We start from the raw sequence: 62,514 nt of genomic DNA, 5'->3' as shown, positions 1-62,514 counted from the left end.
TATTTCATCTCCCCACCTTAGATAGAGATATAAGCATGGAGAAATGTTTCTCTGCTGTGAGAGACACAGCCGTGTCAAAGCAAGGAGAAACAGAGACTGACCTGTGGCCTCAGTGTCACTGGAAGCAGAGGAGCTATAGCCACCACATCTCAAGGGGACTGCCCCTCCAGCTGGTTATCTCCATGTAAGAATCTTCTGATTCGACAAGAGAAGTAAAAAATTAGGATTTTTGTGTGAAATTTCCCAGTTTTAAATGTTGACGCAAATATTTAAAAATGCTATTTAAGCCACTCAAAATATGACAGAAGTTTGCAACCCTTGATGTCAAATGTGAGAATAGGGCACGGCTGTCTGGGGATCTTAGAGTGAAGGTAAATGTTATGAGGCCCGTGACACAAGAGGGATAGGCAACCATCTACCACTGCTGACGGTTGATCTCAGAATGCAATAGCATCAACATATATGGTCAGCCCAGGGGCATACCGGGGCACTGGGTGTTCTTGGCAACTACTCTTTCTAGGCTTTTCATATCCTGCCTGGCCTTTTCTCCCCTTGTACATGAAAAGCAGGATGAAATTGCTGCATGCTTGGCTTATAACTAATACACAGACTCTCCCTAGCCACTGGTAGAAAGCTGAGGCAGTAGATTGGAGTCTATTTGGATCTAGGTGTGGAAACTTGAATGTAATGCACAAGGTTCCCCCAAATATGTGAGCCTCTACTCTGATGCCCATCGGAGGGATCCTTCTTGCCAGGTATGGGTGTCTGGTTCTGTTTCCTCTCACCCTCATTTAGAAAAAAGGAAACCCTCTCCACAGCACAGAGCTTATTTATTCATTCTGTATGTCTAAAAGTTGGCAAAGACCACACCGTCTCATTCTCTTTGAAATCAACTCATAAGAAAAGGCATTGTTTAATGTAGCACTCAACATCAGATTAAGTGAACTTCAGAAAGCCCTGGTGAACATTTGAATTCATGTGTGTCATGAGAACAAACCATTCTGAAGGAAACAGACGGCTCTAGAGTTTGTCTTTGTTTCTCCTGCCAGAACATTCCAGCGGAGCACCACAGAACCATATTGGATGGTTTGGGGATCTGTGTAAATTCTGTGAGAAAATTTAGAGTTCTTCTTTTGTTTTGAATGTTGTACCATTTGTAAAGAAGCAGTGGTTGAGTTTACAGTCATTTGTAAATTCAGTTGCTTTTAAATCTTCAAATCAAAAAATTATGTCTCATTTTAGTTTTTCCAAGGTTCATTCTTTAGCACAAGAACAGTCTTTTTGAACGAGCTTAGATCTTGTGCGAAAGAGTGTGACAATTTTACTAATGCTTTGCGCATACTTGTAGTCACTTAGTAGTCAATACTTGTTATACATGATTAAATGCTGAGCCTCCTTGGCAAATGGCTACAGCGTGATAGAATCCAATGGAAAAGTGCTATACGTAGTGCATCCAGTGAAGTTTTCCACCCTCCAAAATTAAGGGAGATGCCAAATTCTTCATGACTAATTTCATAAACTATTTAAGCATTTTCCTAGCTTACTGTTTTCTGATGCTGTTTTACAACATTTCACTTACAATTTATTATGCTAGCTTAACATGAGAAATTTTTCTTTCTTTTTAAAGAAATGCTATTTAGTCTGACTAAAGATTTATGCACCCATCTTCTTCCAGCTCACCACCACTGTCCACTTTGGGCTTCGTTGTCTCTGGCCCAGACTATTGTAGTTAGCCCCCATCTGGACTTCCTGTCTCACACAGTCTACTGGGGCACACTGTTTTTGGTCTTTGTGAAATGCCAGTCTAATCCTGGGCTGTGACCTACTAGATAACAAGAGCCATTGAGCACTTCCTGCACCTGGCATTGTGTTAAGCACTTTGTATTCATTATCTCATTTAATCCTTGTAACAATCCCAGGAGGTAATCTCCATTTTACAGAGAAGCAAAGGGAGGCTCAGGGAGGTTAAGCAAATTGTAGATTACATTGTGGGCTTCATTCATCCATTTAATTACACATACTTTCCCCAAACTGCAGCCAGCCATAGCAGCATGATGGCAGAATGCAGTAGGCATGGTGCCATCTCTGTCACATGCTGTCTTCCCTATCTGGGAGGCTCTCACTCATTGACACTGAAGTGAGTTCTCTCCATCGTGAAGTCTTCCAGATATCCTTCCAGTTTCCCACTTAGTCCCAACATTTCTCCAGAACACGTCTGGCACCTGTTGCTTTGCTATTGTAAGTTTATCTGTCTTTCTGTTTTATCAAACGTCATAAGGGATGAGACTTAACCATATCGTATTTGTATTCATTTACACAAAGCCTGGAAATAGTGGGCACTCAATAAATGTTTATAAAATGGATTCTGAGGTCCTCAAGAGTGTCTTACTGATCTCTATATCTCCCAAATTAAGTTGTGGTACCAGGAGATCAACCAGGAAGGGACAGATTGACTGAAGGCAGTTCCAGTGGTCTGTGCAGTTGGGATGTCACAAGCCATGGGGCAGAGAATCAGCAGACAGAGATGCTAAAGCTGGAGATAGAGAAACCCAATTGGGGGCCAGCTGGACAAAGAGGGGGTTGGATATGGAACAAGTAAAGATGGGGTGGTGTATTAGTCAAGGTTCTCCAGAGAAACAGAGCCAATATAAAAAGAAATTTATTATAAGCAATTATGGCTCACATGATTATGAAAGTTAGAAGTCCCAAGATCTGCGGTCAGCAAGCTGGAGACCCAGGAGAGCCCATAGTATAGTTCAGTCTGAATGTCAGCGCACTTGAGACCCAAGAAGAGCCAATGTTTCAGTCCCAGAACAAAACATCAGGAACAAAACTGATGTCCCAACCCAAAGACACTCAGGCAGGAGGAATTCCCTCTTACTTGTGAGAGCATCAGCCTTTTTGTTCTATTTGGGCCTTCAACTGATTCGGATGGGACCCACCCACATTGAGAAGAGCAATCTGCTTTATTCAGTCTACCAAGTCACATACTAATCTCATCCAGATACAGCCTCACAGACAAACACAGAAAACTGTTTGCTCAAATATCTGGGGAACTCATGGCCCAATCAAGTTGGCACAGAAGATTAACCGTCATATATGGGGAGTAGGCTAGAATTGATCCAGGAAGACCCTCATGGGCGATGAGTCCATTGGCAATGGGTAATGGGTTCCAATTAGAGTCCCTCTTTTATCTGCAGGTTGCTGTGGCCCCATCTGATGTGGACAGTTCTTAAAGTTTCCCTTCCTGACAGTTAACTGCTCGAGGAACCACCATCTCCCACCACTCCGCCCTCAACCCTGCTCCTTCTGCACACTTCTCTCCTGAAGCTTTGAGCAATATAGGCCTTACCTTGGAGTCACCCCTCATTCACCCTGTTTCTTGCTCCTAGCATCTAACCAGTTGCCAAGACCGGTCAATCCTGCCTGTAAAATGCTTCCCACATCTCCCATTCCCTTCACTGCCTATTGTTACTCTCCTACTTGTACAGTGATGGCTCTTCAATTTTTTAAGAGAAAAGAGCGAGGAGGGCCACAGTCTGGTTGCAAAAGAGGTTAAGGGGACTGGTTTTGAAGCCGCCTTCAAAAAGCAATATGAAATTTTCTTTAGATTGTATGTTACAAATTAATAATGCAGCAAGATTTTTTTCCTTCTTAAAAAATGCTTATTTATTTTGAAAAAGAGAGAGAGAGTGTGTGTGTGTGAGTGTGTGCAGGGGAGAGACAGAGAGAGAGGGAGAGAGAGAATCCCAAGCAGGATCCGGGCTGTCAGTGCAGAGCCGGATGCAGGGCTTGATTCCACGAACCGTGAGATTGTGACCTTAACGGAAATCAGGACTCCGATGCTTAACCAACAGAGCCACTTAGGTGCCCCTAATACAGCAGTTTTACCTAAGGATACTTTACTTACATTGAGAAAGTGTTCATTGTATATATCAAATTATACATACATATTTCTAAAGTTTGTGATAGAAATTATGATGGGGAGGTCCTACTTTGTACAGCACCTATTAGAATTGTTTTTTAAATTGTTTTTAAAATACTCTTACTATTCACAAACCTTCACTGGCTCCTCACAGCCTCCTAAATAAGGAACAATCAGTCTGTAAATGGACTCTATGACTTTGAAATATGGACCCTGCTCATTTTTCTGGCTTTACATCCTATGAGTCACCATTGCCCCTGTATCAATCAGGAATGCCTTTGGCTGCAAGTAACAGAACATCCAACGTATGCTGGCTTAAACAAATGGAGAGTTATTTTTCTCACATCATAAGAAATTAATAGGTCTGTAGTGCAGGGCTGGTGCAAGCTCTGTATAAGTCTCTGCTTCACCGTCCCATCATATGACTTTTGCTTATTTCCTCATGACCTCAAGATGCACTTCCAGGCATCTCAGCCACATTCCAAGGAGGAGGCAAGGGCCAAAGTTGAAGGAAAGAGCACATAGTTGAGCCTGTCCTCGTTTTATGGGTGAACTGAATACCTTCCCAGAACCCTAAGCCAGTGATCTTTTGCTTATGACTCAGAGATCAGAAGGATGTCACGTGGTGGAAGGTATCATGTGGTGGCAGGGGGTGGGGCAAGGTTGAGGATGGAGGTGGGCCAGTCAGCAGTACCTGCCACGCCCACGCACACGCCCACTCTGCTTTGGCAGCTCACTCACCTTATTCCTCACCTGCCTTCACATCATTTCCTCCGCCTTGAACGATCTTTGCCCTGCTTCATCTCTGCTTATTGAATTGTTTAGGTCTCGATGAAATACGGCTTCATCCGAAAAGTCTTCCTGGTTTCCTTCCAAACCTCTCTGACAAAATTTCCCCTTCTGAGACCAACTGCCGTTTGCATTTCCACTATACCTAGAATCCTCACACTGTACTCTGGTTAATTACATGGGTTTTATCTCCCCGTCTGTATTTTGAGGTCCAAGAGGACAGGGAGCATGTCCCATTCATCTTTGTATTTCCAAGGCAACTCAGCACAGAGTAGGTATTCAATAAGCGTTGGATGAATGCATGCATATTCTGTAATATTCTGTTCTGAACAGTAAAGTCTGCAGTACCCACACTGTGTCTATAATGGTCCCTCTGATCCAAGTTAAAGAAGAACATCTGCAGTCCTCTGTGAATATTGGCTGCTGTCCTCTGTCCTCAGCCAAAGCAGGGACATCTGTGGTGACAACGTGACTATCTACCAATGCTTTTTATGTCCCTCTGCCCAAATGTGCAGCTGTTTCCTGGGTGGGAAAGTAAGGAAACAGTACAAATCGGACAACATAACAGCAATTTCAGCAGGAGCCTTGTGAGGGTATTAGGTTCAAGCGAAGAACCTTGAAGTTGTGCTACAACACAAGCAATAATATTAATACCAATGGTATTAATACCATTTATCAGACCCCTATGCCAGGCGCTGTACTTTATATGCATTAGATCATGGACTCCGCACAAGAACATACTCCTTTATTAAATAAGGAACCAAGACTCTGAAAGATTAAACAATTTGTTCAAGGTCATGCAGCCCGCAAGTGGCAAAGCTAGGCAGACACTCCTCTCTTAGCGCAGGTCTGTGAGGGAAGGGGTGTCAGTTCTGTTTTACACGCTGGTTTACACACGATAAAACTGCTCACAGAGAAGTGAGTCACTGGCTCGAGGCAATGCAGTGTGGTGGTTAGGAGAGTGGGCGCCAGAGTGGGACTTCCCTGCGAGACCTGGGGCAAGTAGTTGAGAATTTCCGTGCCTTGGTTTCGTCCTCTGTGAAACGGGCTAAATGGTTACTTCATGGGTGCTTATGGAAAAAACATCAGTAAGTACGAATATAGAGACTGGCCTCACACCTGGTCCAAAGTACCTGGGAGCTATTAGCCAGGACTGCCACCAGCCTAACTGATAATGTAGCCAGAGGACAACATACTTGATACACTGGGCAGGACAGCATTGGACATTCAGATGTGCTTTGTCCTTCTGGAGAGGAAATCGGGGCTACTTTCTGGCTCCCAATGGTAGAGTCAGTTTTTTCTCCACAAAAGGGACCCTTAGTTTTACCAATCCCATGCATCAAGGAGCTGCACCTTTTGAACAAAATGGCTATGTCAGCACTTCTGTCCACTGCCTGCATTAATTGATCCAGAGAATGAGCAAGCTTGTGGTACTGGGACTGTTGTGTTTTGTTTTTTTTTTAATGTTTATTCATTTTGAGAGAGAGCTGGGGAGGGGCAAAGAAAGAGGGAGAGAGAGAATCCCAAGCAGGCTCCACTTTATCAGCACAGAGCCAGATGTGGGACTTGATCCCACAAACCACGAGATCATGACATGAGCCGAAATCAAGAGTCAAGATGCTTAACTGAATGAGCCACCCAGGCACCCCAGTATCGGGACTGTTTTGAGAAAGGACCTTCATTTGGTGTATGCTGAGCTCTGTGGAGTAACCTTTAGTATTTTGATAGTATAATGTTGTTTTTAAAATAAAAATTTAATTTATTTATTTATTCTTGAGAGAGAAAGAAAGAGCGTGTGGGCAGGGGAGGACACAGAGAGAGGGAGAGAGTGAATCCGAAGCAGGCTTTACACGGTCAGTGCAGAACCAGATGTGGGACTCGAACTCAGGAACCATAAGATCATGATCTGAGCTGAAATTGAGGGATACTTAACCGACTGAGCCACCCAGGTGCGCCCATTTTGTTTCATTTTAGCTACTTTTCTCATCTCTTTGGAGATAGGTTCTAAAGATGCTCCTGCAATGAACACTGCCTTTTGGCATTCACACCCTTGCATAGACCCCTCCCTCACTGAATCTAGGCAGGCTTTATGTAACTAATAGAATATGGTATGAGTGGTTTATGTGATTTCTGAGGCTAGGTCATAATAAACCTAATAGCTTCTGCCTTGGGTTCTTTGAAAGCTCACTCTGGTGGAAGTCAGCTACCATGTAAGAAGTCTAAGTACTATGACACCACCATGCCGTGATAAAGCCCAAGTTATCCATGTTGAGAAGCTGCATGGAAAAAAAGGGACATCTTTCCACCTCCTTCCCCCACCCCCACCCCCACCAATCTCAGCCATCTCAGTGAGGTGCCAAACACGTAGGGAAGAAGCCATCTTAGACATCCAGCCCAGTTGAACATTCAGCTGTCTGTAGCCCAGGCCCCATCTGATTGCAACTGCATAAGAGCCCAGGCAAGAAGTGCCCAGCTGAGCCCAGTCAATCTACAGGACATAAGAGATGACTATAAGTTGTTATTTTAAGCCACTCTGTTTGGGGGCTATTTATTATGAAGCACCAGATAACTGAAACATTCATGAGTCCCCAAGGCTGCTGGTGGCAGTTACAATACACTTAAATCCAAACCACAGATGAGGACTGTAAGCTGTTTCTTTGTATTAAATTAGATTTGGTGGTAAATATACAAATCAGGACCAATTGAAGTCTGTATGCAAAACTTTTGTAATTCTTTCTGTTTTTCTAAAACAATAGGAGAAATACTCTTCTAACACCACCTAACATTGTATCTATCACATGTTTATTTGACTATTGTTTGCCTTCTCTTTTTGAATGTAAGCTCAAAGATGGCAATGATTTTGTCTGGTTCATTCTCCTTTGTATCCCCAATGTTGGCAACAGTGGGTCTACAGTAAATGTTTGTTGAATTAATAAACACTTGAGGAGAGAAAAGATAAATGTGTCATAGATAAAATATTCATATAATAAATACATTCAGCCTATAGAAAACTTCTCACATTGGCTTCAAGAATAAAATCTGACATATGAAGATATCCATGATGTATCAATAAAAAGGCTAGTTTTTAAAAATCAGCTTGCAAACCAGTAGGTGCAGCAAAATTACATTAGACATGTTTTTAAGTGTATATTTGCAAAAAAAACCCACAAAGAATCTGGAAGTATTTTCATCAAACTATTGATAATAGTTCTCTCTGGGTGAAAAGCTCACAAAAGAATTTTGTTTTTGCTTAGTGCCTTTCACATTCTTTCTAAAATATTTCAAATAAAATTGTATTCATTTTGAATCAGGAAAAAATGTTATTTAATAAAACTAAATTTGGAGTATTGATATACCTATTTTTAAAAAATTTTTAACTGTTTTATTTATTTTTGAGAAAGAAAGAGCATGAATGGGGGAGGGGCAGAGAGAGAGGGAGACAGAATCTGAAGCAGGATCCAGCACAGAGCCCCACACATGGCTCAAACTCACAAGCGGAGGGATCATGACCTGGGCTGAAGTTGGATGCTTAACCAACTGAGCCACCCAGGTGCCCCTGAGATCCCTATTTTTTATGTATGTCCCATCTGAGACCACAAAAAGTATAAAGTCTTTCGATTTTTTTCTCAACCATTTTAATATGTTCCAGGTGTCTCTGTCATAGCTTCCCTAACTTTCAGTGGAGTCATGGCACAACACTTCTGCTCACATGGAGAATAAAACAAAACATAGAGAATTCATCTGTGGCTCGGGTAAATTCCTAGAGCAGCTTCTATAGGCAGGAGTGTGGAGGAATTGGTTGTGAAGTCATGGACGGTGATAAAAATGGAGAATTCCATGATAATGATTTGAGTTTCTCAGGTAGAGTAGGAAATACTGTATTTGTAATTATGTGGAAGCAAACTTTGTAGCCCACTGTGAAAGTGACCCATTATAGAAATAAAATAGACAGGCTCCTGTTAGCAAATTCTTGTTTGCCTGTATCTTTGCGGTTCACATGAACATACCTTGAGGCTCATCACAGAATGGAAGCAAAATCACTTGCCTTTTCCCTGAGACGTGAGAAACTCCATTGGAGAGGAAGCACACACGGGGAAGGAGTGGCGCCCAGCCACTTCTGAATGTTTTCTAAGTAGCAAAATGGTGACACTGCCACTCTTTCTACCTAACCTGTGATTTGCTGTGATGAACAAATGCAACAAGTTTATGCAAAACTGCACTACCCATGAGAAATGATACTGAAGGTCAGATTTGCTCATGGTAACGGATGGTGGGAATTCTACCTCCTTGCCTACACAGTAGTACCTCTTACAGCGACCCTCGTTGGTCCTTTAGATGTTCTGTCATTGGGAACTAAGCATTATTTAATGGTAAAAATGCTTTCTAAAACATAGATTAGCCTCATGGATGACCAGACACTGATTTTTTTTTACTCACTAGTTTACTGATTTATTACAAAGAATATTAAAGGATACAAATCAACAGCCAGGTGAACTGATACATAGGGCGAGGTCCTTAGGGAGGTTGGGGCTTGGCATGGCAACATATGGGCATGGGGGCATTCTGCTTCCCCTACCTGGAAATTCCTACCAGACACTGAATTTATTTAGCATAAAGGCTCCTCAAACCTGGCTTTCCTCTTAGATTTCCCATCTGCATTAATGGCTAGAAACAACAGAATCCTCTTTACCCTTACTTCTCTTTCTGCATGTCCATCACCTGGAAGTTCTTGTCAACTAATCCTCAGAAAAGTTCTCAGACTCTAATTTTTTCCTTTTGTCCAGTGCCCCATCCAAGGTTCAGGATCTTACCACCTTTGCCATGACTAGTGCATCAGCCTCCTAACTTCACTCTTGACAGGTGCTTTCTCTACATCTTTCCCGCCAGAATTAAAGAGTATTCTCTGAAGATGAAGAGCAAGTTTTATAGACTTTTAAATTTCCCAAAAGGCATTTCTCATAATAGGTGCTCAATAAATGATTTTTGCTCACTGATCTTGCTTGACTGAGAGGCAATATTTGAGATGTCAAAAGCACTGGGACTGAGAAACTGAAGGTCTGGTCACAGCCCATTGTATCAGTCTCCTATGGCTGTACACCAAATCATCCCCAAACTTAGTAGCTTAAAACAACAATTATTTCTTTTCTCACATTTTCTGTAGATTAGGAATTTGAACAGGGCATAGTGAGGATATGTATCTTCCCTTTGTGAAGTCTGGGGCCTCAAGTGGGAATGTCTGAAAGTTGGGGGTAATGCAACAGCTGGCAACTGGAATCGTCTGGAGGCATCTTCATTCACATGCTGACTGCCAGCCAGAACACCCACATGTGGTCTCTCCATGTAGCCTTTCTGCTTGGGTTAGTTGGGTCTCCTAACAGCATGGCAATGGCAATTGGGTTCTAAAAGCAAGTGATTCAAGACAACCAGTTGAAAGCAGTATCACTTTCATGGCTGAGTCCTGGAATACCACAGCCCAATTTTGCTCTCGTCATGGGGCTTACCCAGTGTGGTAGGCACAATAACAAATCCCCTAAAGAGGCCCATGTCCTAATCCCCAAACCTGTGACTAGGTTACCTTACCTGGCAAAAGGGACTTTGTGATGTGATTAAGTTAAGGACTTTGCAATGGGGAGATAATCCAGATCACCTGGGTGGGCCCAGTATAATCACAAGTGTCCTTATAATAAGGAAGCAGAAGGCTCAGAGTCAGAAAAGGAAAGGTGATGTGAAAGCTGAAGATGGAGTGATGCTGGCCAGGCATCAAGGAACGCCAACAGCTTCTAGAAGCCGGAAAAGGCAAGGAAATAGATGTTCTCTAGAGCATCCAGAAAAAACACAGCCCTACTGTGATCTTTGATTTTAACCTAGTAAAATCCAGTTTGGAATTCTGATCTCCAGAAATGTGAGATAATAGATTTGTGTTGTTTTAAGCCATGAAGTTTGTGGTAATTTGTTATAGCAGCAATAGAAAACCACTCATTTCTCCAGGGGAAGAGTGTCAATGTCACTTTCAAGAGCATGTGGGATGGAAGACATTGTTGCAGCTAGTTTTGAAAAATACGGTCTGCCATAGTCTACCAGTAAGTAGCTAATTGTGGGCTGATCTCTCTGGGTCTCAGTCTCTTCGTTTATAAAATGAAAGGTTGAGTATGAGGACAGCAAACCTTCTGGACCTAAAAGTTCCCCAATCTTACAACTGAAAGGGAGATGTAGTATTCCCATGACGAATCATAACAAATAATGACCGATTTCCTAAATCCTTCCTCGATGCTCACTACCATCTATATACTACTCCAAATGGAACAGAAATGGAGGACCTGGACCAGAAAACCTCAGCATGTATGGTGAATTCCCTAAAAGATAAGCTTTGAGGCAGGGTTTTTGTTTTCAATTTCAAAATATTTAAAGAAGGAAGGGAAGAGGGAAATAAGAAGGCAGGAAAGAAGGAAGGAAGAAAGGGAAGAAGGAAAGAAACTATTAATGTTTTGAGTCAGTGACCATTCTTGTTCATTATTGGAACCCCAGCACCTAACATACAGTCTAGAATGTAGGTAACCTCCAAAGAATGTTGAGGGAGAACAAAAAGAAAAGACAACCCAAGGCCCACTGGTTATGTGTCTGATAGCTGTATGAGGTAGTCCAGTCCTTGGCAGGTCACCAGGCATGGACCTTTTCACCATTTTACTCTGGAAATTATCCGAACAGCCCTCTATTTGGCCCCCTTTATTCGATCCTTGCCCTCAACACAGCAGCCAGAGTGATCCTGATAAAATGTAATCCTGGTCATTCCATTCCTCTGCTGAAAACCCAACAGAGGCTTCCTAATTAAAGCCAAAGCCCTTTCCAGGGCCAGAGCTGGGTGAGGTGAGGGAGGCACCTGGGGCACAGCATTTAAGGAGGTTCTCACTCTCAGGGACTCACCCTGTACTTGCACCACTGTGAGAGTGAGCACCTCCTTAAATAGTGAGCCCTGAGTACCTCCTTCACCTCAACCGAGTCCTGACACTGGCTCTTACTATGGTGTACAAGACCATACACCATTTAACCTCTTACCTCCTCTGCCTCTCTGACCCCATCTCCAAATATCCAGCCCCTCCCCTCCTTGGCTCACTCCACTTAAGCATACTGGCCTCTTAGCTGTTGCCTGGCCCACTTCCACCTCAGAATTTACAGTGCTTTTCCTTTTCATGAAACAATTTCCCCCAATATCCATGTGGCCGGGTCCCTTGTCTCCTTCAGGTGTCTGCTCAAATATTACCTTTTCTGTGATGCATTCGTGACTGCTCTTAAAATTCAACCCCATTGCTATATCTCTTTCCCACTTTATTTTTATTCTTGGTACTTCGTTCCATCTAACATGCTATAAGTTGTTCATAGTTACTTGTTGGTGGTCTGCCTTCCCTATTAGATTGTAAGGCCCAGGACAAGGATTTTTAATCCATTTTTTTCATTGCTATGCACCAGAATCTAGGACAGTGCCTAGCATATGTAAATGTTCAATAAAAAAAAAAAATGTTAAGTAAATGGATAGCATAAGATAATTTGTGATTTAAAGCCATGAAGAATAGAGAATTATAGGACTTTTTAATGAACAGGGGCCTTACTAAGGAGATAAGGAAACTATTGCTTGCAACCTATGTTTGTATGGTCCACGAGCCAAGAATGATCTATGCATTGAATTGTGTCCCTCTAAAACTCATATGTTGAAACCTAACCCCCATCATCTCAGAATGTGACCTTGATTTGGAAACAGGGTCAATTCAGACATAATTAGTTAAGATGAGGTCATACTGGAGTAGGATGGGCCCCTAGCCCAGTATGACTGGTGTCCTGACAAAGAGGAGAAATTTGGACGCAGACACACAGGGAGAACGCTGTGTGAACGTGAGGGTAGAGGCTGGGGTGACGTTTCTATAAACCAAGGGTCGCCAAAGATTGCCATGGACCAAACTCTTCCTCATGTCCCCAGAGGGAAGCAACTCTGCTGACCGGATGATGTCAACTTGTAGCCTCCAGAACTGTGAGACAATACATTTCTGATGTTTAAGCCACACACTTTGTGGTGCTTTGGTACAGAAGCCCTAACAACCTAACGTGAATGGTTTGTACATCTGTAAACAGTTGTGGGAGGAGGAAAAGGGAAGAGAAGAAAGAGAAAGGAAGGAGGAGGAGAAGGAAATGGGGGCAAGATAAGGGGGGAGGGAAGGAGGGGAAGAAATACAGAGGCAGTATGTGGCCCACAAAGCGTAAATAATTAGCTATTTGGTCCTTTACAGAAAAAGCTTGTTGACAACTGAAACTGTAGAGATCCTAGCCCATATAACTCATGAAGAAATGGCAGCCTCCAGAAATGAAATCCCATATCCAGCCAGGTTCATACATCTAGTATGCACTGGTGTAGCTATACCTTAAACCAGGCTCTCTGACATCAAGTCTATTTTTATTTATTTATTTTTCAACGTTTATTTTTATTTTTGGGACAGAGAGAGACAGAGCATGAACGGGTGAGGGGCAGAGAGAGAGGGAGACACAGAATCGGAAACAGGCTCCAGGCTCCGAGCCATCAGCCCAGAGCCTGATGCGGGGCTCGAACTCATGGACCGTGAGATCGTGACCTGGCTGAAGTCGGACGCTTAACCGACTGCGCCACCCAGGCGCCCCTAAGTCTATTTTTAAAAAATCACACTACATGGGCTACTGCACTTTGAAAAATCATTTCGTCAATTCCCCCTTATTTAAGTGCATGTTACTGAGATGTTTTCATCAATTACTCCAGCCTAGCAACCTGAGGCCTTTACAGAAACATACCAGTATACATAATTTTTTTGAGCAGGGTGCCTACTATGGTCCATATTTTTTGTTTTGTTTTGTTTTTGCTTTCGGGCCTTGCCCTCCAGCAACTCATTTTCTGTGATACTGGTTCTCAAGCCATAATTAAAGCATAATTAAAGATCAAGAACAGATGTCTGCCTGCTCTCTGGAGCTTCCACAAACTAAGTAGTGTAGAGTTTGGTATTATGGGTTTTATGCTAAAGAGAAACAAAATAGGAGAACTATCTGTTGAACAAAACAACATACAAATGCTAAAGGCATAAGAAAGTGTTTAGAAGAAATACTGGTGGACCAGGGCTTCTAGCACTTCTTTTAATGTACCTGTAACTCAGGGAACAGCAAAATAAGTCCGTTCCGTTTTCATTAGCTCTATGACTTGATGGTATAGCCAAAAAAAGATCTACGTTCTTACTAACTCACTTGGCTGAGACACTGAACTGTGTGGAGGAGTTTCGCCATTTGTTAGCTGCCAAAGGGGACAGTGCTTCCTACAGAGGGTTACCGGAAGAGATTACGGGAGTGGAGGGCAGAGGCGTTCTTTCTCTTCCAAGGCTGCCTTATTAGTTGAAGCATAGGTGCCACTAATAAGGAACTATGTGTATAAATTTCCATTAATTTGCTGGTGAACCCAAAACATGGAGGAAATGAAAAGGACGTGGCTGCTCTAATTTAAAAACTTATACTTTGCACAGAATGCACAAGTACTATAGAAATTAAATTTACCTAAATCTAAACAAAATTTGCTTTTTTTCTTTTTTTTTTTTCCTAATATCCCTTCTTTAAAGTAGGGATCTCATCTGAAGTTGAAATCTGGTGTTAGTTGGGCGGCTTTGGGCAATTGACTTAACCTCTTTTTGGCTTTCTTTCTTCAAAGAAAAAAAAGGGGCAGAAGGGAGGGGGGAGGGGATAACTATAATATACCAGTCATAAATTGTTTCAAAGATTAAGTGAAATAATGAAACATGAACATGCCTAATAATGGTCAGGAATCCAAAGTATGTTGATTTTCCATGTAAGTATATGGTGGAAGAAAATATGCAAATATTCACCTAATTATAATTATTTACATAATTGTTCATCTAATTATAACTAGCATGTGGAACATAAGCATTTATTTTCATAAGTAAATGCCACTAGCCATATGTTTTGTGATCTGTGAATTAGTTTCACATACACCCCAGCACTTCCATAAACTAAGACTCTCAGGAGTCTTAGGTGGGTAAGTGGAGGGTACAGCTAACACGGAGCAGAGCAGGGACCTGAGATCCAGGTTACTTTTCTATTTTTCCACCAGGATCCTTTCCCCTATGGGTGTTGGCTCTAAACAGACATTTCTGTTATCTAAATGAACAGTTAAGAACATTTTGCTCCGGAGTGTGAAAGCTATGTACCACTGAGTCAAGGTGTGTGTGTGTGTGAAGCTTGGAGACGTTCTCCGACAAGAAAGGGATGGCATGCAACATATTCTGCAGGTTTTTAACCCTTCCTGGGTCCAAACCCCTTTAAAAATTCAATAAAATTATGCCTCCTCCCTGCACTTTTACATCCACCTCCATCATTGTATGCCTAAATTTTGTGGTTTTCACAGATCTCCTAAAATCCATCTAGGGATCCTTAATGATGCCACTTAGCAGGTTTAAGAATCTCTAATTTAAACTACTGCTAAAATTAGATTAGCATTTAATTTAAATACAACAAAGAATGCTAGCTCTCACTTTCATATTCCACTAAGACCTTTTGTTTTTCAGTCCTCCAGTTTCTATTTCTGTTTTGTTGTTGTTGTTGTTTTTTTCTTCCTAATTCAGTCTAAAGGTGGGGACATAAAACCATACTATCCAACTTTCTCAGGTTCCAGCTAAAGAAGCAATCAGATGCAGGAGCGGCACAGCACATTCTGGTGCAAACTGAAGACACCCTAACACTGGTAGGAAGTGACGAAGGAAGAAAAAGATTTTCAGAATGGAAATCAGAATTCTGAGGCAAAGTCTTCAAAATCCAGCCTGACATTCCTATGTACTGGATAAAGGAGTGTCCTTGTCATGTTTCATTTTTACCTCTCTTGAGGGAAGGCTAGGGCCCCCCAGGTTGTTTGGCAATGATCCACTGCCTCACCAGAGGCCATCTGAAGCCTCTTCCAGCAGCCTCTTCCTTGCTGGCCTTCTCCATGCCAGATCCCTGCTCCTCCTCTTCCTAGCCTTATTAATCTCCCCTCCCTGGTGTTGCATAAACTGGCAGGTATCACTGCTGGGCTTGGCAAGTAGAAATGGCAGGTCCCAGAAGCCTAGGCCCCTGAGGAAGCTCACTCTTTTCCTTACCTGATGGGAAAAACCAGAGTCTTTGGTCTGGACAACCTATCTAAAGACGGAGCCGGTAGGGGAGGGCATGGGGTGGGGAGCAAGGGGCAAGGTTAACAAATACTATCCAAATTTAATGTTCAGCGAGTGGAAGCAGGACTCTAGTACCCTGTGCCCCAACATATCTAAGGGGTGGGGGTGGAGGGTGCTGCAGAGAGCTGGAGCAAACTTGTCGCGGGAACCACGTTAGGACGGTCCTCCTCCTCTCCCTCCCTCTCCGTCTTCCTTCTATTCTCCACCCCCCCCCCCCCCCCCCCCCGCTCCTCCTTCTGCAGGAATAGTCCAGAGTTTCCAGGTCGAGGTAGAGGGAGAAAGAAGTGGGAGCTCTGTGGAGTCACTCTCGCGGGTGCACGGAAATTCTGTGAGGGTGGCTAGCCCAGGTGGCGGGGGGCGCTCGCTGTTTATTTAAGTGGGGGTCAGGTTAGGCACCTGGAGCACAAATCTTGCAAAACGAGTCTGAGAGCGGGGCGAGCTCTCGCAGGTAGGAAGGTGCAGCCGCCGAGCCAGAGGGGCCAAGGCCAGAGCCAGAGGCCGCCGCGCGGCAGGAGGCTGCGGCGGAGGGACCCTGGGAGGCGAGCCGGCTTGCGTCCAACAGCCGGCGCCGGCACCTTGGGCCGCTCACCCCGGGCCGCGACGCGCAGGGAGTGCCGGAGGAGAGGGGCCGCAGCCTCCCGAGCCTCCGCCCCCTCCGTGGCCCTCGGGCCTCGGGGACGCCGGCGGACGTTCGTTGGAGGGCCCGCGGGGAAGCCCACGCCTGCTTCTGACCCTGGAGGACGCACCGGGGCTGGCGAGACTCGCGTCCCCGGCCTGCTACGCACCTGCAGCCGGCGAAGGGACGGCGTGCCTCGGAATTTCCGGGTGTCGGCGCCTCCTTCTCCGCCTGCCTGCCGCGGGTGAGAGCCGGGTGCGTCTCCGCTCTCCGCAGACGCAGGCCGGTCCCTTTCCCGCAGCCTCTCACCGCACGCTTTCTTAACCGGAGCTTGCGCGGTCTCGTGATCTCGGTGCCTGGCCCTGGGGACGCAAGGCCTCATGCACCTAATAGCCATGTCTGCATCCGAGCTGGGCATCACGAGAGGCGCTCCTTCGGAGCCCCGTCTTCTGCATTACTATCCGGTCCCCAGCCCGTCTCTGCAGCCTAGTCCCCAAGCCTAGGACTCCCAGAATCTGGAGATGGAGCCCATTTCTTTCTCCAGAGCTGTTATTTTTTTCTTTGGGCTTAGTGCACTTCTGTCCCTGCCTACCCACCGCCCCCCCCCCCCCCCAAGACTGACGCATTGTAATGCCCTGTCGGAGCCTCTCAGCCAGAGAAGCCAGGGAGGGGAAGAGCTAAGTCCAAAGTGCACAGGCCTTCAGGAGCTTCTTTTCTGGCCCAGCCGTTCTGGCCCTCCCTGGGCTTCAGAAGAGTGCAGGGGCACATCAGGTATCTTGCCCTCTTATCTTGGGCAGCACTGTTCCCCAGAGGCCAGGCCCTGGTTGCTTCAACTGCTCTTCTTTGGGGGCCCCAGAGTGGATTCCCTGAAGCCACAAGTCCATTTCCTTGGCGCTGTGGCCACCATGGAACTATAGATGGTGCTTCTCTTAGCTTTGCCCTTCCCGACCCCCTGGTTACCTGAGGTGACAAGAAACGTTGTATCTTTCTTCTGGGCTTCAGACGATGGTCAAAGAAAGTAACGTTAAGGAATGATTTCAAAAGGATATTATCAGTAAACGTTTATTGATATATAACATGAATAGAAAAGTGCACAAATCTCATGGTACAACTTGATGAATGTTCACAAAGTGAACATTAACAAGCATTTTTGAATGTTTGTTCTATCTATACATAATCCCTGAAGGGTTACAAATGATATACATTTATTCTTGAGGGGGATATTGGTGAAAAGGATTCCCCCCTCATGCAATATTTAGACTATTTGTGAACACACCCAAGTTTTATTTGTACAAGAAAAAATACTGGAATCACATATTCCTTTGGACAAAACTTTCCTTGCAAAAGGGTAGAAAGCTATTAGCTTGAATTGAGGAGAGAATGTTAGATGGTATTGCCCAATTGACATCTGGTTGGGGAACCATAACAACTCATTTGGTACAGGGTGATGTCCCTGCTTCCAAAACTCATGCCATAGTGACACTGCATTTTCATCCAGGTCACGCTGTTAAGGTACAACAGGGAGAGAAAGAGAGTATGTACATGCTGAGATAGAAAATTTCCAAAGTTTTAACCTTCTCGATACATTGCATAATAATTTATTTCTAAAGAGCATCTCTGTTATAGAAGCAAGTGGGTATAGTTGATGACTTTTTAGCAGGGGAAGCTTAAAACAGCAAGCCAAATATCCGTCATTGTTTGCCATGCCATCCTCTTTGGAAAGAGAGAAATTTCAATATCCTTGCCCTGTCTGCCATCCACATGTTAAATATGTTAAGACATAAAAGCAGTCTTTTCATCTGTCTGATCTCTCTGGGGTCTTGATTAGAATTCTCTGTCCATATTTGATGGTCTGTTTTGAAGGAATTTTAAAAAAGAACTGTATTCCAGAAAGTAGCAAGACAATAATTTAAGGTACAGGAAACTGAAATAGTATTACAGTTTGTTTTATTCATGAGAAAATATTAGAATCCAGTATTATTTAGCTTTGAGTGAGGTGTATCAAGGGTTGACCACAGTCTCAATAACCAGAGAAGGAAGACTTGGCAATGAGGCTTACATTTCTTCTTCACACCAGGGTAAAGGAAATGGGTTTACATTTCAAAAAGAAGTAGAGAGAAAAATTGTTAAAAGTCAGAGACGTTAGAGATCAGAAAAATTAGAGATGGAAAATGTTTCAGCTATGTCATCTAGCCTATTATTTCTTTGCTCTCAGTAGTTAATGCCTGTCCACTTTGACAGCCACTAGTCATCTTTGCAGAGATTTGTTCATGGGTCAGATCTATATATTCAAACCATAATGAGTGTTAACTCAGCGCAGTGCTGATTCACATTAACAGGATTTATAGAATCAATATCTGAGATGTGTCCACCCTTAATGATTATAAAATAAATGTGAGATATAACCCCTTCCTTTAAAAAGTGCATCACTAACAGTAAATAAAACTCAGCACCAGAGTGACTCTTCACCTACTTTGCTCCTGTAATCATTACCTTTGTGAAGAAAAATAATAGCTAATATTTGCTGAGCACTTTATGCCTGCCAGTTTATTACATGAACTCATTTAATGCTTATAGTAAGAATATTAAGAAATAGAAATTGTTATTCTCAGATTATAAATGAGAAAACCCAAGACGCTGGAGATGAAGCCATTTGACCATGATTTTAACTAGTAGATATATGATTTCTCCATCCTGGGACCTGAGAAAGAACTTGGTCAGTCCTCACATTTTACAATGAGGAAGTTGAGACCCAGCAGAGGTAAGCGTTTCTTTCTCAAGATCACAACTTGTTCCTCCCAGGGCAGGTCACATAAAGTCTTGCCCTAAGGTGGGCTATGTAATAAGATCAGGAGGAGATAAGCTTCTGGGTCTTGATTTTGTTCTGTCTTCTAAGAACTGGGAAGATACCCAGAAATTCTCTGTAACAGCATGCTGTAAGGATACAGCATCTGCTGATGCCTTGGCCTTGGGAAAGCCTCCAGGGCAAGACTTATTTACTTAGAAGCTGGGCCATGGGGATCCATCCCTCCGCAAGCCCAGCTAACTGCATGTGGAGGTGGAGACCAACTGACAGGGTCTGCATTTTGGGTCCCTGACCTACTAGCTCTGTGACCCTGAGAGACTTATAAGACCTGTCTAAATTTCAGATGCTCCTCTGTGTAACAAGGATTTTATGAGGGTTGTTGTGAGGACTAGACAGCAAATACTTAACAAATGGCAAATATTAATAAGAGAAAAAAGAATGAATTAATAAGAGAAAAGTTTCAGAGATCCCTTGCAATTCCAATTCCAATTCATCTATCTTACTGCTTCTACCAAGCAGACTACCAAGCAGGACTACCAAGACTGGGCAGTCCTTCAAAGTATCCCTCCATAGCTTCAGCAGACACTTAATTGGCAAAGATTTGATGACTTGATGTGGTTCTTAATCAAGGACCTTGAAGTAAGGACCACTACACCGATAGGGTTAGAAATCTTTTCATTTACGAAGACCTATTTGGTGTATTCTGGACATAGGAAAACCATAATTACCGTATTTAACAGCTTATAAAGCACAAGCCAAGCATATTCCTTGCCTGTTTAATAATGTCCAGGTATCAGCCTTTTAATGGTATCTATCAGCCTTGAAAATATACATGAAATAACTTTTTTCATTAACTTTTTTTTTACTGTTTGTTTATTTTTGAGAGAGAGAGAGACACAGAGTTTGAGTGGGGGAGGGGCAGAGAGAGAGGGAGGCACAGAATCCAAAGCAGGCTCCAGGCTCCCAGCTGTCGGCACAGAGCGCGCTGCGGGGCTCGAACCCATGAACTGTGAGATCGTGACCTGAGCCGAAGTCAAACGCTTAACCGACTCAGCCACCCAGGCACCCCTACATGAAATAACTTTTACAACAGTAGTTCTCAAGCTTTAGTGTGCTCAGAATTATCAGGAAACCTTGTGAAAGATGTATATCTGAGCCAGGCAAGGCTGGGAGATATGCATTTTATCAGCACCTCCAGCCTCGTTCTGAAGTTTAAGGTCCTCGGAACACACCTTGAGAAAGACTGTCCTAAGGGCTTGCAGTGGAGCTACTCTTTCTTGATGCTTTCCAGGAAAAACCCAAACAAATGCCCTTCATTCAACAGGAGCAGCAGAAGAGGAATAGTCAACTCTTGAATTACGATAGATTTCTCCTCCTAATCTAAATGACTCAAACAGATACCGTTTCATTTGGCCCAGCTATATTATGTTCTATAAAAACACCAAGATTCACAAGTAAGCTCCAGATAGGGACTGATTTCCCTCACCAACTCTGACCACTAGGTTGTGATGGATTTAGTTCTCTAAGCAACGAGTGATTTCTTCTTTGGCACGAGAGATTGGAAGTAAAAAGGAAAAGAGGAGTGAATAAAGGGAGGTGGTAATAGATGGTTTACACTGCATACAATGTGGGCTGGGTATAAAGTTGTCCAGAGAGAACGGAAGCTGAGTTCTTCCATCACACATCTAAAGGTTCCTATAGGAGTCTAAACAACGTATGTCAGGTGGCTTAATTAGAAACTCCTGGACTGTGAGTTTCACACACTCATGGGTGGGCCAATGGCCATTTTAGTATTTAGGCTTCAGTCACATGAGATAATAGCAGTTATCCAAAAGCATTTGAGTGAAAACACACACACACACACACACACACACACACACACACACACACACACACACTTTCTCATGCCTTAAAATAAAGCCTTGCATTTTTTTAGAGTTTTTTTTAAGTTTATTTATTTACTTAGAGAGAGAGAGAGAGAGGGAGAGAGAAATCTAAGCAGGCTGCACACTGCCAGCGAGAAACCTATTGTGGGGTTTGAGCTCACTAACTATGAGATTATGACCTGAGCTGAAGTCAGATGCTTAACCTACTGAGCCACAGAGGCACCCGAAAGCCCTGCTATTAAACACAGCATATCATGTTGTTTTTGAGTTTAAATATTAAGGAACACATTTCGTTGATGATTAAAACAATGCTAAACAGGGGTGCCTGGGTGGTTAGTTGGTTAAGCATCTGACTCTTGGTTTTGGCTCAGGTCATGATCTTATGGTTCTTGAGTTCGAACCCCACTTAGGACTCTGTGCTGACAGTGCAGAACCTGCCTGGGAATCTCTCTCTTTCTGCCCACCCCTTGCTTGTGTTCTGTCTCTCAAAATAAATAAAGTTAAAACATAATTTAAGGGGCATCTGGGTGGCTCAGTCAGTTAAGCGTCTGACTTCGGCTCAGGTCATGATCTCACACTCTGTGAGTTCGAACCCCACGTCGGGCTCTGTGCTGACAGCTCAGAGCCTGGAGCCTGCTTCGGATTCTGTGTCTCCCTCTCTTTCTGCCCCTCTCTCACTCACACTCTGTCTCTCAAAAATGAATAAATGTTAAAAAATTTTTAAAAATAATTTAAAACAATACTAAACAATACTAATTATTTGAGGGGGCATGGTGAACATTTGCTCTGTCCTTCCTTTAGGCAGTGTGCTAAAGGAACCTAATGCCCCTGGATGGACACTAGGTAACTCTTCAATGGAATTTGAATTTTGTTATTGTTTATGGGTGTGATTCTGATTACGCTGGAAGCTGGAGGGATGTTGTCGGCCATCTTTCAGGGTGGTAGTATTGCCCTGCCCTGTTTAATCAGAGCTTCTTAGAAGAAGTGGGCTCAGGAGTGATTTAAAATGAAAGAAGATGGATGTTTAATGAATTTCAATAAAAAAGTTCAATCATTTTTAAATTGAGAGGGGGTATGGAAACTGAGACCCACCGGAATTAAAGGAAGTGCTCAAAGCCATACAGATTGTTTTGTTGTTTGGGGCGTTATGGGGCTAACAGACCTCACAGGCCTAACTTGGAAAAGATGGCAGGACATCTTGGCCCTGCCCTCATCGCTGTTCCCCTGATTTCGTGCAATTCCACTTGGTCATCTGTGTTCCACATAGGAAGTCGTGCCTGTTTTCTGAATATTGAAGGTACAGTGTAAATGTAAAGTTTTTATAGTGAGGTACGCAGGACCAATACCTGTTTAAGTAAAGATCTAAATATTTTGCTGAGACAGCGAAGTTAGTATGGATCCCAGGGTAAAAAAAAAATCCAGGACAGGAAATGCTCAGTCCTCCAGCACTGCCTGGCTACCTGGAGCTCTGGGCTGTGACCCTCAGCCCCGCCCTGCAGTATTAGCTCAGGACTCCAGAGCAGAGGCTGTGATTTACTGCAGGGCTGTGGGCAAGTTCCTGGAACCTGGCTGTCCTTCCCCTTCCGCGTTTGTACACCAGAGGGATGCTGCTGCTGTCTCCCGAACTGCTTCATCAGAGACACTGTGTGAAAGTAGCTCCTGTTTGGGAAGGTTTTAGAGCACACATTCCACCTCCCTGCTAATACAATTACTAACACTTTCTCGTAGGACAGGGCCAACTCTTCACCCTTTTTCTTCCTTTAAAAACAGAACAAAGGGTATCTTTTCTTGTCTCCCTGTGGCCAAAAAGGCTTTAGTGGTTGTTACCTCCTCAGAAGGTCAGTTTGCTGAGGTTAACAGTATTCCTAGGCACACCACAAATAAACAACAATAACAACAAAAATTACTGCTGTGGTGGTTCTTAAGTTACAATAAGCAGACTTTTCTAACTGTAAAAACATGGCCCCAGCCTGTCTCCACACCACCTCTGTCCTCAAAAGTGCTAGGCCTGGGGTCGCAGAGGGGAAACCAGACTGTTTATTGGGGCCATCTTGTTTTGGTCATCGCCAAGGCTTTCCACAAGAAGCATTTAAAAAAATGTTTTGGAAGTAAGGTGACCTTTCAATAGCCAAAGAAGTACCTCTTAGCGCGCACAGTTCTGCGCACAGCCTGTTTCTCAGTTTGGAAATCCTTTAACAGTTTATGGAAGGCCACTCTTTAAGCCAATCCAACAGCTCCTTTTTCCATAACCTGATTTTAGAGGTGTTTCATTATCTCTAATTACTCGGGGTAAATGGTGATTACTCAGTGTTTTAATCATCAGTTTGGGCTGCAGTCACTCTAAACTCGGGGAAGCCCAGACTCCCATGGGTATTTTTGGAAGGAACCGCGACTAGTCGGTGCATGCTTTCTAGTACCTCTGCACGTGGTCCCCAGGTGAGCCCCGGCCGCTTCCCCGGGCTGGAGGCAGCACCGTCCGGGCCGGGGCAGCAGCTGTGGACTCCGGCGCAGCCCGGGCTTCCGGGACCCGGGCCTGCGAGGCGAGGCCCGGCGGCTGGATGGGAGGATGTGGGCGGGGCTCCCATCTCAGAAAGGGAGGCGAGCGAGGGCGGAGGGACGAAGGGAGGGGCTGCCGGGGAAGAGGAGGAGGAAGGAAAGAAAGAAAGGGAGCGAGGGAAAGAGGGGGAAGGAGAAGATGCACGAGGGCAGAGGAGGAGGGAGGGAGGGAAGGAGAGCCGAGCCCTGTCCGGAAGCTAGGTGAGTGTGGCACCCGAGCCGCGGGACGAGAGCCTGAGACGCTGCGGCCGCTCGGGGCTGAGTAGCTCGCCTCTCTCCCTGATGGGATTCCCGTCCGCGCCGTCTCGAGCCTGCAGCGCCCCAGTCCTCGGTCCTTGCCCAGGTTCACTGCAGCCGTTCAGAGGTCCCCGGGAGCTGCTGCTGGCAAGCCCGCTACTGAAGGGACCTATGGTGAGCAAGGCTACCTGGCGAGGGGAGCCGGGCAGAGGGGGCCGGGGAGCATCCTTGGGGGGAACGGCGGGGGGGCTCAGCCTGTGGCCACCGCTAAAGGTGGCCTATTTTTTCTCCAACCGTGGTGCTAGAGGTAGGGATGCTGGCGCTGAAAGGCACTTCCTCGTCTTCTGCTGTCTCTACCCAGGCAACTTTCTCCGTCCGGCGGCCCCGGGCCATTTCCACCTTTGATAGGTTCGGAGCAGAAGAGAAAGGAAAAAGAGGAGCCTCTAGTTGCGGGTCGCTGGGAAAGACTGAGGGGTCCTGAGACGAACGCGTTGCGAGGGCACTGGCGTTTGCGATCCCCGGACGGGAAGGGCCGGGAGAGAAAGGAGTGTCGGCTCCGAGGTCCTGAGAGTGTGAGAGGGCCGAGGGACCGCGAGGTGGAGAAAGAACACCTAACCAGGGCTGGTTCTCTCGCGGGGAGCGCGGTCCTGCAGCCTCCGGATCTTGCGCGCCGCCAGAGGGGCTGCGTCGAGGGGAGTGTCACCCGACCCGGCCCCCAGCCGGCGGGAGCCCCTGAGAGCACGCGATATGCCGCTGCACGACGTGCCTGCTGCACAAGCTATTTTCATGAACTTGCAGCCTCCAAGGAGCCTCTCCCCTATCGTTTCCTGGTGTAGGGTCTGTAGGGACCATGGTCAGGATGCCTCGCGCTCCGGGCACGCGTCTTCCTGCGGTGTCGTGGCCCATGGGGAGTCGCTGGCGAGACGCGCTACGGACCCAGGCTCTTGCTGGTCCTCCTTGCCCAGAGCCCACTGGCAAGAGCCCTGGGATTCCTGGGTCCTTGTGGACCCCTCCCTGCGGGAGTCGGGCCCGACGCTTCCGACGCTTCCTGGGCACCGCTTAGGTGGATGGACTGTGAAGATCGCAGTTTGTGGGCTGAAAGCTTTGTGAGACGTTAAGCTCCCCCACCCCCTCCGCAAACGTAGACTTAGTAAACTGAGGCCACCTCTGGGCCAACTTCGGCGTCGGAAGAAGACTCGGGCGGGGAAGTAAAGGACAATCGTCACGAGTTGCATCCCTGCCTGCCCCCACTCCCAAGAAAAAGTTCTGGAGACGAATATCCTTTTCGACGTTTATCTTTTTATTTCAAAAAATGAGGGGGGCGGATTGGGGGAGGAAAACGTGATTAGAGACGAACCCTACGGAATCTGAAATTGAAACGCAACCCGCTCTTGGTCCAGCCTCCGGGTTTTAGCGCCGCGCGCTCCCGCCGCCGCCCTGGGAGATTCCTTGGGGCAGAGGATTGTCCGGGGATCCCGGGCGCCCGCCCCTTCCACCGGCCCTTCGCCCCGCGGGGACTTGCTCTTCCCCGTCTGCTTTTCCCATTTCTACAGCTCCTCCCACGGGGCTTTTTTTTTTTTTTTTTTTTTTTTTTTTTAGGGTTCCCGGCGTCTCAAATAACCCGTTTGCTCTCCCAGCCCTTTCGCAGTCAGACCCTGCGGTGGCACGGGAGCAGGAAAACCGGAGAGCCGCTCAAGAAGCGGCGCGGCGCTCCCGGGGCGCCGACCGTCGCGCAGCGGCGCCGGCGGCCTCCACACCCTGGCCGGCGGTGCCGGGCGGCGCCGGGCAGCCCGGGCTCGGAGTGAGGGCTAAGAGCTTGATTCCTTACTCTTCCTCAAAGGCTTCCCGCGAGTGCCCCCGAGAAGGAAACCAAGTTTGAGGGAGAGAGGCGGGCAAGTTGAGCTTCCCGTCTCTGAAACGACTGGAGGCTGGAACTGGGAAGAGCCGCAGGGAAGGGGGGCCGGGTGCAGTGGCCACGGGAGCGGGAGTCCGGGGCTCGGGACCCGGCGCGGGCCGGGGCCGACGCAGAGTCGCGCGGGACAGATTTTCGAAAAGGCCCCAGTGCAGAACGACCCACGCCTGCAGCATCTCCCGTTAGGCAGGACATCCCGGTAGTTCCTCGAGCTGTGGGTTGGTAGAATTCTTGAAGAAATATTTGCTGCGACTCTGCAGCTGGTGCAAAGGAGGAAGGGGGTGGGGGAAGGAAGTGGCGGGGGGGAGGAGTGGTGGTTTCAAAAATAAGACAATCTGGAGAGAGAGGGAGAGACGTAGACACAGAGGTCGAGCGCAGGCCGAAATCTGTTCACGGTTTTCTCGACTCCTTGGAACGCAGCGGGATTTCGTTTCTGCGCTGGGTCGGGAGTTGTAAAACCTCAGCGACATTAAGACCTGAAACTTGTGATGCGCTCTTTCCGCGGCGACGTCTCCTTTTGAGTCCTCCCCTCCGCCTTGAATGGCCCGCCGACCGCTTTCTTTGGGGATTTGCTTTGCTCGGAGTGGACCCCCCGGCCGACGCGGTGCGGAGATTCTCCGAAATGGGAGCGCAGAAAATAGCCCCACGGCCGCTCCCTCCCCACTTTCCCACACCGATCTCCGCCCAACACCTCCCCCTCCGGCCCGGTGCGTGACAGGGGTGGCAGCTTTGGGCTAGGAGCTCCAGCACCAGCCTGGCTCCTCTGAGCACTCGCAGGCGTTCGCCTGGGGGTGACCGGCTGTCGCTGGAAGAAATATCTGGCCTCGCGGAGACCCCGGGGAGGAAGTGGCGGGGTGCGTGCGCGCGCGCCCGTTTGTGTGTCCCGAAGCGCTTTCCTTTTTAAGTGCCCCTCGGTTGGTGAGGCTTTGAGCTGCCGGGACGCCGCCCCCGCTCCCGGCCCCACTTGAGCCGAGTTCGCGCCAAGAGGCGCAGCCCGTATCCTCCGGCTTCAGGTCGGGGGCGAGGGCCCGGCCCGCTGCACCGAACGCCGCAGGTAGAAGCGAGAACCTCGCTCCTCCGCTTACTGCTCCCGGGGACCGGCCGGGGGCTGCTCCGAGCGCCGCCCGGAGCTCCTCCCGGACCGCAGGCGGCTCTGGCGGCCGGCGCGGGGGTTGGCCTCTCCTCGAGGGGGCGGGGCCGCGGGGGGAGGGCGCGCGGGCCCTTTCGCCGCCCGCTGCGGGAAGGGCGGGCTCCTCCGTGCGCGGGGCGGGCCCTCTGCGTTCACGTGACTCAGAGGGGCTGGAAGAAAAACAGAGTCTGTCTGCGCCAGAGTCTCATTATATTCAAATATTCATTTTAGGAGCCATTCCGTAGTGCCATCCAGAGCAACGCACTGCCGCAGCTCCTCTGAGCCTTTCCAGCAAGTTTGTTCAAGATTGGCTGTCAAGAATCATGGACTGTTATTATATGCCTTGTTTTCTGTCAGTGAGTAGACACCTCTTCCTTCCCCCCTCCTGGGATTTCACTCTGCCCTCCCCACCCCTGCTCGCCTTGTGTCCCTCCCGTCGGACCTTTTTTCCAGAGTTCACACTCCGCTTTCTGGCAGCGCTGTCGCTTTCTTCTTGGCCGGGCAGCCGCGGGGCTCTGAGCGTACCGGTTTTGTTTTAAAGTGCTGCTTGCTCCCACTCGCGCTCTCAGATCGGGTGCGTTGCAAGAAAGGGGAGCAAGAGGGGGCTAAAGAGATGAAAGGTCCTCAGCCCCGGGTTGTACCTTCTGGGCAACCACACACACACACACACACACACACACACAGACACACACGCACGCACACTTAACTGGGGAGCACCTAGTGCCCCCGTGCATGTTCCCAGCTGCTTGTCAAAAGTCACAGAGGTCTCTCTCGGAATCATCCCACTCCCCCGCCCCCCTGCTTTCCTGGGAGTGAGTAGCGGGCGCGATCAGATGCTTTTTGCTGGGCATTTCAAACTCATCAGCCACAGTAAAATAAACCGTCAAGTCACTGGGTCAGCTCCCAGACCACGACCTCGGCCTCAGCCTCTGGACCCTGCCGCCCAGTGTCTTCGCCCACCCTCCCGCTCCGAACCAGCTGGAAGTTGTGGAAGGAAGGCGGAGGAAGAAGGGGGGGGGGTTGTGGAGGAAGAGGGAGAGAGGCTGAAGGTCTGAAGTGGAGAGCAGTGGCATTATAGTTCTCCCTCCCCCACCCTTTCTTACCCCCTCAATGTTAACTGTTTATCCTTGAAGAAACCAAGCTGAGATCATGGCTCAGATAGCAGTTGGGACAAAAAAAGATTAACAGGATGGAGGCTATCTGATTTGGGGTTATTTGACTGTAAACAAGTTAGACCAAGTAATTACAGGGCAATTCCTACTTTCAGGCCGTGCATGGCTGCAGCTGCTGATGGTGGGGGTGTGTGAGGGAGAAGACACAAACTTGATCTTTCTGACCTGTTTTACATTTGACCCTCCATCGCTAGCCTTATATGCATATGCAGAGACATCTCTATTTCTCCAGTTATCGGTGTTTATTTATTCTTTAACCTTCCACCTCCTCCCCCTCCCCAGAGACACCATGATTCCTGGTAACCGAATGCTGATGGTCGTTTTATTATGCCAAGTCCTGCTAGGAGGCTCGAGCCATGCTAGTTTGATACCTGAGACGGGGAAGAAAAAAGTCGCCGAGATTCAGGGCCACGCGGGAGGACGCCGCTCAGGGCAGAGCCATGAGCTCCTGCGGGACTTCGAGGCTACACTTCTGCAGATGTTCGGGCTGCGCCGCCGGCCGCAGCCTAGCAAGAGCGCCGTCATCCCAGATTACATGCGGGATCTTTACCGGCTCCAGTCTGGGGAGGAGGAGGAGGAAGAGCAGACCCACAGCGTCGGGCTGGAGTACCCTGAGCGCCCCGCCAGTAGGGCCAACACCGTGAGAAGCTTCCACCACGAAGGTCAGTCCCTGAGGAGAGTCTGGCGGTGGCGGGGTGGGGGTGGGGGATTGGGGAGGGGGGCGCTAGTAGGGTTGGTTGGTGGGACAGTGGAAGCCCTGGGGGACAAGAGTTCAGGTTACATCAAAGCCCCAAATCCTGGAGGCCGGGAACAGAGCTGCTTACCTCCAAGAGCTGTGGCTGAATTTATTTTTTAGAGACAGAGGGGAGGGGTTTCGGGGGCAAGGGAATGACACCACTCAGACGTGGGCTAGCCCCCGCGGTGTGTTTTTGCTATATCAAAGTCTTTTCTGCCAGGTTTTCTGCCCGTTTTTTTCAAAGCACCTACTGAATTTAATATTACAGCTGTGTGTTTGTCAGGTTTATTCAATAGGGGCCTTGTAATCCGATCTGAATGTTTCCTAGCGGATGTTTCTTTTCCAAAGTAAATCTGAGTTATTAATCCACCAGCATCATTACTGTGTTGGAATTTATTTTCCCCTCTGTAACATGATCAACAAGGCATGCTCTGTGTTTCCAAGATCGCTGGGGAAATGTTTAGTAACATACTCGAAAGTGGAAGAAGAGGGAGAGGGTAGTTGTGTGCCTGTTTCCTCCCGCCTCTGCTCTGTTGGCCCCCCTTTTTCTTTATAACCACTTGTAAAGAAAACTGTGTACACAAAGCCAAGAGAGCTTTAAAAGGGGAGTCTGATGGTGGTGGAGTAAAGAGTTGACACATGGAAATTATTAGACATATAAAGGAGGTTGGGAGATCCTTTCTGTCTTTGGTGCTCGCTGCATGCTAGCTAAGTTTTGCTGGTTTGCTAGCTGCCCGTGTATCTGCTCCTTCAAATGAAAAGGTATGCTTCTTTGCCCAAATAGGCTTCCACTATGGAAGCGGAATTCACCACTCATCACCCAGTGCTTCTTGACTGAAGCTATTTCTTGACTTTTTTAACTCTCAAAAAAGTTAATGTGCTTTTTTTTTTTTTTTTTCCTTTCCCCTTTTTCTTTTCCTCCTCAACGGTGCCTAGAACATTTGGAGAACATCCCAGGGACCAGCGAAAACTCTGCTTTTCGTTTCCTCTTTAACCTCAGCAGCATCCCAGAGAACGAGGTGGTCTCTTCCGCAGAGCTTCGACTCTTCCGGGAGCAGGTGAACCAGGGCCCCGATTGGGAGCAGGGCTTTCACCGAATAAACATTTATGAGGTTATGAAGCCCCCGGCAGAAGTGGTGCCTGGGCACCTCATCACACGACTACTGGACACGAGACTGGTCCACCACAATGTGACACGGTGGGAAACTTTTGATGTGAGCCCTGCGGTCCTTCGCTGGACCCGGGAGAAACAGCCGAACTATGGGCTGGCCATTGAGGTGACTCACCTCCATCAGACACGGACCCACCAGGGCCAGCATGTCAGGATTAGCCGATCGTTACCTCAAGGGAGTGGGGATTGGGCCCAGCTCCGGCCCCTCCTGGTCACTTTTGGCCATGATGGCCGAGGACATGCCTTGACCCGACGCCAGAGGGCCAAACGTAGCCCCAAGCATCACCCACAGCGGGCCCGGAAGAAGAATAAGAACTGTCGTCGCCACTCGCTCTACGTGGACTTCAGCGATGTGGGCTGGAACGATTGGATTGTGGCCCCACCAGGCTACCAGGCCTTCTACTGCCACGGGGACTGCCCCTTTCCACTGGCCGACCACCTCAATTCCACCAACCATGCCATTGTGCAGACCCTGGTCAACTCTGTCAACTCCAGTATCCCCAAAGCCTGTTGTGTTCCCACTGAATTGAGCGCCATCTCCATGCTGTACCTGGATGAGTATGACAAGGTGGTACTGAAAAATTATCAAGAGATGGTTGTAGAGGGATGTGGGTGCCGCTGACGTCAGGCAGTCTTCGGGGACACACAAGTTCCCATCCACTCACCCACACACTACACAGACTGCTTCCTTATAGCTGGACTTTTATCTTTAAAAAGAAAAAAAAAAAAAAAGGAAAAAAAAAAAACCTAAACATTCACCTTGACCTTATTTATGACTTTACGTGCAAATGTTTTGACCATATTGATCATATATTTTGACAAAATATATTTATAACTACATATTAAAAGAAAAAATAAAATGAGTCATTATTTTAAAGGTAAACTGTTCCTTTTCTCTTTAATCCGTTCTCTTTTCCTTCTGCCCCATCTCTTTTGAAAGAGATTTATGTGCCACCCCCGCCCCCCTCCAACCTCCCGTTAAGGAGGGGCTGGGGGCAGGATGGAAGTCAGAGGGTGGTAACTAGAGGTGGCGAAGTTGGAGGGACAGGAAGTAAACTGATGGTAGAGAGATGGTAATTGCCAGGATGAATTGTTTTCCATTTCTATTTAATGTTAACAAGGACGCAGCATCCTCTCCCATCTGGATGACACATGCCTTGGAGAAACAGTGGGATGAAAGGAGTAGGCCAGATTAAAGACTCAGATTTGGGCTCCTTGTACATCTTCTGTTTTTGCTCACCTGTGAGAGGTGCGTCCCAGCTGAGTGTGATGGATAGAGTCTCAACTCTAAGGAATGATTCCCACTGCAGTTTTATGATAGCTAGGGTGTTTCCATTTATTATAGGCACCGATGATGTATTTTCAAACCCAAACTAATTTGTACATTCACATATTAATGTGTATGTGTGTGTGCGCGTTTGTTTTGACAGGCCTTGGGGGGGGGTGGGGGGGTGAAGTGGGTTTTATTGAATAGAACAAAAAATGTGCCTTACCTTTGAAAAGTTTGGCGACCAGTATTTTAATATATCACAATGGTGGAATCCTCCAATGTCTCTTGGCTTTTGCCCCCTGTCCTTCTATTCCCCACATGAAGGCCTAAAATTCTAACAGATTGGGCTTGGGTGGCAAAGGGATCAGATACTGAGGGGTCAAAACTGCTAAGTAGGCATTGTGAACACATTCTCCCATATGCAACATGAAGTCCAGTTCCAGCTCCCTTACCTCTCGGTGCTGTCTGCTTGCCCTTCTAGAGCTGGGCAGAGAGTAATGCATCTAGTAATGCATCTTCAAGGAGAAAGCTCAATTTTTGGCCAAAGGGAAAAAGGAAAACGCTAATGTGTGTGAGTCCCCCTCAGTTAAGGGATGCGTAGAACTACATGGATATAGAAGCTAAGAGGATCGGAGGAAGAGACCCTGGCTTTTTCTTACTTGCCACCAGCAACTAAATTAAGCCCTGGAATTTTAGCCTGCGTAGGTTCATTTCTTATGTGTGTACTTTTCCCTGGGAAGGTTTGGGGCAAAAGCTTTGTCTTTATAGTCTGTGTAAGGTGGGCTGATAGGAGTGCGTTTCTCCCTTGTGAAGGTGTAGACACCAGTGGCCGTGGTGGTGGTGGGGGGGGGGGCACCCCTGCATTCATGTACACAACTCTTCCCAGTGCTCTTGGAGGTGGGGTGGGTGAAGCAGGATTCATTTTTGTTTTTAATTACCGAAGCCCTACAATCCTCCAAAAGGAGCAGCTTAGTGGAAACCAATAAAAATAGAAGTGGAGCGGCTGCCAAAGCCCCAGCTCCCCGGAGAGCGCAGGTGGAGAGAGGAGATCAGAGCCCCAGGCAAAGGCAGCAAGACTCCAAGGTTCCTCCAAAACTCCCTGCAAAGAGGGATATGTGCCTCCCTCCTCCAGCCCCCCAGGTCGCTGCCCCTTTGATTAATGGTATAGAGGTCGAATAAATCATTTAGGGGAAGCCCATTATGGGTTCCCCTCAGGCGGCCTCGTTTTGTTTCACCAGATTTCCAGCAACTTTCTGAAATGTCCGTGTCATTGGAAAGGAACCCGCAGATCTCTAGCACTTGGACAAATTATCAGAGGGCGAATCCTGAGCCTGGTGGCAGCCAGGCTCAGGTCACTTTCTAGCAACCACCCTGCCCCCCAACTCCCCTCCCCCCCCCTTCTACTGGCTTATTTTCAGGAATGGATAATGTTGTTTATTTGTTCAGCCAAATATTTGGTCTGGGGAATTTACCGTGAAATTCTGTGAATTGCATATACCTAGTTAACAAAATAGTCCTAATGCCACAAATGTTAGCATGAAGAACAACGAGCTATGGCCAGCTTTAACTCTTTAAATTCTGTTTAAAGGCAGAATTTTGAAGTCATAGTCCTGAGGCCCAGGGAGATAAGGAATTGAATGTGTGTGGAGATGATTTAATTTAGGGTACAGTGTTCTATCTTGGCCTAATGCTCGACCCAGTACTTTAGGGAAGTTGTAGACTGATTCTCGGCCTCGCTTTTGGATCAAGCCTGCCACCCCGCCCCCCCCCCCCCCCCCCCCCCGTCTCTTTTTCCCAAAGAAATGTTCCCTTTACTTGAAGAAAGATGGGGTGGGAGGATCGCTCTTGAGTTCAGCAAAGTCGTAACCACATCAGAAGAGATCCTCCGTCGATCCCGGCCCAACCTTTAAACTGGAACGGGCTTCCGAGGAGCTTAAGGAAAAAAAAAAGGGGGGGGGGGAAGGGGGTAGGGGCCCGGAACGCATCACACATTCCCCCGGCTCCGTTGCATAATTCGCTCAGAACCTGCCAGGTGACCTGCTGACTTTGTTTTCTGTCTTGACCATGCTTCATTCCACCACCCCCTTGCCGCCGGGCAGCACCACACTGAGAGGGCTCGGGGCGGCCGCGGCGCTGGCAGCCCCCAATAATCACCCGGCCTTGGACGGACGTCAAGATCCCGCCCGACAGGCTCCGCCCCGCGCCTGCTCCCGGAGCTCCCCCGGTCCGCGGCGGCGGGGGCGCCAGGGGGCGTCCTCCCCGCCGAAGACTGGACGGTGCACTCGGCGGCTGCGCCGGAGAAGCGCCGAGGGCTGCGTCCCCTCAGCCTCCTAGCCAGATTGTGGGTTTCAGGTCCCCCCACCCGACCCGACCACCCGTCCAGCTCAGCCGCGCTCGGGGCCCCGGGCGCTCAGGTGAAGCCCTGCAAAGACAGATGGATCTGATTAGTGCACCCAGGTCCTAAGGGCGTGTGCTCGGCACATTTAATGTGAAATGGGGTCAAGCGGCCATGCGGAGCGGTGGAGTCTGGGGAGAAATTCACCCGGGTGGAGGCGCCTAAGAAGGGTCGAGATCTTTAGGCATTTTCCGTGGGCAGCCGAAAGCAGAAATTAGGAAGCAACGCTCTGCTTTGCGCAGAGTGGGTCCACATCTTGGAGTGACAGACTGGCGGCGTGGGTGAGTGAGAACGACCCACTTGACAGAGAGGGTTGGACCCGCATGTGTGTCCCCCAAGATGCCCTCTCAGCTTCCTTGGGGTGTACAGAACCCTGGGGTCCGGCTGATTTGCCTCTATGCCCTACCTCCCCAGTGCAAGGAAGGAAAACAGAAAAGGCCTATGGTGTTCAAGAACGGGTTGACTGATTTCGTTGAGAAACGAGATGCCAAAGCCGTAATGCTTGCCGGGTCTCCTCTCGGCCTGTGTGTCTCCCAGGGACCCACAGTGCCCCAACCCTCACCCACCACCCAAAGGCCAGGGCTCATAATGGCGATCCCAAAGCTGAATCAAGGAAAATAAGCTGGAGGCCCAAGTCTCCAAGCTGTTTGTGCTCAATGGTACTTTGTCTTCAACACACAGCAGGTTGTGTAAAATGTACGTGCATTCTCATTTTTAAATGAAAAGAATAATACAAAAGCAACGTTGGTGACCTTGCATTACCTGAGAACCAGAAAGTTATTAGTATTCCCTGGAGGAATTTAAGGCTAGCTGGTGGACTGCCAAAGTAGAATTCATGCAGAATTATTCAGGCATATTATCTGAGATAGACTAGCACAATCCTGAAAACTGGAAATCAATTCAGAATGGTTAGAAATGTGGCCCCAGTGGCCCCATTTCCCCATGTTTTCAACACTTAGTGGCAGAATAAATAAACGATTCAAAACTGCAGCGGTTACCAGTGAGGCAAAGTGGCTGGTTTTAGGAAAAATTGTCAATTGCTCTAATATTTTAAAAAAAAAAATACTGGAAAATTTGAAAAATAAAAAACTCAAGGTATGCAACATTTAGTCAATTCTAGAAAAAGAAATTACAATAATTGTTCACTGAGGAAGCCATTTGAAATTAGCGTTAATAAGTCACTTCACTTAAGGTATTAACTGAAGCAAGTTCCAATTGTCTCCGCTTTTTCTCTGTCTCTTCAAAATCTTCTCTGAAAACCCTGAGTGAAAATATAAATGTTGTTTGCTCTTCAGAACAAACTATTCAGAAAATATAACACTATAGGATTCATTTCTATAGAAATGTTTACTGTGTGAAATTTGAGGAAAAGAGGACAAGATGGAACCATAATTTGCTGAGTTATGTTACTAATGAGAATTTCTTAAGCCTGGCTTTCAGTCGCTTTTGCCAGTTTCTGAAGAAAAGATATTGATCTCTCTTGACGGCTTATGACTTGTTTTCCAACAGCAATATTTAAAATAAGACAATCCCCCCCCCCCCCCCCCCCCCCCCCCCGCCCCAAGTCCTTGAGCCCCTCACCAGGATGCAAATAGATTCTGTTTTTGCATAGTTTCATTGTTATTACTTTAGCAGTATTTTTTTTTCAGTTTTACTAACTAAAGCCATGGCCAGCAGATAATTTTCCTGAGGATTCAAAGCATACTGATCGAAAGTTTAAAATACCGGATTCTATTCTTTACTCTTGAAATTGTTTCTCTGTCCTTCTGGTACCAGCCATTGACTCCATCCTGCACATAGTTGCCAGGATTCAGTTGAGAAAATGTATAACTGTGTTCATCTTAAGCTTTATGCTGATTTAATTTTTAATCCTTGTCATCAAAGCAGTTTGTTATTAAGATAGAACCCAGGTGAGGGACACCTGTATGGCTCAGTTGGTGAAGCCTCTGACTTTGGCTCAGGTCATGATCTCGAGGTTCACAGTTTGAGCCCTGCATCGAGCTCTGTGCTGACAGCTCAGAGACTGGAGCCTGCTTGGGATTCTGTGTCTCCCTCTCTCTCTGCTCCTCCCCCGCTCATACTCTGTGTGTGTCTCTCTCTCAAAAATAAATAAACAAAAAAAACCAAGGTAGGACCCAGGTGAAGAGTCCAGAGATATGCACATTCTGAGAGAGAGAGAGAGAGAGATAGAGAGAGAGAGAGGGAGAGAGAGGAAAGAATTTCTTATTGAATTCAGTTAGGCTTAGATGTCTATTGATTATTCTGAAAATGTAGTGTTGTTTTTCAAGGCTAATAACAGGTATGGTTATGGATATACCAATATTCTTTAAATTCATCTAGGATTCCAAAGTAGAAAAAGGTGTATCTTTCGAGAACTGACTTATAAACCCTTTTCAAGGGGTTCAGTGAGCACTATATAACCCAGAGCATGAACTTCCCACCAGAAAGTTCAGACTCAGGTATTTAATGTGAAGTTGTAATATCTCATTCTAGTTGCTTAAAGGCAATGATGTCTTTCCTCCTTCTAGTGTTTCTAGTCTGTATTTAAATATTTTAAAGAAATTTATAAGAAAGCAAATTGACTTGTAGCCTCATCACCCTAAAACAACTATTTATGTTTTTCTATGTTGTTTTTCAGCCTTTGTTCATATATTTACATGTCACATAGCTTTTATTTTGTCTTGTTTTTCTTAAAGAAAATTTAATAACCGTGACATATTTAGGATTTCAAACATATTTTATATATATATATATATATATATATATATATATATATATATGTTAATGTGGATCACCTTCCCTCCTTTGTGAAAGTAGGTTGGGTATAAAGCTTACATAGTTACCTCAGGTAATTTTAAGCAGCCTGGCTATAATAGCAAAGGTATGGGCATCATTTCCAAATTTCATTAAGATTCTTCCTGATTTTATTAAGTCTCAACTATTGTGGTCCCAGTACTAAACAGAATGTTCCTTGTGTGCTTTAAGTATCCTAAAAAAATGACATCTAGGGCTGAGACAATTTTATACTAGAGGACTTGTACCTCTCCGATTTAATCATCTTGGGAATATGTTCCTTCTCTGGAGAAAGTCAGTTGTGACCCAGACAATGAAAGACATACTAAAGAGCTCTGTCTCATATACTCAGAAGTCATTGGTTGAGCAATTCCCTATGGGACTCAACGTGCGCCCCTCATTTTCTGGCCCTGACTTAGTGCACTGGTTTTATTGGGAGCTGAGGCTGATGGGAAAGGGGCGTAGAATGATGGAAATACAGTAATTACCAAATTGAAACCTATTCAGTTAGGTTACTGGGCTCAGAACCGACCTTGACACTTGCAACCTCCAGATTCCAGTTGGTTGGGGTCAAACACAAATGTCGAGTTGCTGAGTGATTTCCACATGCTTCTTTTGTGTACCTTCACCAGGGCAGACAAAAGATGTTTTTCCAATGGGACTCATTCTTTAGGAGGCCTGACCCTTGAAGGAGCAAACTAATCTCAGGTGATTTTGAGGTTTTAGGGCACTAAGAGAACTTTTAGAGCATGGAGAAGTAATTTGTTCAATGGTTCCTTAAAAGTTAATTTATCTCCAAAAGGTGAGTTCCTTTACTATCCTGGGTCCTTCACTTCCTCTGGGATCAGACTCATAATTTGCATAGCAAAGCATTCCATTTCGCTGGAAAGGAGGAGGTGGGGACCGTTAACAGGGAGAGTCAGTTTTCCCACAGTCTTTCACAACTCAGGAGTGTGTTAAGTGGGGTTGATCAACCTTTCCCCTCCCCTAAACTCCAAAAGTTCAGACTCTTTTGCTCACTATCTATCTTGAGATTGAGCAGTTTTTCCGGATGGAAGAGTTGTTGGATTTAGCAAATAGTTGTTGAGAAGACAGGTCTGCTTAGCATCGTTGCTTAGTTTGGCCAGTTTAGTGTGGACTTGCAGGTGAAACCCCAGGAAAACAAACAAACCCCACTCACATGCCTCCTCCTCTTTTTTACAGACATCAAATTTTATTTTCAATTAGAAAAAAAAAAACCAGATAAGGCAAAGAGGAGGTTTTCCATATATCGATGACAGCCTGATTGGGCATGCTACAAATTTATCTTGGTATTATGTTTGTCACTTGGCTCTCCTGCTTGTTCTACTCAAAGTCATACAGGCAGTTAAATCACAGTCTCCGAGGGCCTCCACTTTGTGTAGGTTATTGTTTATTTGATTGTCACTTAACGATTCTCCAGAACCAGCTCATAATTTATTTTAACCAAATATGCTCTACTTTAGAGACCCACCATTATACATACAGGGGACTTTTCAGCATTCTGGAAGATTGGACCCTCTGAGGTTCAAATTAGCATGAGATCTACCAGTGCTTCTTTTAATGTGCTTATTATTTCCAAATTGGGAGGTTAGTCACAGGGATCTGAGGGAAGAAACCAGGCTTTTAATAAGCTCTGTCAGTCACAAGGGGCAATTGGAAAAATATAAAACATTTGCCGCTAGAAGCCAAATTGTGATTTTGAGTCGAAACTATTGCAGTTTGAGCATTTGTGGGAGAATCTAAATCTTGTCCTATCTCCCTAAGATCAGTGATGTTGTATGAGAAGCCATGGTGACTTTAAGAACAACAAATTTAGAGAAATACTAGAGGAAGGACAATGGCAAGCAGGACAAAATTATCTGTGGTCTTTTCTGCACGGTTCTACCCATTGACAGAGTTTACAGGCTTCTTTAAGAGAAGCATGGCTTTAGGGAGGGGAGTATAACCAGATGGGGGTGAATTAGGAAGGGGCGTCTATTTTCCCTAGAATAAGATATGTAAAAATGTATTCTGGTTGTGCATACATAATTAAATATAAATACCCAGAATTTAAGCAGAAAAGTAAGCTGCTCAGAAGACAAACATACATTTACATAGAATTGATTGCATTCCAGTATTGTAATGCTGGGATGTTGTTGTTTTTGTTTGTTTGTTTGTTTGTTTGTTTTTAAAGGCATAGCTATGCAAATAAGTAGAAGCCTGGCCATCAGTGGGAAAATTATGATGAACAGGAAAATGCCCTTGAGGTTAACTTGATGCAACACGAAAATCTCCTTGAACGTTTTTTATGGCACTTGAAAGATCTTCAGATGGGTCAATGAGTGGGGAAGGATATTCCCTCAAGTTTTAGGGTAATAATAGTAGACTGGCCTTAGCAGATATGAAAATATGTTACAAAATGACGATCATAAGAAGCTCCTTTCTAAGGTTATCAACAGAAAAAGGGATCAATGAAATAAGCAGATAGCTGAGAAATAGGTTTAAGATACTGTTAGAGCTCAACACCTGACAAATTAGAAGCAGTAAGTGTAGGTACAGGAATTACTAGGAAATGCTACTTGGTTAAATGCATATCATGCAAAAATGATTTAATAGAGATGTGTAAGTCACACCAATCTTTAGAATATCTAAACATAGTAAAGAGTTAACCATGTTGGGGCGCCTGGGTGGCTCAGTTGGTTAAGTGTCTGACCCTTGATCGGCTCAGGTCATGATCTCACTGTTTGTGGGGCTCTGGGCTGACAGTGCAAAGCCTGCTTGGCGGTACTTTCTCTCCCTCTCTCTGCCCCTCTCCCACTCACGTGCATGCACTGTCTCTCTTTCTCTCAAAGATAAACATTAAAAAAAAATGAAGAGTTAACCATGTTTTTAAGTATAGGAAAATTGAATTGCCTGTTATCCAACCTATTGAAGAAACACACGTTCAGACTACTTAAGAAATTGACCTTCATTAAAGGTAAAGAAACTAAGTTTGATATGTAGAGGGTTTCTTTTATTTAAAAATTTTTTTAAGCTTATTTATTTTGAGAGACAGTGTGAGCTGGGGAGGGGCAGAGAGAGATAGAGAGGTAGAGAGAGAATCCCAAGCAGGCTCTGAAGAGTCAATGCAGAGCCCAATGTGGGGCACCAACTCACAAAACCATGAGATCATGAGCTGAGCTGAAACCAAGAGTCAGACGCTTAACCAACTGAGCCACCCAGATGCCCTGGTATGTAGAGGTTTAAAAAAAAAATCATGACAAAATGTAATAAACATAAAAGGCAAAGCAACAGAGTATGAATAGGACATTTCTTGATAAATATTTACTCTAAAATATAAAATTGTGGCTATCATCCAAAGTCCAAATGAAGATTTATAGTCAAAGTAACTGAACAGACACTTTAGACCAGAGGTTGGCAAGCTTTTTCTGTAAAGGGCCAGATAGTAAGTGTTTCAGCTTTGTTGACCACAGGTTTCTGTCACAGCTCCTCGGCTCTGCAAGTGTGGCACAAAAGCAGCCACAGAGAATAGTAAACAAATGCACGAGGCTGTGTGCCAATAAAACTTTATTCATGAACACACAAATTTGAATTTCGTATTATTTTCACATGTTATAAAATAGTATTTGTCTTTTGATTTTTAATTATTATTTTTAAGTTTGTTTATTTTGAGAGAGAGCATGAGCAGGGGAGGAGCAGAGGGAGAGGGAGAGAGAGAATCGCAAGCAGGCTCCATGCTATCAGCGCGGAGCCTGATGTGGGGCTTGAACTCACAAACCATGAGATCATGAACTGAGCCAAAACCAAGAGTCAGAGAGAGAGAGGCTTAACTGACTGAGCCACCCAGGCTAAAAATATAAAAACTAAAAATACAAAAACTATTCTTAGTTCAGGGCCTGTAGAGCAATAAGGCAGCAGGCTAGATTTGGCCTGAAAGTCAACTCCTGCTTTTGGCCAGTGTTCCCCAAAGCATTTTCCTTGAAACAACAGTCTCAAGAGATTTTTTATGAAAAAAGAATGTTGTGACCAAATATATTTGGGAAACCCTGTGAACTATGTTACCCTCTTTGAAATTTACAATGAATATTCACATTGTAAAACCCTTGAAAGTCTCACAGGGAGAAACCTGCTTAACTTTGGTCAACCCAGTGACGCTTCTTCAAATTATTTAATCATAATGCCCCCTTTTGTCTCACAGATCTTAACGCTACAAGGCTTTTGCACAATTGGACCCTTCCCCATCTCTCTGAGGACAATTCAGGCCTCTTTTCTTCTTGTTAACAGGATGCCAGCCACACAGGTTTTCTTTCTGTTGTTTAACCACCAAATATCTTCATTCCTGCCTTGGGTGTTTTTCTATCCACTGTTCCCCATGTTGAAGAGTTTCTGCTGCAAGATCTTCACAAGGCTGGGCTTCTTGTTGTTCAGTTCCCAGCCCGAGTGTCTCCTCAGTGAGGCTGTCTCTGATGTCCTGCTCTAGAACGGCTCTCTCCTTCCAGCGTGCTCAGCTGCAGGAATCAGGCTGTGTTCTTCACTGAATAAGAAATTTTCTCTCTCTCTGTGGATGTGGATGTGTCATCTTCTCACTGCAATGAAATCTCCACGAGACTGAGAACCTGGCCCCTCTTGTCTTCCTTAGATCATCCTGTCTTGAGATGAAGCATCTGCCATATAAAATACTGCAATATAATTTTATCCAGAGAAATTGAGATATAGATATAGAAATATAGAGATGGGGGAGGGGAGGAGGGGGAGAGGAAGTATTTCACAAATCACATTTCACATTTTTGGATATACTATTTTGTGCAAAAGAAAATACAAATGCTAAATTATCTCTTGAAAAAGCACACGATGTCAGGGGTGCCTGGGTGGCTAGGTCAGTTAAGCAACTGATTTTTTTTTTTTAATTTTTTAAAATGTTTATTTCTTTTAGAGAGAGACAGAGTGCAAGTAGGGGCAGGGCAGAGAGAGAGGGAGACACAGAATCCGAAGAAGGATCCAGGCTCTGAGCTGTCAGCACAGAGCCCAATGCGGGGCTCGAACCCAGGAACCACGAGATCGTGGCCTGAGCCTATGATGGCTGCTCAACCGACTGAGCCACCCATGTGCCCCAGGAACTGATTCATGATTTCAGCTCAGGTCATGATCTCAGGGTTGTGGGATGGAGCCCTGTGTCAAGCTCCTCGCTGAGCGTGCAGCCTGCTTGAGATTTTCTCTCTTCCTCTCTCTGCCCTTCCCCGTGCTCCCTCTTTCTTTCTCAAAATAAATAAATAAACTTAAAAAAAATGCACAATGTCACTAGGAGTTACATTGCAAATTAATACACATAAAGTTTACATTCCAATTCAAATTTATTCTAAACAGCTTATGTAATCACACCCATCAATTGCCTAGGTTTCTCTAAATGAATTTATGTATGTATGTATGTATGTATGTATCTGGGGCATCCAAAGAACTTGCAATCAGAATTATAAAATTGTTTGTATTTATTCTTCTTTTTAAATGTTTATTTATTTTTGAGAGACAAGAGAGAGACAGAGCGTGAGCAGGGGAGGGGCAGAGAGAGAGGGAGACATAGAATCCGAAGCAGGCTCCAGGCTCTGAGCCGTCAGCACAGAGCCCAATGCAGGACTTGAACTCACAAACCTTGAGATCATGACCTGAGCCAAAGTCAGACGCTTAACCAACTGAGCCACCCAGGAGCCCCTATACTTATTCTTTGACACTTTGGGGAACACACTTCATAGAAATAATCTGTAGAGGAAAACGGTATTGTTTTCCATAAATTGATATCAACACTACAAAGATTGGAAATGATCTTTCTTTGATTGTTAAAAATGACAATAGTGTAAATTACGTTACTACTTGGACTTGTTTATTAAGCAACAGTAAATGAGAGGAGCAACATATACGCCCTCTGATTACACTGATGTAAAACGTGCACACACCCAGTAAACATAGCCAGACAGTAACCTACAGTAAAGCATAGTAAATTTCATGTTTGCCACAGTCTCTTCTCTGTAAAGTTAAAAAGTCAACAAGAAAGAGAGAGAGAGAGAGAGAGAGAGAGAGAGAGAGAGAGAGAAAGAGAGGTTGGAGCTTGTCTGCACTGAGGAGAGCAAACCGGTTCTGTACATGCTTTATTTCAGGTCAAAGAGACAAGACTTCAAAATCCTGAAGTAGATGTGGCAAACTTATCCCTTCGGCCTTGTAAGGTAAGTCTGAGCCTGTGGTCCCAAAGCCATTTCTCAGTGAACTCACTTGGCTGTGCTCTGAGTCCTTTGAGAGGCAGAAGGTGACTGTGCACTATGAAGTATTTGCATTACGCAGGGTACTTTTGCATAAATTACATGGAAGACACTAGTTCCTACACCTTGGATTTATGAGCTTTGTTCTGTTGGTTTAAATGGTTAACAAACACGTGTTTAAACCTTTCAAAAGCAAAGACTTTCCCATGCTAGGATTAGCTAAGGGGTAAAAGCCTGGTTCCCTATTTACAGGGTCCTAGTCCAGTGAGGAATGAATGCCAACGTGCCCACCGGAGTGTTTTGCAAGGCTGTTTGATCTGAGGCACAAAGATCCCCCGGTGTGTACGTGAGCTCCGTGGATGAGCACTGGTCAGAGCACTGTTATGTAATTATAGCATCCATAGCGTCCGACACGCCACCCAGCTGAGCCTCCTAGTTTGCACTGGGAGTGGGCATCATTAGGATAGTGAGAATTAATTAATGTTTATGACGACTTGTCCAGATTCATGGGAGAAAAGCACTGTGTAGGAGGCAGTGTGTTAATATGTTCGGGAAAATGATGCCTTTTTTTTGTTTTGTTTTGTTTTTAAAGAGCTGATTGGGTAGAAATGTTGTCATTCTAAACACTCATTTTAATTCATTTGAAGGTTTTGGGCAAATTCTTTTCTCGTCATACAAGTCAGGTTTATTTGGAATATGGTGAATATTTTGCCAGCATACAAACTTGAAGAACTGAGATTTGACCTGGCTTGCTGTATGTAAAATACCATCATTCTCGATGAATAAATAGAACCAATTTTTCAGTTCATATATGTCATTATGCCACTTCTCTATTGTGTGCAGAGTAAGCAAATGTAGTCTCTGCAAAATACTGCACTTTACAATCCAAGAATAATTTTTTACCAAAGTTTACAGAAACACAGTGGCTAGCAATGTATATTTGAATTGCTCACATAATTTTCATCTTGGCTTCAAAAAATGAAAAGATGATACGAAAAATATGTTTCAAGTGCTATCAATTGAAATTTATCATTTCAGTGTAGCTAGTTTGCTAGATAATTGTTTCTGTGCTTTCTTTTATAAAGAGTATTTAAACACTGGAGGCAGAAAAGAAATAGGGTTAATGTAAAGTTGTACAGTTAAAATAAATTGCACACGATATTTATATATGCTCACCCACATGGCATAAAATATAGAAACACTTTTTACTTAATCAATTAACTGTAAATTTAAATACAACATAACATGAGAATAAATTGGTAACTGATGTGTAGCTCCATAGCTTATCAACCTGTGTCCTGGGTGTATATGGAACATAAATTTTGCATAATTCTTGGCTGTTGAGCAGCATGTCTGGTGCTCTAATGAAAATGATTCGGCAGACAAGGTGCATTCATCGTATTTAATTTAGAATAATTGTTTTTTTAATATTTTAGAATGATCCTTCTTTATAATTAAAGGAGATGCTTAGAATATCCTTAATATTACACTGTAATTTTCCTGCAACAGATGCTTAACTCAGCAGTACCAGTTTATTCATTCTGAAGTGTTTCATTAGGCTAAACGCATTTAGTAGCAAAGCTACAAAATCAGGAAAGTTACTCAGGTGCTGGAGACCACAGATATGAAACATTTTGTGCTGACTTTGAATTCTGCTTACATGTGGTTTGAATTATTTGATAACTCTTCATACTTTTCTCAGGTGTACAAATTATTCCCTTCTTTAAATTGCATTTTCAATAGAAAACTGTTCTTGTTCATTAACCTAGGGAAATATGAAGATGTTACAGAGAATCTTGTGTCATCCAATTATAAAGTCACGAATCTAGAAACTCCTCTTGTGGCACAATTTCATATTGAGTGAAGCATTAATCTCTAATATTTATCATTTTCAAAGTGAAAGGATGCTTTGGAGCGTTATGACTGGAATGTCTCAAAACGGGAATTAGGCCAGGTTACCTAGGAAGCCTGTGAAGATGGAGTAGGATGTGTTAGGGGTGAAATCAGCCCAAGGAAGGAAAAGACTGTGATGGGATTTGATTTGACGAAGAAAGACAATTTGTGGTAGAAAACAAGTTGTTTTTAACCTTAGATTTTTACAATCGGTCAAGTGTGAGCTGGAAACCAGAAGAGAATGTATTTGAGGGCAGAAAAACAAACTGGCATGGCCAACACGTGAAAGCTTAGGTCATTGATCTGGCAGTATTCAGATCCACAGGCATTGACGACTGACACCCTAGGGTCAAAGAAGAGTTGGGTGACGTCACCACAAAGTGTGAAGTTAACATTCTGAAGACTTCAGAGCTAACTGACAGAATGCCTAAATAAAATAATACTTGTATTTTTAAAAAGAAGACTAATCAACTCACCACTATAACTTCAATATGTGGAATTCCTCAAGTTTATCACAAATTTTCTTAACTATAAGCTTTCATAGAGCAAGTGAAATTTGAACTAGACCTTAAAGCTTGAGAATGGTTCCCTTCAGAAGTTCCTGACCTGCTGTATCCCACATGGACTTTGAGGCAGTTTTCCACCAGTGTCCTTGACTTGCATTGCTTTTCCACATAGACTTTTGTCTCTAGGTTCCTCATGGGACAAAATCATGCTGAATTATTATGGCAGTCTTCTGTGACTGTGCCACAGAGGAAAAGTAACCGATTTTGTAAACTGATACCTTGACCTTGCCCCTGAGCAGACAATGCTATAACCAACTTAGCTAACTAGTCACAGACCTAAGTAGATGAGCTTGGTTGACTGAGGGGAAGCAATAAATTATGTTTGTATTGACCTTAGTAAACCTTTTAATTCTTTCCCACATGATATAGTTCTCAACAAATTGGGAAAATATGGCCTAGAGTCTAGGTAATTGCACAAGTGCAGATCAATGGCCAAGGCCTGCCGCATGCTTGATGTATGCAAACAGCTTCATCATCTGTAGGGAATGGTGGGGCGCTTAAACTCCAGACCATTCCCTCCCATGGGCCCCAGGAGGATGCTGACCTTTTGTTGCCTACAATAGTGGGAGGGAAGGGACATGGCCTCCTGCCCCATTAGGGAGGAAACACTGTTCCAGGTGTGTCGGGGGTCAGGACTGACAAGAGGAGGCCTGAATGTTATTGTTACATTTTCCCTAGCAGCTGGTCTCTCCGAATGGGAAGAGGAACCCAACTTGCCTCCTTGCACCATTTGGCTGCTGGTTGCTATCAAATTGAGTTGAAATCTTCCTGAAGTGGCCTGGGCTTTTTGTCTCTGCCTGTTTGCTAATAAGTTGCTTCACAATCCCTCTTTCTTTCTTTCTTTTTTTTTTTTTTTAATTTTTGTAATATTTATTTTTGAGAGAGAGAGAGAGAGAGAGACAGAACATGAGCAGGAAAGGGGCAGAGAGAGAGGGAGACACAGAATCCAAAGCAGGCTCCAGGCTCTGAGCTCTCAGCACAGAGACTGACATGGGGCTGGAACCCATGAACTGTGAGATCATGACCTGAGCTGAAGTTGGAGGCTTAACCAACTGAGCCACCCAGGCACCTCCACAATCCCTCTCTTAGTTGTAATAGGGAATGCACTAAAAAACTTACATAGCTTCCAAGTTGGAAAGTTGATACAATTTGTAGAAAATTCACTCCTTCATTCATTCAAATATATAATTGTTGAATAACAACTATCATGTGTCACCATTGTCTTTAGCAGGAGGCATACTGAATAAGAATGAGCTTTTGCTTTGGAGGACGTTCCATCTATTTGATGACACTGACATGTGTATACATAATGACTGTATTAGTTTACGAGGGCTGCTGTAAGATAATACCACATTTTCTTTGGGATTCAAATACCACATTTTCTTTGGGATTAAACAAAAGTAACATATTTTCTCTCAGTTCTGGAGGCAGGAAGTCCAAGATCAAGGTATCAGCAGGCTTAGTTTCTCCTGGGACCTCTCTTCTTGGTTTGTAGATAACCACTTTTTTCCCGTGTCCACACATGGTCTCTCTTTTGTGTTCACACATCCTTGGTGTCTCTTTGTATGTCCAGATATCATCTTCTTATGAGGATGCCAGTCAGATTGGGTTAAGGCTTTACCCTAAAGGCCTCATTTTCATTCAACCACTTCTTTAAAGGTCTTATTTCCAAATACAGTCATATTCCGAGATACTGTGGGTTAGGGTTGTAAAAATGAATTTTGGGTGAACACAATAGTGAGATAAGTATTAAAAGATATGGAAAGTTTTATGTGAGCTCAGATGGTATCTTGGGACCAGGATGACATTAACTCTCAGTATTACTAGAGCCTTGAGCAGGTGTCACTGTAGTAATTCACAGGTGGAATTAGTTTTATGGTCATGATCATTTGACTAGCATCATGTATAGAATATTCTAAATCTCAATGTCTTTAAGGTGGGACAGACACTTGCCTCTTCCCCACATTTACAATGTTTATTTAGCCCTTAGAGGTATTCAAGTTTTCAATCCTTGGTTACATTGATAAGGAAGAAGAGAAACATTTTTGTACCCACCCCATAATTTGCAAGGCCCTCTAGTCCACATCAAGTAAACTACATTATTATACACCACTCTATCCATTCCTCTCTCTACCCACTTTTATTTAGTCTTCCCCCATCCAACCAAGACTCAGAGATGGACTCTTTATTGAGTCACATACCTCTTCACAACTGCTTTTTTGGTTACTTGAAGATTTAAAAAAAAAATTGAAACTACTACTTAATTTGCTGTTAATTTCTTTTTATTTTTTATTTTTTATTTTTTTTTAATTTTTGAAAAAGAGAGAGAGTGCATGTGAAAGTGGGGGAGAGGGGCAGAGGGAAAGAATCCCAAACAGGCTCCATGCTTAGCACCGGAGTCCAACACGGGGATCGATCTCACAACCTTCAGATCATAATCTGAGCTGAAATCAAGAGTCAGCCGCTCAACCGACTAAGCCACCCAGGCGTCCTCCTGTTAATTTCTTAAGGACTTTCCGCTGGTACTACAAACCTGAATCTTCTCCCTTCTCTTCTAATTTAAAATTACACGTGGTCGTGGCTGGTGATAACTAGGAACCCAACTCAAGTGATCCTTTAACATTCAGCTCCACTGCCAACTGGCAATTTTTGGGGGGATATCCTGGTTAAAAGAGCAAGGAGAGAGAATCCAGTGGGTTGATTCATTTCCTTGTATCGGGTGGTAGGTTACCACCATTTATAATGTGGATGAAATTGTTGAGTTTCACTATAAAGGAAGGATAGATAACTGGGCAGGATATAGCTGGGTGCCAAAAGTACTGTATGATCTTGGTATTGCCTATTTTTCTGTGCTGGTTTAGAAATAACATTAAAAAAACAATATGATAAAAATTAAAATATTTTATGTAAAATGTAAAAGAGGTGGAGAGTTTCAGTAGTAATCAAAGAAATGCAAATGATGTAAATATGAATTATAACATTTGAACTTCTCAGTTTGGCAAAGGTTTAAATATTGATGATGTCCTATATTTGCAAGAATGTGTGAAGATGAGCACTTCTACATTATTCATGGGGTATAAATTTGTACAATCTCTGGAAAGCAGCTTGATACTAGATATCAAAATATAAAATTCCACTTCTAGGAATTTATCTCAAGTGCACCAAATATAAACACACACACACACACACACACACACACACACATGCACACAAATTATCACAACATTGGAAATAATTGGTAAAAAAATAACTAGAGACATAAGAATCCATTAATAAAGGATGGGTCAGAATCATTATTGTCCATTCATATAATGGAACTCTATGTGGAACTCTATGTTGCCATTAAAAAGAATGAGTCATAGCTATAATTCACTGGCATAGACAGATATTTCAATAGCATATTATTTAATAAAAAAGAAAAACAATCTTGAAAACAACTATGTAGGACAATTCCACCAATATTAACTTAAGTATATGTATCTTTTTGTGAGTGTGTGCATGGAGAGATGGCAGGGGTTCAGCAATATAGTTATAAGGACAACCTCTGGGAAATGAAATTTGGGTGGTTTTTACTGATTTAGGGGACTTTTATTATCTTTGTTCTTTCATAAAGAGTAAACATTTTCTTTGTATTATCTTTATAATTAGAAAAAAGTAAATAAAATATTTGTACAAAAATATACTTCTTAGGGCCAAGATATTTACCAAACAGTTCGATTTCAATATCTGACTTTGTAAACTGTTGGCTTGCTCAAATATCTTCCTTTTATTTATAGGCATAATTCTTGCATGCAGAATATTATTGCAGTATACCTTGAACTTACCTTTTAATAAATATGAGTTATTCCAACAGTGGCCAAATAAATTAGGGATATGTACATGTTCACTGAGGACCAGTGTTATGGGCTGAATTGTGTCTCTCCAAAGTATGTGTTGAAGTAGAAGACTGTATTTGGAGATAGGATCTTTAAAGACATAATTAAATTAAAATAAAGTCATTAGGATGGGCCAACCCAATATGACAGATGTCCTTATAAGAACAGGAAATCTGGGCAGAGTTATGTATAGAGGAGAGGTCATGTGGAGACCCAGAGAGAATGCCATGTACAACCCATGAAAGAGGCCTCGGAACTAAACAGTTCTGCCGAAGCCTTGATCTCCAAATTCTAGCCTCCAGATTCCTGAGAAAATAAATTTCTGTGTTTAAACCACTCAGTCTGTGGTGGCCCTTTTTTAATGTTTTACTTAAAAAATTTTTTTTCTGTTTATTTTTGAGAGAGAGAGAGAGAGAGAGAGAGAGAGAGAGAGAGAGAACACAAGCTGGGGAGGGATAGAGAGAGATGGAGACATGGAATCCAAAGCAGGCTCCAGGCTTTGAGCTGTCAGCACAGAGCCCGACACAGGGCTTGAACTCATGAACCACGAGATCATGACCTGAGCCGAAGTCAGAGCTTAACCCACTGAGGCACCCAGGCACCCCTGTGGTGGCCCTTTTTAATTGCAGACCTAGAAAACTAATGCAACAAGTAAACCTACCTCATCTGTAATCCTTATTGAAAGTCTTATTTTTGTTTTGTAATATTTCTAAGACACTAAAACATATTTGAAATGAATGATCTTAAATAAATTTTATTAAACTACCCAAATTAGTAAACAAGCAGACAAACAAAAAGTAAACACCAACTTCAAAATCTTACACCTGAAAAAAATTATCTAACGAATAAACATAAATATAACACCAAAGAAATGAAATTATACCAGCCATAGGTAAGGTTGGATTTGGCAAAGAAATTTATATACATAGGTATGGAGTTCTGTGATTTCAATTAGATAAAAGTATATGGAACAGAATATGATTTTAATCAAGGCTATACCTTGTAAAATTGAAGAACTTACTGTTTTATCCCATTTATTGTTTTTGTGTATATGGTTTTCATAGAATTTTCATTGGGAAAGGAAAACCTTACAATACAGAGAATTTAAAAAATGGGAGGAAGGTAAACCATTTCACTTAAAATATTCTAAATTGCTGGGGCTTTTAAAACTTGTGACAAATTTGGGGCGCCTGGGTGGCACAGTCGGTTAAGCATCCGACTTCAGCCAGGTCACGATCTCGCGGTCCGTGAGTTCGAGCCCCGCGTCAGGCTCTGGGCTGATGGCTCGGAGCCTGGAGCCTGTTTCCGATAATGTGTCTCCCTCTCTCTCTGCCCCTCCCCCGTTCATGCTCTGTCTCTCTCTGTCCCAAAAATAAATAAACGTTGAAAAAAAAATTAAAAAAAAAAAACTTGTGACAAATTAAGTCCAAATAGTATTTTTTTTTAGCAATATCTAAAGATTTTAGATAGAGTTTTTAAGTTCTTTTCTTAATGTAAAGGGATATTTGTAAATGAAGGGTTTGATTTTACCAAAGGTATGGTAGCTGCCTAATGGTTACAAAGTATGAAATCCTCTGGAAAAAAAGCTACTTTTAGTTAACATATGTTGGATCTTGTGTATTTACAGGAAATGTTTCCATTTAAGACCATTGATACATTAATAGTTTCCAGGCACGTTTTATGACAGCCCAAGTTTGTACTCTTTTGAACAACTAAAAAAGGATGTTTTTAAAGTAAGCACTTAGATTTGCCTGGATCTCATTTATAAAGCAAGGGTCTTAACTTCCAGTGTCTCTGAAATCAAACTGTGCCCTGAAGTAGTGAATTCCCCAGAGGGATGACCACAACATTTTCCATTCAATTTCTCTTTACCATCAAACTTCCTAAGTCTCTTGTACCTTTGTGTTTTCTTTCTGGAAAAGTAGTGAATGGATGCAACAGTGAATGAAAGTTGTCCCTCCAATGCTCCAATTTTATTCATGGATAGTCTGTGATTTTACTTTTTTTTACTCTCTTAGAGAAGTTGCCAATCATAAATCATTTATTATAGCACTACTTGAAAACTCTGTGCTCACTTTGATACTGGGTTTTGGGTGGCATCTTTTAGTGGCATTATGAGGCCTTTAAGAATGGGGGACTGAGGGGCACCTGGGTGGCTCAGTCAGTTGAGCATCCAACTTCCGCTCAGGTCATGATCTTATGGTTCGTGAGTTTGAGCTCCACATTGGGCTCACTGCTGTCAGCCTGTCAGCCCAGAGCCTGCTTCAGATCCTCTGCCCCCCTCTCTCTCCCCCTCCCCTGCTTGCACTCTCCCCCCCCAAAAATAAATAAAATATTTTTAAAAAATGGGGACTGATTTGGTGGAGAAATACGAATATATTCTCAGGAACAGGTAAGGTGCCAATGACCTTAATCATTTTTGTCTTCCAGTGTGTGTCTTCCAATGGCCCTAGTGGCCAGGTGACTCCAATCAGATGCTGTATGTCCCCTCTTTGGGGGAGAGGAGCTAACTCTTCCTCTCTCCAGATGTCTGTGAACTATTCCATCTAAGACTTGTCCGCATCCCCATAGTACTCAGCATACTGCTCACACATAGTGAAAACCATCTGAATTCAGAAGCTTGGTAGTGTTCATCTTCTGCAAACTAGAGGGTTTCCTTAAGAACACGTATGCTTCAGGTCACCTTGGTTCAACTACTTTCATTTATTTCAAAGACTAAATGTGGCCTTATTACGTGCCGGACACTCTGCTCATCACTGAGGACACACGGAAGACGTGGTCCCTTGTCACACGTTTATAAATGGGCTTGTGCCCAATGAGGCCATACAGGTGCAGAGGAATGGGGAGACGGGACTGATTCCTAGAGACACTATTATGTCCCTAGAGTAGCCCAATTACCTGGTTTCAAAACTTCTCAGGGAGTGCTGGCCCTTACCCCTATAGGCCTCCCAAGGAAGGGAGAGGACAGCTGCTTCTTCAACTGAGAAGAAGTATTTTAACTAGCTCTTTAAAGTGGTAAGAGACATTTCTACTGTCATTGCAGACTGCACAACTCACTAATGCTCTGAGAGCTGTGAGCTGGGGTTCCCTGAGGTAGCTTCCTCATTTTAAGTGTCTTACCCTGTCTGCAGAACTTAGGAGAGGTGGAGGTCCAGATTTCCCCTAGACTTTCTTATAGGAGAGTTTAGGCAGCACAAAAATATAGTCTGTGCAGTTACCTTGTACTTGGTCATACTGTACAGTTACATATGATTTGGGTACTTGCTGTAAAATCAAATGACCCTCAACTTAGGCTCTACGGTGCAGACCCTTGAGGAATCAGTCCCCTGTCTCCCCATTCCTCTGCACCTGTATAGCCTCGTTGGGCACAAGCCCATTTATAAACGTGTGACAAGGGACCACGTCTTCCGTGTGTCCTCAGTGATGAGCAGAGTGTCCGGCACGTAATAAGGCCACATTTAGTCTTTGAAATAAATGAAAGTAGTTGAACCAAGGTGATCTGAAGCATTTGTGTTCTTAAGGAAACCCTCTAGTTTGCAGAAGATGAACACTACCAAGCTTCTGAATTCAGATGGTTTTCACTATGTGTAAGCAGTATGCTGAGTACTATGGGGATGCGGACAAATCTTAGATGGAATTGATTCCTGGTTCCAATGAAGCACCTATAGTCAAATGGAAGTCCCGTGCCTGCCTTGAACCTATGCTTCCCTCTGACTCCTGCCCCAATTCTCTTCTCCCTGTCCAGCCTCTTGGCACTCTTTCCCCACCTCATACTTCCCATTTGTCTCTCCTCCTTGCATTCTGTACCCCCAGCTCCTGGAATCTGCTTGTGCTGAGATCATTGTGTCACAAACTCAATAGTCACTTTTTAGCCCTCCCAACCTTAATTTCACCTGCAGGAACATTTCCACATGTGGCCATCTGTTCATTTCCACTCTCTGCTCCAGGATTTCTATTTTCTGGATGTTCCCCTTCAGGCTCTCTTGCCAGTTCTCCTTTCTCTTCTCAAGTCCACAGGTAGCTTTTTGTAGACCTCCCTCTTAGATTCTCTTTTCTCATATCACTTTTCTGGTTATTTCCATCATGGATGTACATTAGAAGACCTTGTGGAGTTATTTTAAGCTAGGCATACACAGGCCCCAGAAATTCTGATTTGTTGGGCCTTTGGTGTGTGTGTGTGTGTGTGTGTGTAGTGTGTGTGTGTGTGTGTGTGTGTGTGTGTGTGTGTGTTTCAAGAAAAGAAATTCCACAGGTGATTCTTCATAACAACTCTTATAGAACCTTGGCTCTATTTCTCTCCCTCTCCCTCTCTCTCTCTCCCTCTCCCCCCGCCCCTTTCCATCTCTGTGTTTCTCTCTCCTTCTCTCTAGGTGAACTTATCCCCTCTTGCCTTCCATGCTGATAACTTCCAAATCTAAATTTTCATCTCAGAGCTTGCCTTTGATTCCAGATCACTGCATACAAGCATATTCTTGGGTAACTCAGGGGCATCTCATAAAATTGTCCTAAATGGAAATCATGACTTATTTCTCCAAATGTGCTCCTCCTCCTGTTTTTCCCTTTCAGTAAGTGACATTGTCATTTGTACAGTCCAGAAAACCAGACATTCTCCTTGACTCCTTCTGCTTCATCTCAGTGAAGCACCTAGGCTTGCCTAACTTGCTTCCTGAATACACATTTGCTGAGAAACAACCATTTTTACTGCAACAAAAAGGCAATTGCAAATGATTTAATCCAATACCTATTAACTATGTTCATTTTTCTCGATTTCAGTGACAACATCTTGGTCCAAGTGCTCGTTCTTCAGATGGCTGAAATACCTCTCTTACTCGCCTCTCTGCATCTGTCCTTGTCCCTTCTTTCATTATTTATACTGTCTCCAGAGTTAACTTCCTTTTATTTTTTTTAAATGCAGATCTGATTACATCATACCTTCACTTTAAATAAGTTGTCAGTGTACTTTGAAATAGGTTTAAAAGTCTTAAATGGCTTGGAAACCCTTCTATAATCTGGTCCCTTGTTCATCTGCACCTTATTCTAAGCAACTGTTTTCTTTCCACTTCCTTCTCTGATCACAACTTGTTGGACTTCTTTAGGTACCTTATGGTGTAGGGACTTGGCACATGGTACTTTTCTTGGCCTGGTATGCTTTTCACTAATTATCTTGTTTGGGTAGCTCTTATAAATTTGTCCTATCTCACTTGTGCTGGAAGGTTTGCCTGATAATCACCACGAGGTTAAGGGCCCCTAGTATGTATCCCCAAACTCTCAGTTATAATGCATATCATCATTGCCATTCATTCCGTAAATTGTTGTGCAATTATTTATCCAAAAAGTTTCCTTCTGCTAGACAAACACTTCATGAAAGCAGGACTATATTCGTCTCATTTTCTGCAGCAGCATCAACTTTTAACAGGGTGCCTTAAATTTGGTAAATTCCTGATGTGTATGCATTGAATACATGAATGAGATGGGAATTAAGACACAAATGTAGAAAACAGATACCAGAAAGTATTTTAGAGGTGTTAGAGTAGAGACATAGATTAAGCATCGTGGGGGATGGAAAAGAAAGACAGATTGTTCTGGGTTTTTCGTGGAGGATTTATCACACAGAAGGTGATACTGGTCTTGGCCCTTTGCAGGTAGTGAGGTTTTTCAGGGATAAAGAATGACATCATACGTGGAGGGAAAAACAGGAGCAAAGGCATAATAGTGGAGAAAGACAGAGTAAGCTTAAGAAATAGCAAGGACCCAATTGACCTTAGGCTAGTGTAGGTACTGGGGACCTAGTAGGTGATAAGCCTGGGACCCAAGATGGGAGAGGAGAACAAATGATGGAGAGCCCAAGGAGTTTAAATTTGTCATTTTCAGCCACAGTCCCAGCAGTGTTCTGGGAGAATTGATCTGGCTTTTGTGTGCAGGGGATGCTTTGAGAACCCAAAACCAGTTGGGAAGATTGCAGTAAACTTTGTGAGAGACAATGAGAGCCAGAACTCAGTTTGTCGCAGCAGGAATGAAAGGAAAGACAACCCTGAGGCTAGGGTGCCAGAGGTGGCATTGCTAGGGCTTCGAGGGCTGGTTCCAGGCAATGGCAACAGAAGGAGAACTGGCCCAAACACTAGAAGGGAGGCCAACAATTTCAGAGGAGCCCTAGTTAGGATGTAAGGGGGGATCTGATGACTGCATCGTGTCCATTCCACAAAAACTGCAAGAATCATGCATTAGACAAATACATTCACCAGGATTTCTATCCAGTGCCCGCTCTGCGGACACATTCCTACTCACGAGTAGTTGCTGAGGTGGTTTGTAAGCTGATTTCTAGACGGGCTATTAAAACATATGTTTTAATCTATATATATTTTAATAAATATTTTACTAACTATATATTTTTTAATTTTCATTTTCTTTGGCATTTAAAAAATCCCCTTTTTTCCCCCAGAAAGTGGTTATGGTTCAATCTACTTTATAGGTATGTGGGAGGCTTGCAAATGACTATTTCACATTTACTGTGTAAACGAGTGACTCAGTATGTTACTTTAGAACCAGATATGTGTGGTTTTGCTTCACTTGAGGAATTCAGTAAAGAACATACTTCATGTCAGCAGAAACCCTCATAAATCTATATAGAGAAGGGCATGAGTAAAACTTTTTTTTAATCACATGGCTGCATGGAATCCGTTTCCTTTTCTTTATGGAGACGCTCTAGATTTTTCTCGCATACCTCAGAAAAAGCTTATTCATGCCCAGGAAGAGACTCTGATAAGGGGTACCTTTGTCATCTTTTTCTTGCGTATACTTTTCAAGATTAAAAAATGATTGAAGGAGGAAAGTAAGATTCTAAGGGTTATTTTGCCTTGTATGTGAGAGGGTATGCATTTTCCCTCTAGACCTGTACTCCAGGGGAAGCTTGCCAGAAAAAACAAACAAGGTAGCAATGGTCCTATGCAGTTTTTCCTGCACAATGGCTGGGCTTCTGTATCTGGCCCTATGTATATAAACTATGTGTCTTGGGATAGAAAGTCTTCCAGAAGCACAAAAACATGGATACAAGAAGTAGCGGAGAGAGATAACTTTCTCTTGGTTGGAAAAGAACATTTATACTGTTGCTCTTTCAGCTTGGATATTAAGCTTTAAAAAAATGTCCATACATATCATCTTCTGGCTTAGTAGGTTTTGACTCAGAGAAATCCAGATCAGCATGGTTAACTGAAAGGAGATAGGTGTTGGGAGGAAGTCCCACATAGAAGGGTTTCTGCAGGAGACACCTGCCCAGTTTGGCGTAATGGACTCAGCGGCCTGGCAGAATCTCTATTTGAATACTTTGGTTGGATTGGTGACCTTTCGTGGCTTTTGTGGCATGGAAAGACATATATATATTTTTTTCTGAATGGAACACTATACGTTCCTCTAAAGAGTCCTTGGCATTCTGTTGTCTCCTGACCTTATTAGTGAAAGTGGAGAGATTCTTAGATAAGCATAATGTTAGAAACAAATTTAGAACTTTCAATTTACATATTCTGTGTGCCATATTACAAAAATTCCCTAGGAAATTGATGTATTATTTATTTAATTTATACTTGAAATGCAAAGCATTTCATGTCTTCACAGGGGCATTTACTTAGTATTAGTCTTTAAAAACATGTTTTTATTTTGTAAACACCATTCCTCTCCGTGTGTGTGTGTGTGTGTGTGTGTGTGTATGTGTGTGCATGCACGTGCTTTAACCTCTGAAATCTATCATATTTTTTTTTGACTTTAGAAAACTTCTGAGGCTGTTTGTCATGCCTAGTGATCGGCATCCAGGGACCACATGTCCCACAGTCCACAGGTTTTGGAATGGAGATTGCCACCTTGGTTTAATAGCAGCCCGAATCCCCCCTGTAGCCAGGTATCTTAATATTTCCTTTGTTGAGAAGAACTAGAAAACATTGTCCTTTTAATTTATAGATGACACTTTCTTGGAAGGAAAAACGAAAAGTGTACATTTGAGATCAGAATTAGACTTCAAAATAACTTTGATAGAGCCTGAGGAATGAGCAGAGCAAAGATTTGTTCTGTGGCAGATACATTCCCTGGTTCACAGAGCACCCCAAGCCCAGTCTCCTGCATCAGCTCAAACCTGACTGCCTCCCAGGACAGTGCAGCCTGCTCCCCTGGGTCCCTGCACCTGTAAGGGACACTCACAGAAAGACAGGTTCCTCTGAGGTCGTCTTCAGCTGACCTCCATCTTCTGACCACTTTTCTCTCACCTTCCGCTGACAGTCATTGATGGCTTTGGCATGTTCCTTCACTCCTTCAATTCATATTTGTTTTTCTCTCTTTTCCCTCTCATGATGGAAAAGATGTTCCTCCTTCTACCTAAAGTCAATCCCTGAGGGTGGGCTCTAGGTCCCATCCTTTCCAGACTCCTTATGGTCCTCTCTGATTTTATCTACATAACAGCTCTTGGATTTTTTTTTCCGATCTCCAGCTTCACTGCTTGTCTTAATTTATGCCACCACAATCTCACAATCTCTCAGCACCCCTAATTTGTCTCTCTGCACATAGTATTGTCCATTCCCGACCACCCTTCTTCGTGAAGCCTGTGAGTGTTCCAAAACATGACCCTGACTCTTTTACATGACCCCTTTCTTCCCTTCTACCCTGGGTTCCCCTTGGTCATTAGAATAAGACCTTAACTCCCCAGCACAGCATTCAGGGCTCTGGCCTTTCCTAGCTCTGGGAGGAGGTAACAAATCACCGCTCAACAAATTAAACAGTGATAAGGATTCATCTAACCTTGCATGTGAAACTATATTTTTTAAAGAAACAATTTCTGGTATATACAGAGCCTCATGTTAAAGGGTTGAGAGAGAATTTTGGAGCTTAGAAAACGTAGGCTTTTCTTTATAGGCATGCCAATAAAGAATACTGTTTCTGACATTTGCCCTATCTCTAAATACCATACACCTTTTTCTCTTAGATGTCTATGATACATGTTTGGGCAATTTCTTTTGTACAGTAGATGTGATTCATAGGAGAGATTGATGGGTAATTTAGGAATCATGAGTTCTAATTATAGGAAGTTGCCTGTGTGAGGCATATGTGTGATCCCTACTTACTTCCTAAACTGCAAGATGGTGACAACACTACTCTACCACCTCCGTGAGCATTTGTGGAGCATAACTTATAAAAATAACAGGCTGTGTTATACGATATTAAGATGCCCTGCAAACAATCTTTTTCCTTAATCATGCATGAGGATGATTTACGAGTCCTGTGCAATTGCTTTTAATCCCTGAGGTTAGCCCTTATGCAATTGAAGCAAGAATAATCAGATACAAGGTGGTGATATTTTCTGCTTCTCAGTGTGTGTAATATGATATATGATACCAAAGTAAAACCATGAAATTGAAAAGAAAACCAACTAATATTTAGCATTTATGAGTATCATTTTGCTTTCACAACTCTTTCCAAACCTCAACTAATTAATTTATACACATCTCAAAGGAAGGTGATGATTATCTATTTTACAGGTGGGAAGAAACTGAGTTCATTGTTAAAAGCCTTGCCCAAGGCCACAGAGGAGGGGGATGTTTGGGTCCTGGCCTAAAACCTGGGCACCCCTGATGTCCAGTTCAGCTGCTTCACACACTCCCCTCTGCAGTGGCCTTGACTGTTGACTGAATGAATCCTGACAAGGATCTTCAATGGCTAGAAAGTTGAAGCTAATATGTTTTGTGATTCATGTGGACTTCATGGGTCTCCAGGAAAGCTGAGTTTGTGGAACCGTATTATTTTTTTAGGGATGATTTTTAGAACACAAGGTGCCCGAGGGAATCAATGAAAACACGATATACCAGGAAATACATTCTGCTGTAACATGTGAGTGGGAGTAACTGATGGCCTGTGTAACTTCCAGTGAGGAAATTCAAGCATTTAGTGTTACATGTTAATTGTGAGTGCACTTACCCTACCTGGTACAAGGTGATGAATTGTAAACTTCCAGAGGGCAGAGATGATGGGGTAATTCCTTTGTACCTGCAAACTGAGGATGACAGGTTAGACAGGTTGTTCCAAATGCTCTTTGAAAAGGGACTGTCAGAGGTCTTAGATTGTTTGCATTCCTCAATTTACATAACAGATTTATCCCCTCAAGTTTCTGTAAATGGGTCATATTTTTAAAGCACCAGGACATTTTGCCTTTTAAAGGGTCCTTGTTTTGAATCCATTTGCACGTGAACTAAACTATTGTGATGGAGACAGTTGCTTCTGAATTAATCTCCTGTGCAGATCTGGCTTTTCAAATAAGTGAGTTTTTAAAAGCGGAGCCTTTCTGAGAACGGGTCACAAAATGCAGCAGTGAGACCACTTCAGAGTTGGAAGGTGGGCAGGACCCCTGGAAGAACAAGACTTTTGGAGACAGGTGTCTCCAGGTTACGCTGCAAATTTTGTTAATTAATACTGAGGGACCGTGGGCAAACCCTCTCTGGTAAGTTTTCCAAAGAAATGAATGATTGTACGCTGAGAATTTTAACTTAGGTAGCACAGACAAGTTCAAGGAAGTTCCAAGGCAGTTTACATAGAGCTCTCTTCTTTTCTTGATATTTGCATGATGTCACTACCTAGATTTTTCATAGCTTGCTTGCTCATTCATTCATTCACTCACTCATGCATTCATTCTTCTTTTTTCTCATTTTTTTTTTAAACAAGTGATCTTGCAAGGAACATCTTTATAGTATGTGTTTATATAGTCCTATTATGTATGTAGGTCTACAAGTGGAATGACTAGGTATCTGTATTTTTAATTTCATAGAGCCTGAAATTGTACTCCAACACTTTGTGTTCTCATGAACACTTTGTCAGAGTGCTCCTATCCTGACACGGCTGCTTATACTGGGTATTACCAAATGTTCTCACTTATTTAATCTATTGGATGAAAAAAAAAGTATCTCATTGATGTTCTTATTTGTGTTCTTTTAATTGTGGATGAGCTTAATAAGCAGATTTTACATGTGTACTAGACCAACAATTTTGTTTCTGGCTGATTGGGAAGGGATAAGAATCAGGCATGCAACTTAATCCACCCCTGAGACTGAGAGCTTCCTTGATATTCTCCTTTGTTATAATGGTTATAGTAATTTGCAGTATGATAACCTGACTTCTCCATTCCCAACATATTGGAAAAAACTGAAAAAGCAGTTCCTGTGTTGTGTTCAACTTTATTAAGACTTCTGATTATTAGGGGCACCTGCGTGGCTCAGTTTGTTAAGCATCCGGCTCTTGACTTCAGCTCAGGTCATGATCTCACAGTTCCTGGGTTTGAGCCTCACGGTCAAGCTCTGTGTCGGCAGTGCTGAGCCTGCTTGGGTTTCTCTCTCTCCCTCTCATTCTGCCCCTCCTCTGCTCACATGCTCTGTCTCCTTCTCAAAATAAATTAATTAATTAAAAAAAAAAAAGACATGGGGCGCCTGGGTGGCGCAGTCGGTTAGGCGTCCGACTTCAGCCAGGTCACGATCTTGCGGTCCGTGAGTTCGAGCCCCGCGCCAGGCTCTGGGCTCGTGGCTCGGAGCCTGGAGCCTGTTTCCGATTCTGTGTCTCCCTCTCTCTCTGCCCCTCCCCCGTTCATGCTCTGTCTCTCTCTGTCCCAAAAATAAATAAAAACGTTGAAAAAAAAATTAAAAAAAAAAAAAAAAGACTTCTCAGTATTAGACAAGCATTATTGGTTCTAGGAATGGAATTGGTGAAAATGCTTTTAAACAAAGGCTAAGAAAGAACTTAATGTCAAGGAACATGAGACTAAGATTTTAAGGGGAATAGTTTTATATCCCTGCATTCTGACTTTCAGCTGGAGAATCATTCGTTGCCATGACATTTGGATTGTTATAGTTAGTAGTAGTTATGGGCTAAATCACTTTAATTCATGGTTTGAACAGCCCACAAATATTTGGCCTGTAGCCTTTCAAAGAAAATGACCCTTAAAGTGTGCTGTTGTTGTTGAAAAAATGAATCATCTCTGTACAATATTAAATCTGATAAGAAGCGTGCCTTTAAGGCTTTCCCTGGAAGTCTCTCTCTCTCTTTCCCCTTCCTTCCCTCCTTCTCTCCTTCACTCTTTCTCCATTCTCTCCCTATCAGTCAATTCTACTTCTTCCTTATCATTGTAAGAAGCATTTTTCAGATCTTATCTTGTTTAATCAAAAGAAAGAGAGAAAAAAGACCAAAACATAAAAGCAAACTCTTTTTAACCTACAAAAAAAAAGATTGCAATTAAAAAGTTTTTAAGGTTTTCTTTTTTTTTTTTCTTGTTAGCTTCTTGTAAGCATAGTGTAGTTTCTCAAACATGGGTCACTATTTGGTAAACCCCATGAATGTGGGATTAAGTAGAAGTACAGATAGGAGGAGAATTTATGTCTCTTGGAAGAACCAAAACATTGTCGCCGTAGCATCACAGGTAGTGTCTTTCTTTCAACTAAGGGTTTATAGTACTCCAATCAGTATTTCAAATCCTGTTTTGAAGAAAGGTCTAGTTAAAGCTCAAGAATATTTAGTACTTAAAGACATGACAATGAAGCTAACCCCAAACTATCACTTAGGTCATTTTTGATTAGGGTCATTTTGTGGCAGAGATGATGGTGGAAGACAGATTTGGGACAACAGGAAAGGAAAAAAGGCCAGCTCAGTTGGGGAAACCTGATGTGCTACGTGGGGATGGTTTAACCATGAAAAATCGTGGTGGCCATGAGGACTTCTAGGAGCAGAGGTAGCTTGTTCTTAATCATATATTCTTTGCAAACCTGTGATTGAAATCCCCCTCATTTCATTAAAACTTCATTGAAATCCGCCTTCACACAAAGACTTTGTGTAAGTGTGCTTATTTTAAAAGTTATTATTCTTGGGCTCCTGGGTGGCTCAGTCGGCTGAGCTTCCTACACTTGATTTCTGCTCAGGTCATGATCTCACGGTTCGTGAAATTAAGCCCTGTGCCGGGCTCCATGCTGACAGTGCAGAGCCTGCTTGGAATTCTCTCTTTTCTCCTCTCTCTCCTCCTCTCTCTCCTCCTCTCTCTCTCTCGAAAGTTATTATTCATCTGTTGGAAATTCAGGATAGAGTCTGAGTTGGCTGAGTCAATGTTTTGTAGAGGAGAGAGAGCATATGTATGCTATCTAAATGATTCATAGATTGAATTAATTGGAACTAGAAGTCAGATTACCCCAAGAATGTAGTCCATGAAATTCTCTCTTTTTAAAGTTTATTTATTTATTTTGAGAGAAAGAGAGTGTGAGAGAGAAAGGGGCAGAGACAAGAGAGAGAGAATCCCAAGCAGGCTCCACACCATCA

The 62,514-nt window shown here is 43.9% G+C and overlaps 1 protein-coding gene across 2 annotated transcripts; it reads left to right on the top strand.

Annotated features, from left to right (window-relative positions):
• The first annotated feature begins 23,936 nt into the window (after positions 1 to 23,936).
• On the top strand, positions 23,937 to 31,037 carry BMP4 (bone morphogenetic protein 4). 2 transcript variants are annotated; one of them, XM_043556186.1, is made up of 4 exons: positions 23,937 to 23,998; positions 27,307 to 27,431; positions 28,583 to 28,909; positions 29,920 to 31,037. In XM_043556186.1, the coding sequence occupies exons 1-4, from the start codon at positions 23,937 to 23,939 to the stop codon at positions 30,774 to 30,776; spliced, it is 1,371 nt and encodes a 456-aa protein (XP_043412121.1). In that variant the 3' UTR covers positions 30,777 to 31,037. The 2 variants fall into 2 exon arrangements, with proteins under 2 accessions (XP_043412121.1, XP_043412122.1); XM_043556187.1 differs by having other exon boundaries at positions 23,953 to 24,208; positions 28,530 to 28,909.
• Positions 31,038 to 62,514: the final 31,477 nt, after the last annotated feature.

Source organism: Prionailurus bengalensis, chromosome B3 (assembly GCF_016509475.1).
Source record: "Prionailurus bengalensis isolate Pbe53 chromosome B3, Fcat_Pben_1.1_paternal_pri, whole genome shotgun sequence".
NCBI classification, from domain to species: domain Eukaryota; kingdom Metazoa; phylum Chordata; class Mammalia; order Carnivora; family Felidae; genus Prionailurus; species Prionailurus bengalensis.
This window is presented reverse-complemented; position numbering and strand designations above follow the sequence as displayed.

Coding starts and splice junctions, on each gene's coding strand:
- BMP4 (XM_043556186.1), top strand. CDS start 23,937: ATGCACGAGGGCAGAGGAGGAGGGAGGGAGGGAAGGAGAGCCGAGCCC. Junction 23,999..27,306: donor GAGCCCTGTCCGGAAGCTAG/GTGAGTGTGGCA, acceptor TATTCATTTTAG/GAGCCATTCCGTAGTGCCAT. Junction 28,910..29,919: donor GAGAAGCTTCCACCACGAAG/GTCAGTCCCTGA, acceptor AACGGTGCCTAG/AACATTTGGAGAACATCCCA.